At 35.3% G+C, this 72,089-nt stretch overlaps 4 protein-coding genes across 9 annotated transcripts in view; 1 reads left to right on the top strand and 3 right to left on the bottom strand.

Moving 5' to 3' along the window:
* Nucleotides 1-9,470, bottom strand: part of LOC100259825 (uncharacterized) — a 10,387-nt gene extending 917 nt beyond the window's left edge. The window contains exons 1-9 of the mRNA XM_010650922.3: nt 9,257-9,470; nt 8,767-9,145; nt 7,461-7,523; nt 7,270-7,365; nt 3,233-3,280; nt 2,392-2,463; nt 2,144-2,202; nt 1,442-1,532; nt 1,156-1,314 (exon numbers count right to left, since the gene is read on the bottom strand). Coding sequence (XP_010649224.1) covers nt 1,159-1,314; nt 1,442-1,532; nt 2,144-2,202; nt 2,392-2,463; nt 3,233-3,280; nt 7,270-7,365; nt 7,461-7,523; nt 8,767-9,145; nt 9,257-9,261 — 969 coding nt within the window. The 5' untranslated portion in view covers nt 9,262-9,470 and the 3' untranslated portion in view covers nt 1,156-1,158. The remainder of the gene's footprint in view (nt 1-1,155; nt 1,315-1,441; nt 1,533-2,143; nt 2,203-2,391; nt 2,464-3,232; nt 3,281-7,269; nt 7,366-7,460; nt 7,524-8,766; nt 9,146-9,256) is intronic.
* Nucleotides 9,471-23,224: 13,754 nt separating this feature from the next.
* Nucleotides 23,225-33,085, top strand: LOC100254714 (uncharacterized). Of its 3 annotated transcripts, XM_002276655.4 has the most exons (13): nt 23,225-23,467; nt 26,078-26,130; nt 26,707-26,875; nt 26,958-27,021; nt 27,669-27,748; nt 27,913-28,066; nt 28,371-28,432; nt 28,647-28,709; nt 29,220-29,278; nt 29,592-29,673; nt 31,366-31,415; nt 31,538-31,795; nt 32,771-33,085. In XM_002276655.4, exons 1-13 carry the CDS (start codon nt 23,321-23,323, stop codon nt 32,787-32,789), a joined length of 1,260 nt encoding a protein of 419 aa, XP_002276691.1. In that variant the 5' UTR covers nt 23,225-23,320; the 3' UTR covers nt 32,790-33,085. The 3 variants fall into 3 exon arrangements, with proteins under 3 accessions (XP_002276691.1, XP_059592361.1, XP_059592362.1); XM_059736378.1 differs by lacking the exon at nt 32,771-33,085 and having other exon boundaries at nt 31,538-31,920; XM_059736379.1 differs by lacking the exons at nt 23,225-23,467; nt 32,771-33,085 and adding an exon at nt 24,040-24,166 and having other exon boundaries at nt 31,538-31,920.
* Nucleotides 33,086-34,929: 1,844 nt separating this feature from the next.
* Nucleotides 34,930-35,865, bottom strand: LOC100249658 (protein TIC 20-II, chloroplastic-like). The gene has a single exon (XM_002276759.4). The coding sequence runs from the start codon at nt 35,723-35,725 to the stop codon at nt 35,069-35,071; it is 657 nt and encodes a 218-aa protein (XP_002276795.1). The 5' UTR covers nt 35,726-35,865; the 3' UTR covers nt 34,930-35,068.
* Nucleotides 35,866-36,514: 649 nt separating this feature from the next.
* On the bottom strand, nt 36,515-57,201 carry LOC100249595 (membrane-associated protein VIPP1, chloroplastic). Of its 4 annotated transcripts, none has more exons than XM_019219626.2 (11): nt 56,945-57,201; nt 54,128-54,252; nt 53,873-53,983; nt 53,625-53,689; nt 53,460-53,541; nt 39,699-39,773; nt 38,596-38,666; nt 38,406-38,488; nt 37,789-37,853; nt 37,260-37,334; nt 36,515-36,885 (listed from the first exon to the last, which is right to left on the bottom strand). In XM_019219626.2, exons 1-11 carry the CDS (start codon nt 57,045-57,047, stop codon nt 36,769-36,771), a joined length of 972 nt encoding a protein of 323 aa, XP_019075171.1. In that variant the 5' UTR covers nt 57,048-57,201; the 3' UTR covers nt 36,515-36,768. The 4 variants fall into 4 exon arrangements, with proteins under 4 accessions (XP_019075171.1, XP_002276816.1, XP_059592360.1 ...); XM_002276780.5 differs by having other exon boundaries at nt 56,942-57,188; XM_059736377.1 differs by having other exon boundaries at nt 36,515-37,334; nt 56,945-57,186.
* Nucleotides 57,202-72,089: the final 14,888 nt, after the last annotated feature.

Here is a 72,089-nt window from a genome sequence, read left to right as displayed (position 1 = left end):
GGTAGTAATTTTAGGCAGTGTTTATAATTTTTCTAACACTTGAAAATTTTGATCTTTCAAGTATTAATAATGCTATAAACACTTCTTAGAATCATTATCAAACACTCTAATATATTCCTAAAAACCGTTTTTAAATAAAACATTTCCACTAAAATCACTTTGAATACAAACACTCCAAGAAGCAAGCTGAGACTATGTCATTTCATCAAACTCTAAAACCCTTCTCTAACATGCAACAAAGAGAATACACTCATTCCAATAGCTACTATAGGTATGGGAGTGATTATACGTCTATTTAGTAACATTCGAAAATAGTTTTCAAAAAGCAATATTTGAGGACAATTCTCTTTAGGGTTTTCAATTGCCTTTGGGAACAAAGTATTACTTGAAAACTCAAATATTAGAAGTCGTTTCCTTGGCGTACTCTAGGTTCAGGTACTACGCATTTTTAAGTACAATGCACAAGTAAAGAAAAAAAAAACATGAAAAATGATGATTTTTTCTTGTAGAGAACGTCAATTTAAAAGGATTGTTTTAAAAAATACTTATATAAATATAAAGAATAATTAAAAATAAAAAAAAACTATATAAAAAAAAGCTATTTTTAAAACGCATTTAAAAATATAAAAAATAAATTTAAAAATATTTCAAATTTTCAAATAGAATATTATTTTATGAAACATTAAAGAATAATTTTTAAAAATTATTTTTCATAACTGTTTTCTAAAACGTTTCCCAAACAGAACTTAAATAGCTCTCATATTTTGCACATTCATTGGTACAAATCCATCATCTACCATGGATTAGTTGTTATCCTCGGAACAGATGGCTCTCTATCAATCATAGGGCTTCCTTAGATGCCAGTGTTTCAAATTTTCAGTATAGTTTGTGCTCAAGACTTGTCCATGAATGAGAACTTTGTACACAAAATTATGGGTAGAAAAAAATAAGGGAGCATTCAATCTTCATAAAACATCCAAATGAGGCTTAAGTTGAAGAATCCTTGAAAAAGTGTGGTCCTGGTGGTTCAGTTTAGTGATAGTCTGTGAACATCCTAAGAAGCAAAAGACAGGTATAAAATATGAATTTCAACAAATCAGACTCAACCCATCACAGGTGAATTCTCATAGACTCTCAGGATAAAAAGGAGCAAACCTTTTATCTTCTTCGCACAGCAGTAGGAGGCCCACGCTGGACTGCTGCTGTTGCCGGTCCTTGGGAGCCTGGCTGGCCAGTAGCCTGCTCCTCAGGCATGTTCAGAGCTTGGGTTACGGCATTCATGACAATGAGTCCAAGAGGGATCAGATACATCCACTGAACATATACAGAAGAAAAAGAAAGACAAGAGGTATTTAGAAGTTCTATTTTACTTGGCTCTACAAAGTTAAACAAAACAAGAAAGAACAGGTTACGGAAATTATTCACTCCTTTGAATACTCACATATTTAGCCCAAAAGGACCTTTCCACTGGCTTTACACCTTCACCCTCTCCCTCCTCCCCACCGAGGATCTCTTCAGAAAATACTGGAGCTCTGTGTAAAACAAATTATGATATAATGAAGCAACATAAAATGCAAATATAAAAGATGAACATGGTGATTAGCTAAATGATGAAGCAATAAATGAGTATTAGTTGTATCCTACCCGATTAATGTGGTTTGGGAATCCATGAGCTAGACATAGGGGAGAATCTATAAGTGGGTTGAAGAAGAGTTACTTTAGGTTATGTTTGGTAACTTTGCTTTAGCTAAATGATATAGTGATTTTCAAAATGTATAGATGTCATGGAAAAAGGTACAGAAGAAATATTAAGCAAAAATGCTAACAGATTTTCCTTCCTATTTTCCATAGATAAAGATGAGAGAAGTTTGGGGAAAGTGCATTCCTCAACCATTTAATTTTCTTTTCCTCAATTTTTTTCATAGACAATCAAACAAGAGAAAAAATTTATAAATTTTCCACAATTTTTTCTTTCTTCATATTTTTCTTCTCCATTTTCTTTCCCTCAAACTTTCTGAGAACCAAACATAGCCTTAACCTTTCTCTAGATTAGAACTATCCCTATGTTGAATGAATTATTCCATGTCATGAACTAAGCCCACAATGTTGAAATATGGAAATAACAATGCAAAAAGCATTTTACCTTGGTGCCTGCTCGGTGTTCTTCAGAATCGTGTGTGAGTTGAAAGACCATTTTCCAGGCTAAAATGGAGAGACCAAAAAAACACATGCAGCAAATGAGAACTTTAGTGTTGAATTAGGTTCTTTGCAATGGTGAAACCATAAAAAGTTACAACAAACAGACGAGGAGAGTATGGAGTTATGATTCCTTTAATTAGATTTGATTTATTTGAAAACAAGGCCAACTCATAAAGGTTGGTCCCAACTTACAAGCTTCAATTGCCGAGGATACTGGCATGCCCCAGGAGAACCATAATTAACAGCTAAAATATTAACACCATCCTGCAACGAAACGATAAAAGGGAAAAACTGTAAGACTTTGTGCACATCTGTCAAAAATTGGCAAGTCATGGAACAATAATTAAAATATATATCACCCTGAAAGATTATGTGAAACAATCTAATGAGAAAGTGGGTTCAGCCAAATGAGGATGTTCAGATAGATGAGTAGCAATAAGAGGAAAGATAGGACAAGCCATGCACACATTCATAACAACGTGTAGGTGGCATCAGATGAAAGATGAACAGAAGTCATAAGATTGGTTGGCAGCAACAAAGACCCAATAATTCAATAATAGAGAAGGGTGATTTGATTCAAATTTAAGGCACCAAAGGGACAAAAGGATTGCCAAGAAGGATGGCAATATAGGCCAAAAAAGGATTTGTATTAGCCAATCCCACATAGTTGGGATTAAGGCTTTAACAATTTGAGCTAACTTGATTACTCTAAAACAACTATTTAAACAAGAAAATTCTAAATATCCTATCCATGGATGGTCCACCATTTTCAAAGGAAAAAAGAATAGGCTTCACATGCATTTGCACTTTCATGAAGGTGTCAACAAGCACATATATTTAACTGGAGGTTAAATCAGCCTATCCCCATGAGACAGGTAGATGCCGCCATTGCAAAATTAATTTATTTCATGATGCATGATGCAGAAGTACAAAAAAACAAAATTAATTTTAATCACATTAATGCAGTCATTTATAAGCCCGTAGTGGGTTCAACAGAATTCAAAATAATGAGACCATTGATGTTGGACATTACCATGTGTATAAAAAAATGCTCGTCCAAAGCCTCACGAGGAAGACATCTCTGGAGTTAAACAAACAAAAATGAGTCAGTGCAGTATAAAACTCAGCCATAGCAATTTTATGAAGGTAGAAACAAATAAAGTAAGCAAAAACACAAGATATACAAACTACAATGTTCAGTAACAGGAAGAACACCTATATGACACCACATCGAAAAGTTTAAAATGAGAAAGCAAACTTTTAATCCTCTTGTGCAGCAAGGCCTGGGTATCACAAATTGCTGGATCCTTTCAGAATGAAATGGTATATTTTTAAGAGTTCGTGGAAATAAAAAAAAAATGAACAAAATGGAGAAGAGAAAATGTACTCACTTCTGTTTGATGAATAATTTTATTGCCAGATGAAAAAGGTCAGTGCCCTTGCTATGACTTACTATTATTAAAAATAACAAATTGATAAAAAATAAATAAAAATAAAGAAGAAGAAGTTAATGAGCATGGCTTTCCATATAAAAATAAAATATTTTCCTATTCGAAATAGATTAATAGAAATTTCCCATGCCTATCTTCTACCAACATCAACTTGCATGAGATTGGTTGCCTTGGAGTTTTTAATCTTCCTATTCCTCTCTTTTGTTTCCCACAATCAACCATTATTGGTACAATCTGTTTGACTTAGAAACAGGTAACCAACATATCAAGCTTTTGTCATTAATTATCTAATATTGTCCACAAACAACCTACAAGACACATAACCAGAACAATCAACAAACTGCAAAAATTGCAACTCAAGGGAATCTAAAAGATTAACAAAAGAGGATCCAAACCCAAAACCTTCATCCTACTCCATAACGAGAGACCCTTAGAAACTAGGAGCTTAATTTCACTAATTTTCATAACCTACAAAATTCTTATACTCATTTTCTTTTAAATATTCCAAAAAAATGGCATGTGAAACACCTTTCTGGGCTTACTCAATCTGCTAGTTTTTTTTATAGGTAAATAAAGAGAGTATAATATAAAAAGAGTGCCAAATAAGCACACTAAAGTGCCTAGGACATATACAACAAACACCAAAAGATGTAAACAAAAGGAATAGGAACAACAAAAAACTATTCCCTTAATGAGAACTCAACCAATCAACGAAGTCAATCAAGGAAATTGGACCTTCAACTATATACAACTTGATCTACGACGACAAATTACAAAGACAAAGGTATTTGGGTCTTTGGTCAGAAAGCTCCTTGTTTTTTTTAGTCTTTTTGACAGAAAGCTCCTCGTTTTCAAATGATCTTCTATTCCTCTCCTCCCAAATTATCCAAAAAAGGCACAAAGGAGCTGCTTCACACACCTTTTTTTCGTTTCTTCCTAACAAAAGAGTCATGTCATCTTAATAGGGTCTCTCTTATGAAGAAAGACAACACTCAAGACACACAAAAAGAGAAAACGATATCTGTCACAAAACCCTTGTCTTTACACAATGCAGTAGGATGTGGTCAATTGATTCCTCTTGGATATGATAAAGGAAACATCTATTAGCCAACATCCAATCTCTCCTTTGAAGTTGATCTAACATCAAAACCTTCCCCAAGTTGATTCCCAAGCAAAAAACTTTGCCTTAGGTGAAAGTTGAAACCAACGAACTACAAACGATGGAAAGGCACTAATCTTCTCAGCTTTAGGACAAAGTAAAGGGACTTAACGGAGAAACCTCCTCTCTTTGTCTCTAAACAAATCACCTTATTTTCTCCTCCCCTATTCACCACCTTTCCTTAGAGCCTCAAAAAGAAACGCTTCACATTCTCAATCTCCCAATCATTCAAATGCTTAAAGAAGCAAGGATTCCAAAAACCCCTTTCATTGGACTGATTCCACAAATCTGCCACCCACACCTCTTTCGAAGCAGCTACAACAAATAAGAAGGGGAAAGATACAAACAACGGCTCATCTTCCCCATATTTTTAACTTATGATTTGTTTTCAAAAAGCCTCCCTTCCCAATGCAAAACACCAAATCTACTTGCAAAGAAGGGTCTTGTTGAGTGAAGAAAGACACCTAACTCCCAATACCCTTTCCTCTAGTGTGAACAAACAATAGCCTATTTGACTAAATGTGGCTTTCTCTTTAGATTCTCTCCGCCTCGAAGGAAATCCCTTTAAACTAATAACCAACGTTCTTGTTTGGACTCCAATACTCCACCCTAATAGAATTCAAACATTAACCTCTGCAAGATCCATTGAATCCCATAGAGATACAAAACAAAAGTCAATTTTTAGGCACTTTGGCAATGTAAGACTAGGTGATCCACCTTAGCATTCTTGTGCATCGTACACCTATTATGTCATCTAAGTCCTATTTATTTAACAAGCCAATGTCAAAGATTCATCCAAAGCAATTGACCATGTTGAGAACACCCTTAGACCCCACCCTAAAAACCAAAAAGTTTTTTTCTCCTTCATCGCTTATCTAATTGGATCTAACAAGAAAATTATTAAACTACTAATTTAATCCAAAAGCTTAAATTGTTGGGTAATGAGCTTATACCAAACTGTCCCCTACCTTCATGTACAACTTCATAACCCCACATTGAAAGACACATCACAGATTACATACTGCAAATAGGCAAAAGAAAGATAATGGAAGAAGAGTTTCAAACTTGAAATCTCTTCTTAATTAGAGTTCTAATATCATATTAAGTTACCAATTTGACCAAAAAGCTTAAATTGTTACATAATACATCAATGATGTATCAAGTTGATTTAAGTAATAATCCTAACACACGTCTCATGGGACAACCTTCTTTACACTTGCATATGAGCTCAATAAATTTGGAGGGGAGGGAATAAACAAGTTGTGAGGTTTGAATTCATAATCTCTCAATCACGAAGATTCTAATACCTATTAAGCTACCAATTTAATCCAAAAGCTTACATTGATAGACAATTAACCCACAATGCCCAAAAAAACTCCATCCAACCCTCATGCTACCTTGTCTTATTGACAACACTTCTATAGACCATCAATGAATAAAGCTTCTCAAAAAACCAAAAGTACAATCTAATTTGACACCAACTCCGTATCCTTATGCAAGGCCTCCTTAAAAAGGCCACACAAGGTATGTGAGTGGCTTTCAATTTTCCTAAATCAGAAAAAGAGAACTTCAGTTTACATCATCATGAGACCATTTCCTGAATCCCACTTTATCATCTAGAGATCAGACATTCCTTTGCAATAAGGACGAGCATCCCAGATTCCCTGTCCTCCACAAAGACATTTAACTGTAGGTAACCACCTCACCCAGTACTTGATACAGCCCTCTTGAACAGCCTTCACAATTATCTTAGAAACATTCCCAACAATGCTTAAGAGCCAGATATATATAACAAAATAATATAATAAAAAAATCTTTAAAACAGAATCATTCTGGACAGAGACTAATCTCCTTAACTGAATTTATGTTTTCTTCCGTTTCTTAACAACTAATTTGATTTACAATTACTTACTTCCTTGTCGATTTATTTCAAAGAACAGGTCATGATGCAGTGCAAATCTTTAGGAATTTTGGACCCGAAAGCACAGTTCATATTACAAAAACAAAGTATCATGCAATTGTGACTACTAACGATGAATCCCAGAAATTTCCACATGTACAATACTTTTGTTTTTATTATTTTTTTTCTGATGCAGAAATAAAGACAATAGATTAAAGGGTGCCTAACAAAGTCAATCTACAGAATTTTAAATTAAAATACATCCATTGGAGTCTTTTCAACTCATAAATTATATACAGCCATTTTCTGAGAGGAGTCATGTTCTATCAGGCAAAAGTCATCTTCCATAATCTCTAGTTCAATATTTTCATTGTATGATGCTTTTGTATTCAAAAACATTCTAACAAGAGACCAAATAGTGCAACTTTGCCACAAATATCAAAGCAGAAACCGCAATCAAACAAGGAACTAAAAGGGAGAAAACAATAGTAACTTTGTGAATTTGTTTTTTAAGCAGTTGCATTTGGGAAATATAGTTATGTGGTTGACTGCCAACTTACAGCTTTCACGGCAGAAATAATGTACTCCCTCCCAGGAGGACTCACAACATTGGATGGTAATCTTATCCTATAGAAGTCATCACCTTGTAACAGCTTCTGCAAAAAGGTATATAACATCAATAAGTAAAATCGATGCTTTCTTGCAAAAAATCTAAGCTACAAAAACAAGAGCTTCAGGCATGACACATTACTTCAAACTTCTCCTTCTCTGCTTCAGTAAAAGCATTCCTTGAAAACCGCAGTTTTGTAAGGGTCTGTTACAAGTAAAATTTTATGTCAACTTAGCAATATAGTTGGATGTCATCCAGATACAAGGATAATTTAGAGCCAAAGCAATTCATGTTGAGTTCAATAAAAGCAAAAAGTTAAATTCCATCCCACAAACTCAACTTGGAATTCAATCTAAAATCCCAATTTTTAAACTTGAAATACTCTTTAAAAAAACCATATCAAAAAAAAGAAAAAAAGAAAAAAAGACAAACTGACATGATGGGTATCAAGACCATCCATTTCAAGTTTATTATAGGTACCGAAGCAGGGTATAAGAGGTGTTCCTTCCGTCCTACATCAATAAAATCAAGCCAATTTGCTCCAAAAACTAGAATTGCAAAAGCAAAGCAAAAAATTCCAAAAATCACGTTCAAATTTTATTAAAAACCTAAAATTTCACATTGGGAAAGAAAAAAAAAATATAAAAGATAAAACTCAATTTGGCAGCCAAGATAGGATAAGAAGAAAAAAAGAAACTGAAACTTTCAAGTGATCAAGCTTATAATTTATATGACCTTGTTCTCATTTTTCACATTTTCTTGAAACCAGGTTTATTTTCTTATGTTTTTGGTCGAAACCAAGCCCAAGACAACTGCATCAGCAGATTTGAAGGGTCTCATCTTTTCCTCCTTTTTCTCAGTAACCAAAAAGATGGGAAGCGAAGAATTAGCCCAACTTTCAAACTTGAAAAAAGAAAAAGAAAAAGAATAGGTCAAAATTGACACCGAAATCTCAAACTTGACATAAAACCAAACTTTCAAAATAAAAAATAACGCTAAAAATTAAATAAAATCAAATACAAATTCAAACCAAAATCTAATTTTCCAAATCAAGGGATCCAAAAAAAAAATGAGAGTGAGAAAAAAAGAGGAGCTTTTCAACAACAAAAACCCAAATGCACGATAAAATCTCAAATTCAATCCCCCAGTCAAAACTACTACAAAGAATCCCATGAACTAACACCAATTCATAAATTCAATCTGATGTCTCAACTCAAAACTAGCACTAAGAACCCCATAACATAACACCATTTCAGCCAAATTCTATCTGATTTCTCAAAAAGAAAGTGCGGGATTGCCAAAAAGAAAAGGGAAATTTTCAAAAAACAAAATCCCAAATTTACAATAAAATCCCAAACTTCAGCCCCAAACTCAAACCTAACACTAACAATTCACCAAAACCAAAAAAAAAACCCAACACTAAATCAAGCGCAGAACAGTAGGGCACCTGAGCGCCATGGCTCGAGGTCTTGAGGCGAGCAGAGAACGCGCCAGCGGGGGAGAAATCGGAGTCTCCGAAGGCGTGTTCGAGGGAGAACTGGATCTTGGAGTCGGAGTCACTGCCCCCGCCGCCACCGAAATCCGACGACCTACGGCGAGCCGACTGCGGAGCAGAGGGCTGGGATCGGATGCGAAAGGACTCGGAAGATCGACCGCCTTCGAGGCCGAACTCCTCGTCGTCGAGAAGAAGCTCATCGGACTGGAACCCTAGCGACGAGGGCACCAAGAGAGCGAAGCCCAGGCAGCTGAAGAGGAAGAAGACGAGAAAGGCTCTCATCGTTCGTTGGTTGTTGATTCCGAGTAGAGACTCCACTCTCATTACATACCTAAAAAAAAATATATTATAATTATAATTAAATTAGAAAAAATACTACCCAAAAAAAAAAAAATTGTTTTCATTAATATTCCTTATAGAAATGGGCATGTCAATCACATACAGCATCAGGTAAATGAAAGAACCATGTGAGAGTGTTCTTTGATACACACAACTCTTATTGTGACTTCTTGATTAACCATCAAAGCCTAAAATTATCAAATCACTTATGCTATTGTTTGAGAGATTATTTCAAACCATGTAGATACTTTTTTTTTTTTTTAACAAACTCGATATTCTTGATCCTAAATGACAAACCCCTCTAGTCAATGCATATAAATTTATTCTTTAAGATTGCCATACAAAAATGCTATCTTGGCATCTAACTATTTCAACTCTAAGTCAAATAATGTAATCATGGTGAAGAACTATGTTTTACAACCGGTGAAAATACTTCATTAAAGTGCACATCCTCTCTGAGTGTAATCCTTTGCGTCCAAAAAATCTTTGAACCTTATTGTTTGAACCATTAGGATTCCTCTTTTTTCTTTTTTTTTTCCGCTTGAAAACTCACTTATAACCAACAATCTTCTTGTCTTTAAGTGGTTTCATCAATCCTCAATATAGCTCTAGTGGAAGAACTCAATTTATTCAATTACGACAATAACCTACTAAGCAAATCTTCTGTTAGCAATGGCTTCATGAAAATTAGAGGATTCTAATCTTCAATAGTTTGTATAGCAATTCATGTGAAAAGAAATTAAATTTACGTAATCATGTACATTTGATGGCTTGATCAAGCTTTTCATCCAATAAATGATGATATTGTATTGATGTTTTTGTTACTTTTATACTTTCATTGAAATAGATTGAATAACAATATTAACTTGCATTTTAACAACTTCAACCTCGAGCTCCATTTATTCATTGACATCGCGGTGTGTTTTTTAAACTACAACTTGCTTTTATGATTACATGGTATGAAATTCCCATCAATTTTCTCATCAATACTAATCATAAATTTGGGAGATTTAGGTCCATCAAATTCCAAGTATACCAATGTTTGAGTCATTCCCATCATTAATATGATTATATTCAATACAAACAAATACCATCATAAGTCATTTAATTCAAAGTCCTTAAACCAAGTAACAAGCATAATTAATGGCTTCAACGTAAAAATTCTTAGACAAACTACAATTAGAAAGAATGTAGCATGCATTCTCTAAGAGGATTCTCTATTCATACACTTTGCAACTGCTATGATGTCTTCTTCACAACAAGGTGCCTCACTATGCACTCATTTTTTTTTTCATAATTATGAAAATTGACCCTTACAAAATATTATCATCAATTTTGAGATCATTTTTGCCAATTTGCTTCTCCATACACCACCATTTCTTAAAGTTATGACATACATCACTCTTTTGCCATAGAAAAATATACCTAAACTTGAATAATCATCGATTAATAAATACCAACAACCAGCTTTAGACTAATTAGGAGAGAGTTTCAAAGATTTGAATGGATATAACTATTATGCCCTTAGTTTCACAATTTTTTTTCTAAATTTAATCTCCTTGATGCTTGTTAAAGTCGATCTTCCTTTTTTTTTACTATCTAAGGAACCTTTTTACTTATAATTGACACATTTTTCTCATTTATATATCTTAAGTGCATATGCCACAAATGAAAAGTATCTAACTTTATATACATTGAGATTTAGAGAGGAAAACTCTAATATTTCTTATCATATAAAAAGTAGAAAAAAGTTAGAATATATAAGAGAAGCATGAAAACAGGCTTGTCATTGAATCCCCACAATTCTAATTCTAGTAATAAACAATATATGAATGGAATTGAAATAAATATTTGAGATACAATCATCCTTATCTTTTTATTTAAGATAGGAAATAAAATTAGACTCTAATAATAAAAAACTAGGAAACCAATTCCTAAAAGACTACAAAACTAATTCCTAAAAGTTAGGAATTAAACTAAAAATCTACACTTCCCCTAAAGTTGGGGAATATATGTTAATCATTTCTAGCTTGAAACTCAAATTTTCAAACTTTATTCTTGAAAGGGCTTTGGTTAGCACATCAGCTACTTGAAGATGTGTAGAAGTACAAATCAAGTTTAGTATCCTTTCTTCAATTTTTTATTTGATGAAATAACGATCCAACTCCTCATGTTTAGTCTTGTCATGATGAATAAGAATTTTAGCAATATTGATTGCAGGCAAATTGTCATCCTTCATTGGCACTCAAGCTAAAAATTTTTACTCATCAAGTAATCTTTTTAGCCATATTCCTTCACATAGACTTTGAGCTAAAGCCTTATACTCAACCTCGACACTACTGCTTGTGACAATAAATTGCTTCTTAATACACTAAGTCACCAAGTTCCCCATACATAGGTGTTGAAGTTGTAGGATTTTTAGGAATTTAATTTTAAAATAAAAACAGAAGATAAGGCTTAATTAAGTCCTATTATTTCGGGTTGTTTAGTTTCGATTAGTCCTAGTGTATTTAAATTTGATTTTTATTTTGTTTGAATTAGAGAAAATATCATATAATATTCAATAGGTTGGTTAGTTGCTAAATTTAGGGATTGCTTCATTTATTTAAATTCTAGATGTAAACCTAATTTAATTATTAAAGTATTATTTAGTTTCTCTTCCAAATCCAATATGGTATCAGAGTTCACGATTTGAACGAGAAAAGTTAAACATGGTGCAAATTGCAATGGCTAGTGAACATCCAACAAACTCTTCAAAGGTGACTTCTGATTCTTCTTTTATCAATTATAGCGATAATGGTGGTTCTAAGAATTTCGTACACTACATTACTATCCACAAATTAAATGGCAAGAATGATCTCCAATGGTCTTAATTAGTAATGATGTATATATGTGGGAAATGTAAAGACAATTACATCATAGGCATGAAGACAACCCTAACGAAGAATGATGCATCTTACAAAACTTGGTTTTCCAAGAACAATATAATTATGTCTTAGCTTACTAATTCCACGGAGACAAATGTAGCCTAGATGTTCCTATTCTACAAGATGATAAAAAAAAATCTGGGATGCAGCAAAGGAGATGTTTTCAGACAACAAAAATGCAATGAAGGACTTTAAAATAAAAAGCCAGTTTTTAGAATTACAACAAGGGAACCTCAGCGTGACCTAATACTTCAACATTTTCTCCCAATATTAGCAAAAACTCGACGTCTTTGAAGAACTGGAATGGGATTGTGCTGGTGACAACATCAAATATTAGAAAATTATGGAAAAAGAAAAGATTTCACATTCTTGGGTAGAACTCAATACAAATCTCAATGAAGTCTGAATAAGGATTCTTAGCACCAAGCCAATCCCATCACTCCAAGAGGCGTGTTTTAAGTATGATGAGAAGAGAATCGAAAGAAAGTCATGATGAAGGACCACATCTTGTCATAGTCCTTTCCAAGCAACGATGAATCAACCTTGGCCACCAGAGGACCTAATTCTCAACTTTTCGATTCATGAAGGAGATTCAACAAATTGTGATGTGATCGTTGTAATCAAGTTGGTCACACTTGAGAAACCTATTGGAAAATTCATGGGAAGCCGCCCAATTGGAAAAGTAATAAAACACAAGAAAATGAACCTCGAGGTTATTGTGCCACCAATAATGACCACCACAATCCAATAGCTTAGCCAACAAAACACCTTTCAACTTATAACAAATGGAGCTACTTCAAAAACTCCTCACATGTGATCCTTTGAGTACCCTCACTATAAGATCAAGTTCCATTGCCTAGTTCCATAGCCTTGAATGTTTTTTCAAAGTCAAACCCCTGGATTATTGACTATGGTGCATTTGATCACATGACCAGTGGTATAACTCTTTTTCATTCTTATTAGCCTTGTTTTGTGAGTTAATAAATTAAAATAACTTATGGTTCTTTCTAATTTGTGGTTGGTAAAGGGAGTGTCATTCTTCCGAATAGCTTTAGATTGCTCTTTGTTCTTCATGTTCCCAAGCTTACATGTAACTTGCTCTTGTAAGTAAAGTTACTAAAGATCTGAATTGTGTTACTAAATTCTTTCCTAATCATTGTGAATTTTAGGAAATGGAGACGAGGAAGATGTATGGTTGTGCTTGGGAGCATGAGGGTTCATATATCTTTGGCAATAAAGCTTTAAAAAGACATACTCAGAATGCAAGCCGCAATGTTCTTTCCTCTTTTACAAATTCCAATGATCATGAAATAATGGTTTGGCACTTTAAGCTAGGCCACCCAAGCTTTCCATATTTGAAAAAAAGTTATTTTTATCATTATTCAAAAATAAAAACTTTCATTTCATTGTGAGTTTTGTCAATTGTCTAAACATTGTCGAAATTCTTATATTTCACAAGCTTATAAAAAAATATACTTTTTCACTCGTACATAGTGATTTATGGGGACCATCCAAGACTAGTAACATAACATGCTCTAAGTGGTTTATTTCATGTATTGATGATGATCATACACGAATTTGTTGGGTGAATTTGTTAAAAGAAAAATCTAAAGTAAAAGAGATTTTAAAAAATTTTAATGTCATGATTAACACTTAATTCGAAACCAAAATCCAATTTTTTCACATTTATAATGGTACTAAACACTTTGATTCAATCCTTGGACCCTATCTTCATGAACATGGCATCATTCATCAAAGCTCATGCATTGCTACACCACAACAAAATGGAATTTTAGAAAGAAAAAATCGTCATTTGTTAGAAGTTGCTAGATCTCTTACATTCACAACAAATGTTCTTAAATATTTTTTGTAGAAAGTGACCAAACTTCTCTGTTATACCAAAATACTTAGTCTTTTTACTTAGTAACTCTGGTAAAGAAAAACTAGAGAAAGAGTCACTACGACATTTTTAGTACTTCAAGTATCATCTTCAAGGATTGGCTTATAGAAATTGTCAATACTAGAATAAATGAATTGCTTTTGTTTAAATCCTAAAGTGAAAAACGATATGTGAATAATGTGATACTAAGTAAAAGAAATTAAATTAATAACAAAATGAATATTGATTTTAAATTCAATTGATTCAAGTTTGGGGCTTTCCACAATCCAACCTAGGGTATATAAATAAGAGAAAACAAAGGTCTTTTAAGTAAGATGATCTTAAGGTTTTGAGATCCTTGGCCACTCGCGATCAAGTTGAGTTCTATAACTCAAAATTACATTTGAAACCTAATTTTTCCTTTTTAAAACAAATTCCTAAAACCATCAAATGAATGAGATTGATTACCAGTTTAAGATTTGACTTTTTAATTCTTCCTACTCCTTGTAGCTTTATTTTAGGGCAAATAATGATAGAAAAGACGGGGATAACTAATGATCAATAATTACCAAGAGTCACTAGTATAGGGTAATAATCTAACGTATCATTCCTTAAACTAACTCACGAGGATAGGATAAAAAAATTTGATAAATTGTCACCCAACCAATAATTAATCTCATTATTGCAATAATCTACCCATTGTCCCTATTGGTTTCCTAGCCCTTAGGTTTTCATGCTCCAAGCCCCAAGTTGGCTTTTTAGCCTCTCATGGGGGTGATGTCACATTCACAATTCATAATAGGGTAAAAATCCATAATTTGAATCAAAAGAAATTAAAAACAATATCTTTAATAAAATTGAAAAAAAAAACAAACAAACCAAAGTTCTCGTCTTCTTCCACATTCAATGTTGAACTCTCTGGAAAAAAAAATCAAAGATCCTTGAAACCTAGAACTAAGAGAGTTTATATAATATCATCAATTACCTAAAATGTGGCACACTCTCATTGACTACTTATTACAAAAATAATTATATAGAAATGACTAAAAAAAATAATAAAAGGGTGATTTCTAGTCGTGTGAGGCCCACTTAGGGCCATGAATGCAATTCCCAAGGTATAGGAGGCGAAACATTGAAGAGGCAGTGGGTGAATTCGATATTGGGGTCATTTTGAATTGGGTTTCGAATTCATAAGTTGTATTTCAAAATCATTTCGAAATGGCTCTTCAATTTTGCACAATTGTCTTCAAATGACCATAACTTCTTCATTTCAACTTCGATTTGTACACTATTTGAAGCGTTGGACTCTTGACTTCCCAAGCTTCAAAAAGATATATAGTATGTCTAAAATGGACTTTATAAAGTACTCCAAATTTTTCTTCAAGTTCAGAGTGTATGTTGCCATCAAATTTTGAGTTCCAAATTTCCATGTAGCTTAATCTTGCTTCATGATTCATTTTCCACATTTTATTGCCTTCTTTCTTACTCTATAATGGTCATTTCTCATCTTCTAAACTCATGATATCCTCGTCTTTCCTTTTCTCATGGTTCATGAGTCTTGACTCACTTATTTCCTCATTTAGCCCTTTTTTTATCTTTCAAAATTTAAAATGATTCAACTTGCACCATTTACTTCCCTTGAACCTGAGATAAGTCTCCAAAGTACAAGTTAAACTCATGGCTAGGGCTTTAGCATCAATTTAGATCAAGTTGGGTGATTTGAATGTCATTTGGTGCGCAAATCATATCGAATATGTGTCATTAGAGCACATACTTTGGCTCCAATCAAAAAGTCATTCTCACTTAATCATACGTGATAAACAGAATGACCACTAGAGTATTATAGTACCAAAGTCCCATCAAAGTCCTAAAAAATTGATACCTTAACATTCGGTTAGTGTCATCATTTTCGCCAAAAAATTTTTGTTGCAGTGTTTTTATCAACACTCATGCTTAAAATAGAACAAAAATACATCCAAGAGCCCTCAAATGTCTTTTTTCGAGATATTCTTCAACTTAAAAAGATTATAAATGTTACTCACTAATTACAAAAAATGTTACATATTTCCATAGAAGTAACATTCTTTGAGTATCAACCTTGTTTTCCCAAAACTAAACTTAAGGGGGAGATTTTAGAAAATTCTAGCCAAGATCAATTTTGGGATATTCCTCTTCCAACAACCAATATTGCTCTTCCAACCCCAATTTCAAATCTACCACCTCAACAACCCTTGTAATACGAAGTAATTCCAACCCTAAAATCATTGTTGTTCCCTTCGAACCAAATTTCGCACCCAATCTTCCAACAGCTTCAACCCCATAGTTTCAAGTCTATTCCAGAAGAAAAATTACTCAAGATATATAGACTCCTACGCCCTAAGCTCACAACTAGTTAATTAAATCTAGTTTGGATCCTCATGACTAGAATTTAGGTAACATAGTAATTGATACTAATTAAACTGTATTAAATGATTTAGTTGTTCCTATTGAATTTTGGAAAGGGGTTAGATCATGTACTACACATCCTATTGTTGATTTTGTTTCCTATGAAAGATTATGTCCACAATTTCGAGCATTTACTCCTAATCTTTCTAAAGTTAACATGCCCAGGGACATTCATGAGACATTAAACCATTTAAATTGGAAGACAATTGTGCACGAGGGGATTAGAGCTCTCGAGAAAAATGGAACCTGGGAATTGATTGAATTGCCTTTGGAAATATCTATTGTCGAATGCAAGTGGATTTTCAATATGAAATGTAAAACTAATGGGAACATTGATAAATACAAGGCAAGATTAATGATTAAGGAATTTAACAAATGTATGAAGTAGATTATGAAGAAACGTTTGCTTTAATTTCGAAACTCGACATTGTCCAAGTTCTACTCTCCATTGCAATCAATAATGATTGACCTCTTCATTAGTCAGACTATGTATTCTTGAATGGTGATATCAATGAAGCTACATGGATATTCTACCAGGATTCAAAGACATTGAAAAAAAAAAAAAAATCAAGTATGCAAGTTTAAAGTGTATGGCATAAAACAATTTCCTAGGATCTGGTTTGACCATTTTACTTCAACTGTTAAGAAACTTAGGTATAGTCAGGGACAAATGGATCATACGATATTTTTCAAACATTCATCAAATGGGAAGGACTATGGCTTGGTTAAACAAGAAGCAGTTTGCAGTGGCTAGAATAGTGTGGAAGTTGAGTTCCAAGCTATTGCACATGATGTATGTGAAGGACTATGACTAAAACATATGGTAGAGGAGTTGAAGATTTCAACTGAGATTCTGATGAAAATGTTTTGTGATAATCAAGTAGCCATCAACATCTCATTTAATCTAGTTCATCATGACAATGCCAAACATGTGGAAACAAACTGAAATTCCATTACTGGGAAAATTGAGAATGTGGAGTTTTTATTGCAAAACATGTCTACTAAGCTTCAAATCGCAGACATTCTTACTAAAGCTCTACCAATACAACATTTCGATTATCTTATAAGTAAATTGGGAATCATCACTATTTATTCCTTAGTTTGAGGTCAAGTGTTGAAGCAGTAATATTTTTAGGAGTTTGAATTTAAAATAAAAACAAAAAACAAGGCTTAATTGAGTCCTATTATTTTGGGTTGTTTAGTTTGGATTAGTTCTAGTGTGCTTAAATTTGATTTTTTTTTTTTGAATTAGAGAGAATATCTAATGATATTCAGTAGGTTAGTTAGTTGCTAAATTTAGGGATTTCTTCGTTTATTTAACTTTTGGATGTATACCTAATTTAATTAATAAAATATTATTCAATTTTTCTTCCAAATCCAATAATAGGTGCAATAGTGAGTGGTTGATTTCCGGTCTATAATTGATCCTATCCAATTAGTATTTGAGTAGACTTTAACTTTTTTATTCATTTTCAAAAAAATATTCCTTTTCTAGGAGTCATTTTCAAGTATCGAGGGTTCATATAAACTGCTTCAAGATGTTTTTCATTGGACTTGTTCATGAATTGACTCATAACTTTAATTGGAAAACATATGTCATGTCTTGTGTGAGATAGATAAATGAGTTTTCCTATAAGTCATTGATATTTCTCTATATCAATTGGATGACTATCTCTTTTTAAACCCATTTTATATTTTGATTCCATCGAAGTGTCTATAGGTTTGCATCATAACATTTCAGTTTCTTTTAGTGAATCCAAGATGTACTTGCGTTGAGAAACCACAATGCCTTTTTTCGAACGAGCAACCTCTATGCCTAAAAAGTATCTTAGAGTTCCTTGGTCTTTGATTTCAAATTCTCTAACAAAAACTTCATTTAAGTAATCTATTTTCTTAGTATAACCCTCTGTCATAATAATATTGTCAACATAAACAATGAGAATAACAATCTTCCCATTTAGGGAGAATTTGGTAAATAAGGTATGATCAACTTGCCTTTGACAATACCCATGCTCCTTGACTGTCTTTGTGAAGTCGTCAAACCAAACTCTAAGTGATTGCTTAAGACCATACATAGACTTTCAAAGCTTGTAGACTTTGTCAACATTGTTTTTTATCTTAAAACTAGGTGGAATTTCCCATGTACACTTCTTTTTTCAAGTCACCATTGAGGAATTTTTTTTTTTTTTTTTTTATGTCTAATTAACACATGGGCCAATCTAGATTAGCCGCGAAGGATAATAAAACCTAAACTGTATTGAGCTTGGCAACATAAGCAAAAGTCTTTTGGTAGTTTATGTTATATGTCTAAGTGAATCCCTTAACAACAAGCTTTGCTTTGTAGTAGTTTATACTCCTATTTGGTTTATACTTGACAGTCAAAATCCACTTCCATCCAACTAGTTGTTTCTTTTTTGGTAAATCCAAAAGTTTCCAAGCACCATTTCTTTTTAGAGAGCTAATTTCTTCCCCAATGGTGATCTTCCATTCTGATTTTCTGAAAACATCATGAATACTCTGTGGAATTTCTACATGGGTAAGATTAATGGCAATAACCAATATTTTGGTGATAAACCATCATAGGAAACAAAATTGTAGTAGATAGGATGTTGGGTACATGCTCTCACACCTTTCTTTAATGTAATAGGAACATTAAGATCATCAATAGCAATAATATCAGTTTGGATTTCATGAAAAGTATTATCTAGACTATTTAAACTCAAATTAGATTCATGTTTTTGCTTAGGAGATGTGTGTGTGTGCATTCATGATCCTCTATTTCCTCTTGGGGTCTTTCCTCATTTAATAAACATAAAGCTCATTATTAAGTGCAAGTTGAGTATGGACAGGAGTGATTGGATCTTGGTTGTTAGGCAAAACTGGTTCGATGATGATGATGTTAAGCTCAATATCCAGTGAAATTGAGGGAATGAAGGTAGGCTCGATCATGGTTTTAGATGGAATGAAAGTATTAAGTAAAAAAATTACATTCTTGTATAGTAGAGTTCTCCCTCTGACTTTAAGTTTTTAGGTAATATGATTGGTTTTAAAAAAAGGTTACATCCATGGAAATATAGAATTTTTTAGTGATAAGGGAGTGGCATTTTTAACATTTTTTAGTGGAATAGTAATAATGAAAGAGACATTTGATGGCCTTTGGGTCAAGTTTGCTTCAGAATTGTTCATAGATATGGATAAATGTCATACACCAAAACACTTTTAGTGGCAGGGATGAGATGATTTGGGTATTTGGGTAAAAGAGGAGAAATTGACAAGATGTTTGGAGTCTTAGGACTCTTGATGACATTCTATTAATGAGGAATGTGGCTATAAGGATTGTCTCACCTAAAAATGTTTCAAAACATTTGTAATGAACATAATAGAAATGACCACTTCAAGGTGTCTGTTTTTTTCTTTCTGTCACCCCGTTTTGTTGAGGTGTGTCAACGTAAGAGTTTTGATACACTATACTATGACTTATTAGATACTCCCCGAGTATAGAATTGAGACACCTTGATTTATGCTTAGATGTTACTATTGAAAATTTTTAATACAGTACTAACATTATATTTTTCTTTCATTAAGCATACCCAAGTTATTCTAGTATGGTCATCAACAAAAGACATAAACCAGTGAGCTCCTAAGATTTTTTTTTTACTCAAATGGGTCCCCATATATCATTGTGAATGGTTGCAAAGGGGTGAAATGTTTTGTACCATTGGAGATGAAAGTTATTTCTCACATGTTTTGATAATTGACACACTTCACATTGGAAAACCTCAATGATGGTATTATAAAATAATGTAGGAAACAACTCTTTCAAATATAAAAAATTGGGATGACCTAATTTATAGTGCCACAACATGATGACACTATTATTATTGGATAAATTTGGAAAACAGGAAAATACATGCTACTTACAACTTGAGCTTACTTTTTAGGATTATTAGGACTTTTAAGGAGATAGAGCCTCACACATTCCTTAGCATTGCCAATCATCCTCTTTAATTCCAAATCCTGAAATTCATAATGATTTGAGAAAAAAATAGTAATACAATTCAAATTCTTGGTAAGTTTTCTTATGGATAATAAATTGTAAGTCAAATTTAGAATAAAGAAAGCATAATTTAGAACTAGGTCATTTGTAAGAGCAATACATACTACTCTAGCCATCCTTGACAATGATCCATCAACAATTCATTCCATAAAATTCCCAGAACTTGGGTTATAGTTATGAAATGGAGTAGCATTACTAGTCATATGATGTGATGCATTGAAGTCTACAATCCAAGGGTTTTGTTTCTCCATTTGAGTGATCAAATCCATTAAAAAGTTACCTTTTTGAGCGACTAATCTAGTGCTTGTAGATGCGGGTGGAGAAGAAGATGATGTTTTTTGGTCGATCAATTTTTGAAGCAATTCCATTTGCTCTTTACTAAACAGTGTAGCCTTAGGTGTAGATTTCTATTCTCTGATGGACATAAAGCTGCGACTTTTAGTAGAGCCTCATAGTTTCCAATCAATTGGCTTGCTATGCAACTTCCAACAAATGTCCTTGGTGTGTCCATGTTTTTTGCAATGCTCATACCATGGTCTTCCTTCCTTCCTTCCTTGTCCAATTATTATCAAGAAAAGGATTGGTTCCATGGGCTATTAGGGCATGTCCTTCCTTTGTGTTATATGGAACTTGGTTCCTCATCATAATCTTCTTTCTATTTTCATATAACTTCAAAAAAATCTCATCCGATTAGATGAAGAGACATGGTTTTGAATATTCTTCTCTTACTTCATCTAGATTTTTGTTAAGCCCAAACAAGAATTTAAAGATTCTTTTTTTCTCAACAATCTTTTTATACCTGAAATTACATTCCAAACAACTAAGTTTAGCATTATTAAAGAGATCTATTTGTTGCCTATCCATTTAGAGCAATGAAATATTGTGTGACAATAAGCTCTCCTTGATGAAGATTGTTCAAGATACATTTTACCTCAAATAATTCAGATGTGTTATCATTATCTGAGTAGGTTTCCTTTGTAGCATTTTAAATTTCATTGGTCGTCTTGTAGCACATGAAGTCTTCTTCGATATCTTTGGTCATGGAATCAATTGAGCATAACATCATCATGTTGTTTTCAGATTTTGGCACTTGAACTTTGGATCCTCTATTTATTGATGGAGCAACAACCGCCCTGGTGAGAAAATCATCTTTTCCTTTCTTGCAAAATGTGAAATATAATCACAAAAGATTAGGAAACTAATTCTCAAAAAATGAGGAAACTAAGTCTAAAAAGTTAGGAAATAAATTCCTAAAAATTAGGAATTAAATTGGAAATCCACATATATGATGAAGAATAGTCTTTTGCAATACCTAAAATTGTACTACCTTGATGACTTAGAGTTGATCACAACAATAACATCTATAGTAACTCTTAAAACTCCATGTTAAGTTATAAGTTGAATCAAGAGTACCTAAAGATATCAGATATCAAACATCAATCCAAATCCTAACTATACCATCATACATCTTAATTGGAACTATTCTAATACACTAACTTTGCAGTGTACTATTCCTCATTAAGGCAAAAGACTATCAATAGATTAATACAGGCAAATCAATCCCTATTGAGTCACATATGGTATGAATAACCCAAATCAATAATCAAACTAATACTTAAGCAACAAACAAAGATAAATAGGATAGTTCCAACACTATCGGAGCTCTCACAACATTACCACATCAAATAGTATTTGAGGATTTATTGATGGTCTCCTTTTTATTTTTTATTTTTTGTTTTGGACACTATACTTCCTATTGTCTTTTGTTAAATCAAAATTATTGCATTTTCCTTTTCTAATCCATGACATAGATCTAGAATGGCCTCTATTATTGCAAAAATTCTTCTTTTATACTTCTACCCTTTGTTTCCAAAGCATTTGCCTATCTTCATTCAATATTTCAAATAATTCTTTCTTTTACTTCTATAGAATTCAAATTTGCTTTAATATCCTCCATACAAATATAATTTATTTCTTGCAACATATTATCAACAAAATAATCATACAAAGCGGGTAAATAACAAACCAAAATTAAAGTTAGATATCGAACCAATATTGCTCGAGTCCATAATAAATTTTTTAAATTCATCATAATGGTTTCTAATGGGTGCATATTCTTACATGTGAGTGTACAAACATTGTTTCAAATATAATCGGATAATTGCTTCAAATACAACACTCCTATATGTAATTGACAATATTTTATAGAGTGGATAGTGATGGTTTGCTGGTAAGTTCATAGTTTGTCTCACTTCCTTTAATAAGAGATGCAATGCTGATGTGTTTATGATGATGACCTTGTGTGCTTAGGTCTATAACCAACTCTCATAATTGTTTGTTATATATTAGAGCATATGCATTAATTTAATATAAAAAATATTTTGCAATTAATGAAACATGTTTAGCACAATCGTGTTTCAGATAGTGTTATAGAAGCCTTAAGCATAAAAATCAAATACCTTACACATTTTTTTAAGACATTTTTTCCATTAATTCAAGTACTAGAAAGATATTTTTTGAAATTCAAAGAAGAAATAACCTCAAATGATTGACTAATATAAGCCCTTAAACACAACTAAGAAAAATTCTTATATTACTACAAAATTCAGATGTGAAGAAGGTTTTTTAACAATTTTATAGAACATCAAGGATATCTCTACAATTTTTTCCAATAAAAACTCAGGGGTTCTTTTGAAAATACATAAAAATACAGGGACCAATCCGAAAACCGAAAAACTCACTCGCAGCAAATTTTATTAAGCCCCAAAACACTCGCAGCCCTATTAGTTTGGGAATCCAGAAACCCTAAGATAGAGAAACTCAGTGTTGAGAGAGAGTAAAGAGGAAAAGAGAAAAGAGATGGATGCGATAAGGAAGCAACTGGACGTGTTGATGGGGGCGAATCGAAACGGCGACGTCCGGGAGGTGAATAGGAAGTACTACGACCGAGATGTGTGTCGCCTCTTCTTGGTCGGCCTTTGCCCTCACGAGCTCTTCCAGTTGACGGTACTGTTCTGGGACTATCCTCCTTGCCTTGATCTGTTGGTTTCTTTAGCATTGGAGTCTGTTTGGTTCTCGAGAAAGTGTGGGAAAGTGGGGGGAAAAATGAAATCTCGATTTCTTAAAACCTTACGTGGTTTATGTTTAGGGGACATGGAGGCGCAGAGAGAGGAAGAGATACTTTATCTACCCTTAACCTCTATTGAGAAAATAGGGGAAAACAGCATAAAACGAAAACCTCGAATCTGATTTAATTTTTATTTTCTATTTGTTCATATATTTTTGATGTTTGGAGGGGACATGAATTTTTTGGGGGAGATATTTAAGCTAATTCTACTTCTTGTCTGGATTTCGAGATAATTCAAGAAAAAAAAGAAGAAAAATTAAATATTGAGTTTCTTAAGTATTTTTTTGTGCAATTTTTTAAATTTTTTATTGTGTTTAAGATCATTGATGTGATTTTAGAGAGAAAAGTTTAATTAGTTCTAATCCTTTCTTTTGCCTACAAGAAACTCAGGAAAGTTGAAGAACATGAATATTGGATCTTATTTATTTCTTCTGGTTAATGTTTAGGAGAGATGGTTGGAGATCACCCGAATTCTCTGTTGGTCGGTGTGCTGAGTTGAGCATGTCAAATTCATTGCTAGATGGAAGAAAATAAAACCTCAAAATATATGTTTTGTGTTTTTGGATCCTATTTAGAAGGTATGCGTTTAGACAGAGATGTTTAATCAACCCAACCCCTATATGTTTGGCAGGAAATTGAGTTGATTTAAGCTTGTCAATTTCAAGTCGAATAGATTGAAGAAAATGAAATCTCAGATCTTTTTTATTTTATTTTATTTTTGTCATATAGGGCCTTTTTCTTAAAGGGTCAGAGTCTGAAAATGACTCATTTATATAGAAAACATGGAAAATGTTGTTTTTGGTAATTTGAAACATGGATGCAAGTTTTTATTTTATTTTTTGATAGGTAAAACATGGGTGCAAGTTAATGATTGAAAATTATTCGAAAACACTGTTTCCATTATTGAAGTGAAAATCTTTCTGAAAAGACCATTCTCATTTTTTCTATCAAACAAATTCTTACTTTTTATGCTTTTGGGTCATGTTTAGGAGAGAGATACATACCTAGAATGAGCTATTTAATCAATGTCAATAGATAGAAGAAAATGGAACTACGAATCTTATGCTTTGTTTGGGGAGTGTATTCAAAAACAGAAAAATAGTTTTTGAGAATTGGTTTTAAAAGCTCTTTTTTGATGTTTTGTAGAAAAAAAGTTTGTTTGAAAATTTGGAATATTCTTAACCATTTTTATATTTTTAAATATTTTTTTAAAGTTATATTTTCAATTATTTTCTATATTTGTATGATTATTTTTTAAAACAACCCTTAGAAAACAAGTGAAAGCTACTAAAATATGTTTTTATGAAATACCCTATTTTCTATTTTATGGTTTCCAAATATGGTTTCTTGTTAACATACCCTTATGTTCTACTTTCTATTTTTGAGAAGGGTTTGCTTGGCCATCTTGTATGAGAGGCATTGATTTAGTGTAAGAGAATTTGGTTTCTTTGCTCTTGCACTGCAATCATCGCACATTCACTAAAATTTTCCCCTTTTATTATTGGTTTTGTTTTCGATGGTTATCACTCTCTATTTTTCCATACATTAATCATGCTTTCATTGACTTTCTTGTGTTATTACCTCCAATGCGGGGCTCCAATGATGGCATGGAATCTTTCTGACCTGATTTTCTAATTAGATTAGAAATAATTTTTTTATTTTATTTTATGGAGGATTCCTTGATATAAAAAGGACTATTTGATTAAAAGGGATATTGAAAATGCAAATTCAGAAGAATGACCATTTTTTAAAAAACATGAAATAGAATCTATTTTGGACAAAAATAACCTTTAACAATTTTTGTAATCCCCATCTCACATTAAGTGCTTTTTGATAAAAAAAAGTTCAAGGGTAAAAATGTTGAAATGAGGTTATATGTGTAATTTTCAATACATGGAAGTTGTTTTTTTTTTTTTTTTTTACAGAAATGGGTATTATCTCATTCCATTTAATCAATTATTTCATATAAAAATTAGTTTTAGATGATAATCACTATCATATTAATAATTTCCTGGAGGATGAAATATGCATTATTTGCTTTAGTTTAAGTTTAGGCAAATAGATATAAATTTTTTTAGATTACAAATGTGGATGTAACGTGCCCTCTGCACGGCAATTGTATCAAGATTTTTGTTTGATGGAATACATCTTAAAAGGATATGTTTGAGCTCCACTAATTTCTCCATATCATTTCCTTTCAGCCTTGCCAATAACATATATATATATATGTAATTTTACCTTCTTGTGGGCATGGCATGTTGAGAGTTTGTTAACCTTGAAGTATCTTGTAGGCCCCCTTTCCCCTTTGTTAACACACACATGGACTAAGAAGAGTAATTTAATTAATTCAAATAGGTCAGATGACTGTCAATGTTACTTTAACCTATTGCTTTGAGGGATATTGGAATTCATGTTAGTTATTCCATTTGGTCTTCATAATTAAAATTTTATTCTGATCTCTTTCTAAGACTTCATCATTTTTGTTTCAGAAAATGGATATGGGGCCATGTCCGAAGGTGCACTCCTTGCAGCTAAGGAAAGAGTATCCTTTCGCCACTATGGTGCTATGCATTTCAGCTTTTCTTCTTTCTTTAAGATGTTTAAACTGTATGATACTCTTTACTGTTAGGGCCATGCGTTCTGTGATCCCTGTTTTTGACAACCCATAAGAAATTTTTTTTGGGATTATGGGAATCTTCCTCTAGAGGGATGCATTTATCTCAACTACTAGCAAAGCAAACTGCCAGTATTATGGGCCCACACTTCTAACCTACACTCAAATTTCATGGAGGTTCAAATTCAGGACCTCTTGTTCATTTCCAGAGGGCACAGCTGCCTGGTCATATCCAAGGGGCTAGACATTCTATTAGATCTTATTAGAGAACCTCATGCAACTGTTTTTCAGAGCAATGATTGCAGATCAGATGCTTGCTTTTATATTCTTGTTAACGGGTATTTCCCTTATAAAAGATATGGAGACCAAGCACTACCATATTTCTATTCTTGGTTCATTTATCGTATTTGCAAGAATATATCTTATCCATGCAAATCAAGGTCACCTATAAAATATGTTGATATATGAAAATTTGTTTCACTTGACTGCTTTAACTCTTTCTAGATATGAAGAAGCCAAAGCAAAAGGTGTCCATAATTATGACAGGGACTTGGAGGATGTTATAGATAGGCTCATTGTTGAGTGTGATAGAAAAATTGCTAGAGCTCTTAAGCGTCTTGAGGATGAGGATGCTAAAGCTGCTATAGCAATTTCAGTCTCTGAGGTTACTCAGGTAGTGGTTGAGTTTCTCAGGCTAGTTCTTTAACCATATATATCTATATATTTTGATGGATAATTTATTGATTCCTTTGCAGACACCTGAGGTGCTTGAGTTGTCGAAGCAGATTAAGGAGAAGTTGAAGGAAGCTGATCAATTTGGTAACCCCTTTATATGAATTATAGTAATTTTAACTCCTTTTACATTTATATTAAAATGTTTTGTCCCTGCTATTAGTAGGTTTAGTGCAGGTTATTGAATATCCTGCCTGCTGGCAAAGCATGTTGGTTATATCAGACTTATTCTTATTTAGAGTATAGGATACTGATTTGTGACAAATAAAGGAATTATATTGAAGTGCCAACAAGGGGTGAACCCTATTATTGTATACAAAGAACACATACATGAAAAAAGATTAATCAGATAATTCGATAGACAGTGGTTCAGCTAATATCCTCAGGCTACCGCTTGCCAGTCAACTAATCCTAGCTCTTCCTTAGACACATTCCACAAAAGCCAAGCCTTAATGAAAGAATCTTTAAGCTTTGACATTAGTAATTCCGGTTATTAAAGAAGTTCTCAATTTCTGCCCTTCCAGATGCACCCAAAAGTTTATTTGTTGACAAGTTTTGATGATATGGAAATCTTCTAATTATTTTTCCTCTTTTGACTTTAATGGCTCTTCCTATTAAGTTATTGAGCTATATCTTTAGTGTGGATATATTGCACGGAGATTAGCTTCATAATGTTATCTTTGATTTTGTGTGTTGTCTAAACTGATTTGATTTGGTGCATGAATGATATGCAGATCTTGAAGGCAAGACTGATAGCAAGATTCGAGCTCTAGAAGTAGTAGAAGAACTCAGAACGAAAAGAGCAGACAAGCAGGTAATTGTTGTTTGTTGAGACATTAAATTGGCATGTCATTGTTGATATATTAGTGTTGTTTAGTTATAGTGCCATTTTTTGATAAGCAGTCTGTACTTCCTTTTTTCCATTCCATGATTAAGATTTTGAATCTCATATGTGTTGCAAACCTTTTCTTATGATAGTCTATGCTTCTTCTGGATGCCTTCAACAAGGATAGAGCGTCTTTACCCCAACCCCTTCCAAACCCGCCCCCATTGGCACCCTTGCCAGTACTTGCTCCTGATCCTCGTACACAGGAAATGATAAATGAGAAGCTGAAAAAGGCAGAGGATCTTGGTAAGCTAAGTCAGCCTTTTCATGCCTTTTATATTTCGATAAATCTTGATGTTCTGTTGCATACCAAATATATTTGTTAGTGGAGTGCAATGGAAAATAGTTGATTTAATGCTTTCTTGAGCTGATTGGAGTTGCACAAAAAGTTTTTGTGGAATTACCAACTAAAATGTGCCTACTCTTGCTTTAACAATTTGAGCATGTAAATTAGATATGCTACCTGCTGTAGCCTTATTCCTTTCCCTCTGTTGGTAGTGCTGAATTGATTGGGTTATGCTTAGTTCTAAAAGTTCCTTATGTTTTCCAGGCGAGCAAGGAATGATAGACGAGGCACAGAAAGCATTGGAAGAGGCTGAAGCACTTAAGAAGGTTTGTGTTTTTCTTTAGGTTCATCTTGTTTGTTTGTAGCATTTGTCCATATTCTTATTTGTATTATATGAGGTTTTGATATCTGTTATTTATATATTAATTTTATTCCAGAATGTAACTTGTATTCTTTGTTTTTCTTTTTCAACTAAACCTGTGTCTCTTATTCGCTATACCTCTGTTAATTTGTTTTCTTTTTCTTTCAATGTCTCTTCAGCTGGCCCCTAGGCAGGAGCCTGTTCTTGATTCTTCCAAGTACACTGCTGCTGATGTGCGCATTGTGAGTACAATTATTTTTGTTTCTGCATTTTCAGTAAATATATTACATAATGGATAGCCACTCACTCTTAAAGAGATCTGTGTCCATTTGAATTTCTTCCCAAAATCCTAATTAACTCCAGCAGTTGATGATTAATGTTTTTAACCCTTTTGGTTCTGTTTGCCACTCCTCTTGAACCAAAAGAAAAAAAATCACTGCTTTACTCATCTCTAAAATATTACCTTTTTTTGGCTATACTGTAATCCAGTTTAGTACATTATTTAAGTTTCACAAATGGTGTTTCTGATTAAGGACAGATGCAAATAAAATTTCTCTCTCCAGAGAGATGGCAAACCAAGTTATAGCATAGATTTCTGTTTGAGATTATTATTATTATTATTATTATCATTATTATTATTTTTTTCATCTGAAATTGAAAACACGAGTTGATGATAATGGATGCATATGTTTTTATATTTATCCTGTATTTCTTACTCTTTTAATTTCTTTTTAATTCTGATGTTACCTCAGACTGATCAGAAGCTACGCGTATGTGACATTTGTGGAGCATTTTTGAGCGTTTATGATAGGTAAAATTTTTATCTCGTCACTTCATATTTTCTAGCTTTGAGGGCGACAAAGAATTAGTATTTGGGGTTTCAAGTACTTCAGCTTTTGACCTGGCGATTATACCTCCTTGTCACCAGCAGGCTTTTGGGCCCAGTTTTACGAGGATTACTTTTGCAGCTAAAGAATGTGCGTCTTTTTCTGTTTTATGCTTGTAGATCATGCTATTATTAGCTAGAAAATTATGGGGCTACCATACTATATGTGGATTCTATCTGTGAAGAACTTTTGGTTATTTCAAGGGAGTGAACTGTTTTCCTTTTCATGTGATTTCAGTGACCGTCGCTTAGCAGATCATTTTGGAGGAAAGCTTCATTTGGGCTATATGCAAATCCGTGAAAAGCTGGCAGAGCTTCAGGTAAGATGAATTATTTTCGTGATCATATAGGAGCTCATTTATGTTTTGGTTGTCCCGTGGGTTCTATTTCATATTGGCATTAGTACAAAAAGGATAATTTGCAGGAGTTGCGAGCAAGATGATGGGGCCAGTAAATTCTGCTTAGCTTCTTTGGTCTCATATTGGCTGTTGTCTTTTAGCTATTAACTTGATATTTATTATTGTCCTTCAGCTTGTTAGGTGACAACAATTTTTATTTTTTATTTTAACAATTTCTGTTTGCCTATCAAAAGAGAAAAAGGAAAACAATTTTCAACTTATAGTTGTTTAGCTAAGTCCGATATTTGTTCTTTTACCTATCATCTTTGTTCGGATGTCCTTAAGTTGGTACTGTGAATATGTTGATTCAGGTGCTGGTATAATGTTTCACATTCTTCTATAGAGATTCTCAGTTAGTATGCCATCTGTGAGTTATTCTAACCTCGGAGAAGAGTGTTTTTGTGGCAATTTCTAATGTCTTTCATTTTGATTTGAAATTTGGTTGAAGGTTCTATTGGAGTTGAAAAACTCGAAGTTCACCTCTCTTATTTTGTTCTGTTGCTTCCATTTTTTGTTGTCAAATGATTTAGTAGAGCCTGAGGCTCTTGAAAAAAGAAGAAAATGTTTTTGAATGGGCCCACAACTGAAATGCAAGCTACTTGAAGGGGACTGGACTCTTAATCCTTAAGCTGATTATTAGGGGGGGAACTGATTGGCATGCACTAATCAATCCATTTTATATTCCAAAGGTTTAGGTTTGTGAATTTGACAGAATCTAGAATTGTAGCTGTCCCATGATTGACAGAATTTGTATGTTTATGAAAAAAAAAAAAAGCATCTGAAATTGTAGTCGTTCCATGTTGATTACTTTGGTGCCACATTATTAATTATTATTTTGGTGGTTTGGAGTCCTACTCGATGTACCTCTGTTGCTTTATCACAAGAGAAACAGATGTTCTTTCAGTTTCGTAGAATTCTTTCTCAAGCAGGTGTTGTACTGGGCACAGATCATATCAAGGCTTAGTATGAGCATCAAATATAAAGTTCTTCACTGTAAGAAATTTTACATCAGTCAAGTTGCATTCACTATATCTGCCACTCATCCATCCATCTCCTTTAGTTGAAGTTCTAGTTCTATATTTGCTCACACCCAATTTCTATTGAATTTTTTCCCAGTTCTCTTCTGCAATTGTTTCTGGGCGCATGCTATTGACAGAATTTGGTGCACAAACCATTTTCTCTGGTTGTTTCAAAGATGTTGATTTTTTGTTTAGGCCTTTGGACACATCTCAACTTATGCCTTAAGCTGTTGAATTATCATATCACTGTTCTAACTTTTAAAGTTTTAAGCTCCTTTTCCAATTCCCTTTTAAGGTACATGTTCAGATCCATTTTCTTGCTATTAAACCTTTTTGAGTTTTGAATGTGTGGTGATGTTGGGACTGAGTAAATGGAACCATGTTTGTATTTTTTATATTTAATTAATGTTAATACTTTTTAATTAGAAATTTATATTATATTCATCATTGGGCTTAAATGGTTTTTGACTGGTTGATTATGTTGACAGTCTTCTGCCGGTTCCTAGTATATGTTAGTATCTCTAAATTGGATTAATGGGGTATTTATTTCAAGGGAGGGTCCTTAATGGTACTTTCTTGGGAATTAATTTTTCAGGAGGAGAGAAACAAGAGCCGCAAGGTTGATAGACATGAGAATGATAGAAGGTAGGCTGACAGTTCTTATTTTATTTTTGCATTTGGCTGTTGCACATCTTCAATTTACCTTTGCAATTGTTCTCCTTCCTGTTTATCATTATTGTTATTATTTTTTATCTTTCATTTTATAGATCAAAGGAACGAAGCCGGGACCATGACAGGGAAGCAAGCAAGGATCGAGCAGATAGCCGTGAGCGGGGAAGGGACCATGATCGTAGGAGCAGAGATCGTGATAGGTACCATGATCGTGATCGTGGACATGATCGGGAGCGTGACAGAGATTCTGACCGCCCCCGAAATTATGATTCAAGAAGTCGACGCAGGTCACGCTCACGGTCTGGGGAACGCTCCAGGGACTATGATCGCTCCAGGGATTATGATCGTCACAGGTACTTGTCCTCCATGAGTTCCCCATTTTGCATTTAGATTTCCTTTCATGTGTTTGTTTGGATACACTTCCTGTTCTCTGTTTTTAAAAATAGAAAATAGAAAATAGTAGTGACTTCTATGTAAAATACAAGAGCTCTTAGAAGTTTTACATTGAAATTGTTATGGTCTTTAAAAATTGAGGTATTAAACAAATTTTATTACAAATTTTTAAATTTTTGAAAGTATCAGTTAATTCTATACATTTTGTGTAAGAGTTTCTACTTATTATATAAAAATCTCTATTTTGAAAACAGAAAACAGGAAGTACATCCACATGAAGCCTAAAAGTTTGGTTTGGAGGATGAGTTGAGTGGGATATTCCTTTTTATAATGGTTATGTCAAATGGTTACTATTTTGCATCTGGGTACCACTCTTGAAAATATCCTTAGATGTTGTAGCATTGAAGGTACCATCTGACTGAAGCCATCTCCTAAAAAATAGATGGTTTAGAATCATCTTATAGTTTTAATTCTAAGTGGGTGCCCATTACTTTTTAAGCTCTAAATATTTTGACAAACATGTGTCCTAAAATGGTTTTAAACCCTAGGGAACTCCATTCATCTTCACCTTTCATTCTTTGTTTTATATGTTGTCTTACCTTCTACAATATTATTTAAAGTTTCGGATAGCTCCATAGTCATCAAAGTTGCCTTCTTATAATGGCTCAAGAACCATACAGCGAGTATTAGACAATCAGATGAGCAACTTTCTTTGTTTTAGGCAATTTTTTTTTTAAAGTATTAAATTGTTTAAGAACTCACCCAGAAAAACTAAAATAATCCCAGACCATAATATCAGGCATCTGTAACAACTTTATGATTTTGTGCTATAGAGGAGTTTTCTAAGTTTAACCTTTTAACATGTTTTTGTATATGCTACGTGATTTGGGAACTAGTGTTTTCTATCCCATATTAATGTTTGCTTAAACTTGCAGGCGTTATGATCGATACTAGATCTGGGTTGGTGCAGTTGGGCAGATATGAAAAACTTGTGGGGTTTTTTTGTGCATGTCAGACACTAGATGATCATTGGAGTTGAGATGAGGAGTCTTGCTTAGTTCAGAGATGGATGCTCATGTAGGAAGGAAAGATGTTTTACGCGCTTTGTTTTAAAAAACTTAAGTAGATTATTGTAGTGTCTCCTACTATGGGCGAAGAAGAAGAATCAACTGCATTGTAGATGTTCCAGGCATATGTTTGATTGCGTAGATTTTTTATTTATGGCTAAAATGATTTAATGTGTTTTGACATTTGATTGTTGGGGTAGGAACACTTCACTTTTAAGGCTTAAGCATCACAGACATGAACTCAATCAGAAATGGATGTCACGGCAAAATGATTGGGGGGAAATGTGGCTTTGAGATGCTACGATTTTCCAAGGTGATGTGTGATCTGCCTTCCTTCACCCTGTTTGTTTCAATGGAAAATGGAATGGTTTTGCATAATGCCAGCTTAGGAATGCAATCTTTTCATTTGTTTGGTTGGATGCGCCGAAGTTGAGGCTTGCCTGATTTCCTTGGAGAAATGTCATTCTCATTAATCATCTTAAACAAAAATATTATCGAGAAAAATGTTTGGGTGATGTTTGTGCGAACGGTTTTAAAAAACAAATTTTGAGAACTATTCTTGAAAACGGTTTATTATTCGTGAGTGAATTGGGAGGATTGTTACTCAAGTATTAAAAATCCTTACGTGATAAGTTGATATTGAGTAATGATACCCTTTTAAGTATCAAATTATTTTTTAAAAATTTAAAATATCATAGAAAATAGTTTTTGGACGGGTAGGATGGATACTAGTTTTATTTTTTATTTTTAAAATTAGCCGGTGTTGAATATAAATATAAATATAAATAAAAAAATGTTCTCAAAGTTCTTGCGATAATAGAAAAGGTGAAAACAAGGAATCTTCAAAGAAAGTATATACAAAAATTTATAAATCATTTCATTAATCATCCTTTTATAAATAATTCTTGAAACTTCATTCAATGCACATTCTAATTATTTTTTAGGGAGAATTATCTTTTGGGGGTAGATGGGCCCTCAAATTAACAAAAGGTCCATATAACTCCTGAAATTGAGTTGAAGGATATGAAATAGTATCGGACAAATATACCCTTTAAAAACATATATAAAATATTTTATAAAATTAAATTAAATAATTTTTTTTCAATAATTTTTTTTTTCAAAAATACTAAATTAAATAAAAGTAGTTTTCAAAAATATTAAATTAAATTATTTTTTTTCAAAAATATTAAATTAAAATTTTTTTTTCAAAAATATTAAATTAAATTAAAGTATTTAAAAAAATATTAAAATAAATATTTTTTAAATATTAAATTAAATAAATTTATTTTAAAAAAATATTAAATTAAATAAAAGTATTTTAAAAAATATTAAATTACATAAAAGTATTTTTTAAAAATATTAAATTAAATAAAAAATATTAAATTAAATAAAAGTATTTTTCAAAAATATTAATTTTTTTCTCAAAATCAACAAAGGGCATTTTTGGAAATACTGAAAGATGATATCCTTCAACTCAATTTCCATACTTTCATTGGGTCTTGGGCTTAATTTAAAGAGTTACATAGACCTTTTGTTAATTTGGGAGCCCATCTACCCCCAAAACATAATTCTCCATATCTTTTATAATCAAGAGTTTGTTGAAAAAATAATTTTTTTTTTAATTAAAAAAACAAACATCTAAATTAGTTTTCAATATATTTATTAAACTAATCTTTTAATTGCTTCAATTTTTAATCAATCACAATTATAGGTGATTGTGATTTTAATCTTAAAGCTAAAATCATAAAGATTATTTAATTAAATGGATTATTGAAAATCCAATTTTAATAAATACCTTTAATTTTTTCATAGAGTAAAACATACGTAAATACTTAAAATAAATGACAGCCTTTATATTAAAAATTGGTTCCTCTTCAAAACACAAAAAACCTATGCGTGTGGCATGTACGAAGGACTCTATTGAATATTTTGAAAACAAATCTAGATTGATAGTGTTTTTAAATATATATATATATATATATATATATATATATATATATAAAAGACAACGAATCAAAACAACCAAATTAACAACACCAAGCCCATCATTTGTCAATTGAGTTGAATAGAATTGTATACTTTTGCAGCTACTCAATTCCTTTTCCCACAAATTACCCACTTGTACCCCGCGCTGGAACAACTTGTACATTGGTGTACAACCCAACCTCAGAGCTGCCTCCCAGCTGCATCTGCAACAAAGGGCAAGTATGGCGTCCTTCCCAGAATACAAAACCCGAGGCTGTACAGAAAGCAAGCCACCACGAACACAAAAATCGCATTGTGACCCATCACCATCAGTCGGAACCCCACCCCAGCCCTTCCCGGATTGAAGATCCGGTTCACCAGCAGCGGCACCACCAGCAGCACATCTAGCACCACCGCCTGCATCGAATTGAACCGCACGAACCGGCTGAAGCTAGGGTTTCGGACGACGCCCAAGTAGAGGGCGAAGAAGGCCACGAAGGAGGCGTATGGGATGGATCTGTAAAGGGAGAGGATAGGGAGGATGGGCTCCAAGACCAGCCCTAGAGCTGGGTATTGCATCAGGAGGAATCTGCCGTACTGGAGGCCGTTGAAGAATGGGAGGCAGTAGGCCGCGGCAGAGATTAGGCGCTCGGTGGCAGGGACGGCGCTGTAGGACATGGTAATGGAGGGGCGAGATCGGGGGCGGAGTGGGCGTGGGGAGATCTGGAGAGTCGGTTTGAGTGGGTGAGGGAAGTTGGGTAACTGGGCTGTGATGGAGGCGGCGGAGTAGGGTTGATGGAGGGGTTTTAGCGGTGTCTGCCGGTGAAGGGAGAGGCGGAGCAGTGGAATCGACGCCATTGTTTTGGGGGGTACTCTCTCTGTGAGCCACTGTAGAGTGCGAGTACAGAGCTTTTGGGGGTTTTAGAAGGGGTGTTAGATTTGCTGGGACTATTTAGCTTGTGCCACGTGGAGGGTCAACAATTTTTGACGAGACTCACAAAAATATGACACGAAATCAATACAGAATTGGAGAACTCGAATTACGGTCAAGGCCAACTAATCAAAATTTTCACATAAATGTCCTTTTAATTCTTTTTTTTTTTTTTTTTTTTTATGCTTGAAAAATATAAAAATAAAAATTATAATTAAAACTTTATATATGTTTAAATTATTTAATCTTTATAGAGATGAGTTAAAATAAATAAAATGAGTTTGAAGTAACAAATAAAAATAATTTATTGATTTTTAATCTATTTTTTAGTTTTCTTTACTTTTTATTTTCTTCTACTTTCCCATTGTATATTCTTTTCTTTGCATTTTCCCTTAGATTTTTCAGGAACCTAACATAACTTTACTAATAAATTTCCCCAAAAAAGGTTATTTTTACAAGAAAAAAGTTTTAAGTATTTTTAATAAAAAAAAAGCTAAAAATAGATGAAGGGTTAGATTTACAAATTGAAAGTTATTTCATCCATATGATCAAATTTGGGTTTAATCTATCTGATAATATCCATTGGCATTCTTAGATGATTCAGGTATGAGTAGTAGGAGAGACTCGAATTCGATACCTCTGGTTAACCAAAGCTCTAATACCATGTTAAACTACCAATTACGGGATCATAATAAATTGGAATGCACACAATTAAATGACATGAAATACCAAAAACTTAAATATGGTATTAGATGATATAGAATTATGAAAGAAATCATCCATAGTAAAAGAAAGTCTGTAAGGGGATCATGTACAACAATAAAATGCTGAAGATTACCTCACATTGTTCAGGAGATACTGGTAAATGTACACTGTTAATGGCTATGTAAAGTACTTGCAGAATTTTCTGGTGAAAGAAATACAACTTTCTTGGAGTAGAGAGTGGATCTTTGGGGTGTGAACATGGGTTCTAGAACTCACTTGCTTTTCTCCTCAGTTCATTCAGCTCCTTTTCAATCTCAGAGTCTCGGAAAGGGAATGCTGTGTTTGAGGCAACCGCGGTTCTCCCAGGTGGCAGCTCTCCTTTCTGTTTGACACAAAAGAAAACTGATATGATAATTGATATGTGCTGGCTATGGTTTGGAAGCATTCACCATGGACAGCAAATGATCTCTTGGTCACCAGGCCAATTCCAACTAAATTCTTAGGTTGCTAGTGCTCCCTTTTTCCTTTTTCTTCGCAATCAAACAGAGCATCGGGAAAATGAATGCAAGAAAGTGTTTGCATTGAGATGGAACCAAATCTACTACAAAATTATGGTTGCCATAGAAAAAGGAGTAACCAAAAGGAGCTCCAACAGTCGAGACTATACAGCAAAACAAGAGAACAAGCCATTCTTATCGATATCAAGATGAACAGTGTACTACAGCTCCAGCTAAACATAAATGGGTGTGACAATACCTTTGAGCTCCCAGATAGTTCCTTCTTCAAGCTTGCAAGATCATCATCAACTGAAGAACTCTCCAGCAATGCAAACTGTGAAAGAAAGGAAGAGTTTGGATTGTAAGGATCATTCAAATGTAGTGCACTATTACTTGAGAAAATTTTCTTCAATAAAGGCCTCTCAGTTTCAGGCATTGAAACCTAGATTTATTGGTACTGGGTATAGAACAGATGTCATATCACACACACAGAGACGTGTTAGTATATGAAATATGGTTGACCTATTGCAATTATGACTGTGTTGAAGCAAGAGCAATGTATTTGGTCTCGGGTAGAAAAGGCTGTAGTGGATGAGTTTCCTCTCTTGTGATGTAGGATAACATTCAGAACAACTTCCCGGTTCCAACTGAATATCTATATGCAAATCATTTCTTTCTCTTTTCAATCAATCAAATATACATATTTCAAAGTAGCATATGCTAAAAAAAAAGGGCTAGAACATGAAGAGGCAGGTAGTGAACCATAAAAGAAAATTAAGAACAGTTACCTTTCCTTCCAGATCATCAGTGGTTAACTGATTGAGTGCCTCAGCTTGAGACTCCATGGCTAACACTGTAAAGTAAAGAAATAAAACATTTAGAGACTGAGCTCGAGACTTCATAGCCAACAATGTAGAGGGAATATCATATATTTGGTATCACTGAGCATAGAGTGGACCCTGCTGTAGACCACAGAATATTTGGGAGGAGAGGAAAAGTCTTACATTGAATTACTGCTCAACCTCAGAGGACTTTGTAAATGTCTCTTTTTTAATTTTTAATTTTTCAAGATGAGCATTTTTTTGCCTTATATTATGGAACAAGCAAGCTGGTAAAAGCTTTTTTTGCACACTGATCGGAAAGGAAGTTAATAAACTATAAAATCTGTGGGAATAATTCATAGCTTTCTGTAAAAGGACCAAGGGTATCTCATGATTCTCATCAATAGAAATGTCTAGACATGGGGTAGAGAGCCTTAAAGGAACCTTGTAGAGTTATAGTAGAATGGCAACATATTGTACTTACAAGACTAATTAAAAAAATCTTCCACAAATAGCTTGATGCACTCATGCAATAAGAAAAAAGACATTTATCTGAAAGAAAAAAAAAAAATGACAATCAGAACCTTTTTCCTCCATCTTTTCAAAAGCTGAAAGAGCACTGCTTGTATTTACATTCCCCAGCATCTCACTCACTTTGCTTGCAGTCCTGTAGGTAGATCAGAAGCAGTCATTAAACATTAATTATGAGGGCTAAACCATGGGGCAAGTGGGAAAATTAAAAATAATTGAGGGAAACGGAGATGAAGTACAAACTTTGCAGACTGAGCACGTGCTTTGAGAGTGTCTTTCTTTGATTTTGCCTCCTGTATCTTGCTTTCCAAAAGCTGCCAAATAGGAAACAGACTCAATCAACCCAAGTATTCCAGTTCACTTATCTCAACATGCTTACTCAAAATGCTGTGTCAGCAATTGATAAAATAGCATCGCAAACAAGATCAGTAAACATATCATGTTCGTTATGATAAATAGCACTTGCAAACAAAAGGTCCAAGTGTACCAGTGAAACGGAATAGCAAACAACCGAACAGAGTTCTCAGAATATGGGTACTCACCCTCTTCCTTCTATAACCTTAACACAAGTTATAGCAGCTACCTGAAATTATTTTCCTTATTTCTGCTCAATTTAAAGGAGTTGTTTGAATTTGTGTGGTTTATTGGTCTTAATTCCTAAAACACCAGTTTATTCCTTTTCTTTTTTCCTTTCAACAAGTGATGAAAAAAACTTAAGAATACTGTTATATGCACTTCCTTCTATTTAACATACTTTGACTAAGCAAAATTTATCACTCCTCTTTCATTTTCTGCACTTTTAAAATAAAGCAAATACACATGCCATTCCATGGATATACAAGCCACAAAAGTAGATATCACAAACTAATATAGCTGCTTCTAATGATGTGTGTGTGTTCAATTCAACACATATATTCATATGGGTATCAACATGGGTAAAGAAGTTGCAACCTAACATTACTGCTTTGAATGATGTATCAACTTTTCCAACGCTACATTTATTTTCCCATTCAATTGCTGTTTATAGATTTTTTTGGCTAAAAACAAGACCACTCGATGCCCCTTCATTGGTTTTGATAATAATGGAAAATTATTCAGCTAAATATGCATGAAACAGACAGACAAAGATGTTCTCAAGGTCACTTTATGCTGATGTTTCAAGAAGTGCAATCTAAAGTTGGTTACACTGACAAGGAATTTAGTTAACCAAAGAAACATAAATACTGTTTAACAATTAAAGGAGAATCAAAGTGGAGATTGATTTCAAAAATATAAATCATACAGGAAAAGAAATGGAAAATTCAGTACAGAGTTCTATTATGAGTCATATAAATATAGCATCCTACCCGTGTATTAGAGACAAGATTTTCAACGACAGTCTTCTGCTGATCAAGCTGAGCCTTCAAAGCACTTGCATTATCCTGTAGTACAATACAGATTAAGTGGAATAGCAAAGTTGAGAGAAAAGCACAGCTTGACACAATATTTAAGCTGTATTATGCAAATCTATTTTGAGTATAGGCATGTATTAAGGAAAAAGGTGGAAACTGGATTGTGCAAATAAGTTCTAAGCCAAAAACATACAAGAAAATGGAATAGTGTCACATGCCCCAAGATTAATGCAGAATAAGAACACAAGATCCAAAGGCATGACCTTCTTTGAGGACCAAACGATATGGTGCACGATAATTTATGAAAACTATGACCTGGAAGTATTAGGGGTACCATAGGTTAACCTAATGAACCCAAACTGAATGGATGAAGAATAAGATTACAGTTCTATTACTAGAAGTGCTTGGTCTGAGAGATGGTACAATTCTGGCCAAAAATCAAAGAATTAAAAAACTGGTAGTTGAAGGGGACTCGAAGGTGATTAATAATTGTATGAATAGAAAATCTATGGCTCCTTGGATGATATGGAGCTTGGTATTAGACAGCTGGAATTTTATTACACAGTCCAACATGGGAGCTAAATTTAATCTTACATTTTGAGAAGGAAATAGGACAGCAGATTATTTAACTAATATTAGGTATGCCATAAAAAGAGAGGAAGATCTAGCCTAGTAATTACCCAATGGATTTTCTTAGGATTATGTTTGAAGATATGATTGGGATTGCTTGGCCTAGGTGGAGTTGTTAATTTAACCAAACAAAATAAAACAAATGAAACACTGAAGAACCGGAAATTAAATAATGCATGTAACTAGCAGAGCCAAGTTTGATGCAATTTACCAAACAAGTGTTTTGAATTGGAAAATCTCACATTATCTTCATCCCATGCAAAAAAAAAAAAAAAGGACAGTAGACAAAATAATTAGTGAAATCATATTCTGGAGGTGAGTACTTATAATAAGAAATTATAATATTTGGAAGAAAAGCGGTAACTGAAGTGATTCACTAGCACCCAAACAGCCAATAGGCTTTGCTGAATCTTGCTCTCAGCACTAGGACTCTTGAGGAAATTAGATATTATGTTGTTGCAGATGAACTTTCCCCTCAAGCAATTCCTTTCAGAGGTTAGTAAACAATTACCTCAGTGATACCTCTATCAAGTACCCCTTTGTCCTTATCCAACTATTTCATTTGCTTTTCATATCCTCTATCACAGATAAACAATTTTCCCTTTCTATGCATCCAATTTCCCTACAGATACTCCTTGCCCTTCACATGTACTAGGAATTGAAACACCAATATTGCCCTTCACCATTTTCCCTACTCGATTAAGCATGCATGAACTTTATCCCCTCATCCAAATATGAATTCATCTCTTCTAGATGTGGGATTTTTGTTGTATCCTAGCATTTCCTGCCAATACTTCAAATAATTATTAATCTCTCATCCTTTTTAACTTTCTCAATCACCTTGTTGACTTTTGGTGGAGTCTAAAGAAATTATGCATTTTTTTTTATAGGTAAAGAAGAATTGTATTAAAAGCGCCTTCAAAAGGGTGCACATGGTGTATACTAGGCACCAAAGGCCAAAAGGGACAGAGGGACTGAAGAAATTATGCATTATTGCTTCTTTCATATCATCCAAGAGATCTTCTAATGACAATGGAGTAAAATGCACTACTTAAAAGTTCTTAAACATCATTGATGGTGCAAATGATTTCCCAAATTCTAACATAAATGTGTAAGTTACAGGACCTCACAACCCCATGACTTTCAGGAAGGATCTAATATTGATGAAAGCTTTCCCTTAAACATGGTGGCCTTCATATATGACAGTTCCTCCTACTTCTCTCTCCTACATCTGTTGTCAAGATTTTTCCATCCATGTGATGAAATTTGTAGGGCAGGTACAAAAATGAAATTCGCACTGATTTACTTAGGAGATCCTCTTGCATCGAGAACTTGCGGAAAATATTTTATCATTCTCATCAAGCTCCATATCCATGCCTCCATCATGGCCTTCATTATGAACTTCTTCAAAGGTGAGATTTAATATTAACATGCTGGAACAGTCAATAGACTAACACTCTGTTTTTGGGAAGTGTTTTCGAAAAAAGTTCTAAAAAACAGTTTTTTGGAAATAGTTTTTGAAAACTATTTTATGATAATTTATGGAATAAAAGCTTGTTTAGGAATCTGAAATGTTTTTAATCTGTTTTCTATGTTTTTAAATATGTTTGAAAATAACTTTTAAATGTAGTACTTTATTTTTAATAATTTTCCATATTTGTATAATTATTTTTTAAAACAACTCTTAAAAAACAAGTGAAAAAAATTGAAACAACTAAAAGATGTTTTTTGAAAACACCCTGTTTTCTCTTTTTAAAAATAGAAAATTGTTTTCTGTTTTTTGGTTGTCTAATGTGTTTTCTTGTTTTTTTGTTTTAGAAAACTGAAAATTGTTTTTGAAAATAGTTTCCAAACAGGACCTAAAATTCCTTACCTTTAACAGTCTCATCGATGTTGAATCAAAAGGAAATCCTACATGATTTTATTATTATTCTTGATAGGTGAATTTTTGTTCTCATTGGGACTTAAACCTGGAACCTCCCACAAACCTTTCCCATCCCTTCACCACTTGAGCCAAGCCTCAAGGGCAAAATCCTACATGATTTTATGATTGCCGATGAGTTACTCTTAGAATATTTTTTTATAAAAAGATTCAATGTTAAACACTAAAAAATCTTCCATATGTAAGTGCATCCAGCAACATGTTAAAATAATCACTAAAATTTCCGTTTGCACTCAAAAATTAAGCTGGAGTCTGCTAACCTATCGCTGAAGAAAGTGTTGGAATCCAACAATAGTTCCTAATTTCATGGAGTATATTTAATTTATTCCTGATTTTATGCACTTTTAAATTAGTTGACTATGTAAATTAGGGAAGTTGTAATCTAGAGGACATGCAGGAAGAATTTTAGGAATAGGTCAGTTGTCTTATTTAGTTTCCATTTATTATACAAGTTTGAAAGTTGTATATATATTTGTACTAATTTTTTAGTGAATGAGTAAGAAGATTTCTTATTTTCCAACATGTTATGAAAGCTGAAAAACAAGTCCTGGTAGTTTTTTCTTCTTCTTGGCCTTCATTGCCAAGCCTTGTCTATCATATTTGCAACTTTCTATTGCCATCAACCCTTTGTTTATCCCTTACTTCTTCCTTTGTTTTCTTCTACCAATGGAGGAAGAAACTTCTGATAGAATCTTATTGAACCAACCCAAGACAACAACCCATTTTGATAATCCCACACTTCAGACTACAATCGAGAAGCTTAATGGGCATAACTATCTTGAGCAGTTTCAATCGGCAAAAATTTTCCTTCAAAGTTGAGGGAAGATGGGATTTTCATGTGGAACCATTGAGGAGCCAAAACAATCTGATTTTTCTTTTGAATCATGGGATGCTGAAAATTCCATGATAATGTCATGGCTGCTGAATTCAATGCAATCAGAAATTGGCAAACATTTTTGTTCAGATCTTCGACTAAGAAGGTTTGGGATGTTGTGTTACAAACATACTCGAAGAAAGGAGATGTTGCTCAGATCTATGAACTGAAGACAATTATCCATAATACCAAGCAGAAAGATCTCTCAGTGATAGCTTACTACAACAGATTAAAGGTCTTGTGGCAAGAGTTGGGTCTTTGTCAACATATTGAAAGGGAATCTGCAGCAGATGCAACAAGGTTGGGTGAAATAATTAAACGAGATCGAATCTTTGATTTTCCAAGTGGATTAAATCCACAATTGTATTAGGTAAGATGTCAAATACTTGGAAAATATCTTCTTCTATCTTTATGTGAAGTTTATTCCTATGTGTATGGTGAAGAGTCTAGAAGGGCAGTCATGATGGGACAAGCTCCACAAGAGAATTCAGCACTCAATACAGGTGACTTCAAAAAGGGGGACAAAATGAGACTAGATGGTGTGATCATTGCAATAAGTCAAGATACACTAGAGAGACTTGTTGGAAATTGCATGGAAAGACATAATCAAGGGCCAAGGACAGCCACAATAGTAACAAGCAATTCAAAAACAGCAAAAGATTTCAGTGTGAGGCAGTGAGTGCACTATCAGTTGAGACATCAGGTTTAACATCAACCTCAAATAGTCTCCCTTTCACAAAAAAACAACTGGATCTCTTGTATAAGATTATGATAAAATCTAAGGTTTCCTCTTCCTCCACTTCCTGTGTTTTTTCACAATTAGGTGCTTTTAAAACAACTCTTAGTACTTCAAATATTCTTCATTCTAACCCTTAGGTTATTGATTTAGGGGCAATTGATCACATGATTAAAGAGCCTAATGTTTTTCTATCCTACATTCCATGTTTGGGTAACCAAAAAGTACATATTGCTAATGGATCTTTGACTCCCATTAGTGGTAAAGGCATTATTTTATTCATTCATAATATCACTCTTCATCTGTTTTGCATGTCCTAAATATGTCTTGTAACTTATTGTCCATCAATAAATTAACAAAATCTCAAAATTGTTCTATAACTTTCTTTCTTGTTGATAAGTTTCCCGCTTCAGTGGCTGCAAAAATTGAGAGATTGCAAAAGGATTTTCTTTGGTCAGGGGTTGGGGAAGGTAAAAGAGATCATCTTGTTAGTTGGGATGCGGTGTGTAAGCCGAGGGTAAAAGGGGGGTTGGAGTTTGGGAAGATTCCTTTAAGGAATCGTGCTCTTTTAGGGAAGTGGTTGTGGAGGTTTCCAAGGAAGAGAGCAACTCTGTGGCATCAGGTCATTCAAAGCATTTACGGGACACACTCAAATGGTTGGGATGCCAACACTTTAGTCAGATGGTCACATCGTTGTCCTTGGAAGGTTATTGCACAAGTCTTTCAGGATTTTTCCAAGTATACTCGGTTTGTCGTAGGAGATGGGGAAAAAATTCGTTTTTGGGAAGATTTGTGGTGGGGGGATCAGATCTTCAAAGTCCAATACCCAAGACTATTTAGAGTAGTCACAGATAATAATATTCCTATATCTTCAATTCTCGGTTCTGATCGCCCTTTCTCATGGAACTTTAATTTCCGTCGTAATCTTTTCGATTCTGAGATAGAAGATCTAAAATGTCTCATGCAATCTCTTGATTGTATGCATATATCCACTTCGGCTTCAGATGCAAGATCATGGTCCTTATCTTCTTTAGGATTGTTCACAGTCAAGTCTTTCTTTATAGCCTTGTCTCAAATGCCCAACTTATCTTCATTTTTCCCTACTAAGTTTGTATGGAATTCTCAAGCCCCCTTCAAAGTTAAGGCCTTGTCTGGCTTGTGGCACACAAGAAGGTAAATACTAATGACTTGCTACAATTGAGGAGACCCCACAAAGCTCTTAGTTATGACATTTGTAAGTTGTGCATGAAGTAAGGAAAATCAGCAGATCATCTGTTCCTTCATTGTTCTGTGTCGTTGGGATTGTGGCACAGATTATTTCAGCTAGCTAAGATGGATTGGGTTCCTCCGAGAAGCATTTCAGACATGATGTTCATCAACTATAAAGGTTTTGGCAATTCCAAGAGAGAGGTGGTTTTGTGGCAGAATGCGTGCATAGCTTTAATTTGGGTTGTGTGGCGGGAAAGAAACGCCAGGATATTTGAGGACAAAGCTAGGAATTCAGAGAATCTTTGGGATTCCATTCATTTCCTTGCTTCTCTTTGGGCTTTTTGTTCCGAGGTTTTTAAGGGTATTCCCCTTAACGTGATACAACTAGATTGGCTAGCAGTGTGTAGTTCCAACGGGACGATCTAGTCAAGGGAGATTGTTCATAGTTTTCTTAGTGTAGTGTCTTGTTATCTTTTTGTGTTGTTCAGTTTCATCTTTGGTGGGAGGATTCCTCATCCTTCTATTGTACTTTTTTTCTATCAATATATACATGTGTTGTTTCCTATAAAAAACTTTCTTTCTTGCTAATTGTGTGTTTTAGGACCTAACTACAGGAAGATGATTGGCAGTGCTAGAAAGAGAGAGAGTCTCTATTGCTTGGTAACTGAGGATGAAGGAAAGAGTCAAGCTCATAAAATAAAATGGAACACAAAAAAAGGAGAACTTTGGCTAATGCATAAAAGATTAGGGCATCCAACTTTTTTCTCTTTGAGAGCCTTGTACCCTAAATTGCATGTCAATTTTTTTTTTTTTTGATAAGTAAACAAGATATGCATTAGAAAAGGCTAAACGCCACAAAGCATACAGGGAGTATACAAGATGGCTACAACCTCAAAAAGAGAAAAAGGACCAAAAAGAACTACCTCCCCTTAAGTGGAAGCTATCCACTCCAAAAAACCTATAAGGGAGAAAGACTCCTCACCTAAATACACTTTGGCCCAATTCCATAAGTTACAGACGAAAGAACTCTTTAATTTCTGAATATTCAACGCACCCCCCCTAAAGGCTAACCTATTCCTCTCCTTTCAAACCGTCCAAAAAATACATAACGAAATGGATTTCCAAATCTTTTTCCTTTTCTTCCCTACAAATGAACCCCTCCAGGAGATTAAAGTTTCCTTTACAGTTTCTGGGAGGACCCACTTAATATCTATCAACCCAAAAATAATATCCCATAGGGCTCTAGTCACTATACAGTGTAAAAGAATATGATTTACATTCTCTTCTTCACAACCACACAAAAAGCAACAATTTGGGAGTTGCACCCCTCTTATCTAGAGTCTATCCAGAGTGAGCACCTTCCCCCACGTAGCCTCCCAAGCAAAAAAATAGACTTTAGTTGGCACCCTATCCACCCATATTCTCCTTGCGGGAAACACTGTGGCATTAGGCTTGTCTAGTAGCCTATAAGCTTCTTTGACCCTAAAGAGACCATTTCTTCCCTGCCTCCACATAACTGAATCATCCTCCAGGGAAGGCCTATGACCCCTCAAAGTATGGAGCAAATCCCCAACCATATCCAACTCCCAATCATTGAAGTCCCTCACAAAAACAAGATTCCAATCTCCTTGGCCCGAATCTTGATCCCACATCTCCTCAATCGTAGCGTCCCTATGCGCGGCAAGGACAAAAAGATGATTGAAACATTGGGACAACGGAGTGTCAGTGCACCAACTATCTTTCCAAAATTTGATTTTGGAACCCTTCCCAACTAGAAAAGCCAAATTTTCCCAGCACCATTCAGATTCTTTCATAATCTCCTTCCAGACCCCTACTCCAGCCGCCCCACTAGCCTTCTTTGATCTCCAACCATAATCCTCTTGCCCATATTTCGTAGTGATCACTTGTTTCCAAAGGTTATCCTTTTCACAAGCAAACCTCCAAATCCACTTGCCCAGCAAGGCTCTATTCAGAGTGGCTATTCTCCTTAATCCTAGCCCTCCCTTGTGTTTTTCTGTACAGACCACATCCCATTTAACTAGATGGACTTTTCCGTCCAAGTTTCCTCCCCCCCATAGGAAATCTCTTTGGGTTTTCTCCACTCTTTTAGCAACGGACTTGGGCATTCGGAAGATAGACATTTGGTAAATTGGCATGCTAGCCAAGGTGCTTTTTATGAGAGTGATCCTCCCCCCTTTGGAGATGTACTGTCTTTTCCAAAGCGCAAGTCTCCTCCTGACCCTCTCTTCCACTCCATCCCACATGGAAGTAGCCCTATTGGGGACCCCTAAGGGGAGACCCAAATAGTGAGAGGGCAGAGACCCCACCCTGCATCCTAGCTCAGCTGCCATCTCAAGAATCTCCTCCACTTCTCCAACTGGAATGATTTTGCTTTTGGCTAAATTAATTCGAAGACCCGAAGCCGCTTCAAACCAAAAGAGAATCCAGCTTAGATAAGTAACTTGCTCTTTGCTCGCCTCACAAAACACAATTGTGTCATCAGCAAAAAATAGGTGGGAGATATTCAAGGAAGTTCTACTACCACCCCGAATGTTACATCCTGAAAGATATCCCCCCTCCACCGCTCTCCTGATGAGGACGTCCAAAATCTCCATTCCCATAACAGAGAGGTAAGGGGATAGAGGATCCCCTTGACGAAGCCCTCTAGTGCTAGGGAAAAACCCAACTGGCACTCCATTAACAAGAATAGAGAATTTAGCAGAAGACACACAGCTCCACATCCAACCCACCCACTTGGTCCCAAAGCCCATTTTTTGAAGGACCTTCATTAAAAAATTCCAATTGATGCTGTAATAAGCTTTTTCTATATCCAATTTGCAAATAAGGCCCTTTTCTTTTCTCTTCTGCCACGAATCTATCACCTCATTAGCAATTAAGGACGCATCTAGAATTTGTCTTCCCATTACAAAGGCATTCTGAGCAATAGAGACCACCTTACCAATCACTTTTTTGAGCCTATTAGCTAAGACTTTAGCCAAAAGTTTATAGAGCCCCCCCAACAAGCTGATAGGTCTAAAGTCTCCAAGATCCTCAGCCCCGCTTTTCTTAGGTATCAACACCAAAAAAGTATTGTTGAGGCTTCTAACAAAGGAGTTATGCTCATGAAATTCTTTAAACATCTCCATGATCTCCTCTTTGGTAAAATCCCATGCGTTTTGCCAGAAGGCTACAGTAAAACCATCCGGGCCAGGAGCTTTATCCCCATTCATCTCCATCAACGCCGAATGAATCTCAATCTCTGTAAATGGGATTTCCAGACTCTCTGCTTCTTGTTGGCTGATGCAACCCACCTGAATTCTACCAATATCCGCCTGCCAAACCATATCTTCAGAAAGCATCTGCTGAAACGAATTCACAACTCCTTCTCTCACCTGCTGCTCCTCTACTAGCCACTCCCCATTAACCTTAATTCTATCCATAGCGTTGTTTCTTCGATGAGTACTTGCCATTCTATGGAAGAACCCCGTGTTTCTATCCCCCTCTCTTAACCAAATCTCCCTTGAGTGCTGTCTCCAATGGGCTTCCTCCAACAGGACCCATTTCTTAAAGGAGTCTTTAGCTTCCTCCACAGTCAAGTTTCTCTCACTTTCCACCCGATCCCAAAAGTCTACTTGTTGTAAGGCTGAAACTTTATTAGTTTCCAGCCTCCCAAAAACCTCTTTGTTCCAAACTTTCAGCTTCTTTTTAATTTCCTTCATTTTAATAGCCAATCTATAGCTAGCGCTGCCCCTGACTTCAATTCCCTGCCACCAGGTTCTAACAATGTCTTTAAACCCCTCAACCTTCAGCCACATATTTTCGAATCTAAACGGGGTTGGGCCTCTTCTTATTCCACCCCCCTCTAACACGATTGGGAAATGATCAGAAATTGGCCGAGACAACCTGCTTTGAGTGACTCCACTAAACTGATCTAACTAGCTAGGGGAAACTAAAAACCTGTCTAGTCTCGCCCACGCCTGATTATTAAGCCCCCCATTCCAGGTGAACTCTCCCCCCTGAAGGGGCAGGTCCACCAGCTCTAGATCATCCACAGTCTCTGCAAATCTCCTCATGGCTGAGCTGATTCTTCTTTGGCTGCTCCTTTCTTGTTGAAACAAAGTGATATTGAAATCCCCACCGAGACACCAGGGATCATCCCAAAGACCTCTTATCGCCCCAAATTCTTCCCACATACCCTCCCTTTCCACTTTGGTAAATGGACCATACACTCCCGTAAAAACCCAAGTAGCCCCATTTTCTATAGTCTTGAATCTACAGGACAATGAGAAATGACCCTCCTCCCAATCCAAAATATCCAAGACCCTCTTGTCCCAGCATATCAAAATGCCACCTGCAGCCCCCTCCGCATTTAGGGCTCTCCATAAATTGCATGTCAATTTAGATCTTTCAAAATCCCAATGCAAAGTCTGTGAGTTATTAAAAAGCCACCATATTTCTCATCCTTTGAGTAGTAAAAGAAATGAAATTCCTTTTTCTCTTATTCATATTGATGTTTAGAGTCCTTCATAAGTTCCTTGTATTTTAGGAACAAAATGGTTTATAAAATTTTATTGACAATTGTATCTGAACCACATGGATCTATCTCCTAAAAGAAAAATTTAACACTATCCTCACCCTTAAACAATTCCACCATATGATCCAAACCCACTTTAATGCAAAATTGCAAGATGTGAGGTTGGATAGTGGAGGGGAGTATTTAAAACAAATCCTTGGAAATTATTTCTTAGAGAATGAGATTATTCATTAAACCTCTTGTGTAGGTACTCCTCAACAAAATGAGGTAGTTGAAAGGAAGAATAAACATTTGTTGGAGGTAGCTAGAGCCTTATTTGCTAGAACTGTTCCTAAGTTCTTTTGGGGAGTTGTAGTCCTTACAATTGCCTACCTTATCCATTAAATGCCCACAAAAAGCCTAAACTCCAAGGCTCTAATAGACACCCTAAAACAACACCTACCTCACATAAATTGCCTTAACTCCCTTTCACCCCAAGTCTTTGGTTGTACTATATTTGTCCATATCCCAAACAAAAACCAATCCAAACTTGATCCCAAAGCCACTAAGTGTATTTTTTTAGGCTATTCTTCTATACAAAAAGGGTATAAGTATTATCATCCACCTACATAAACGAAATTTGTCTCCATTTATGTTTGTTTTTCTTTTTAAACCAACCTTATTTCCAGAAATCTGATCTTCAGGGGAAGAAAATACTGTAGGAAGGTTAGTCTTGAATGCTTCCTTTACCCATTTGGAGTCATGCTCTTGAACATGGTGATGTAGAGGAGGCTGACATCATACAACCAGCAGCAACAATAGAAACTGAGATCATACAACCAGCAGCAACAGAAAATGTTGATACAATTTTGGTGGTTTACTCTAGGAGGCCAAGGTTGCCAATGCAAGAACAAGACTCGATCTCTCTAGCATACGACCAATCATCAACTCTAGGATTAGGTACATCTAATTCTTCTAATCCCTCTCTTCTTAATCATGGATTTGACATTGATCTTGATATTCCTATAGCTATTTGAGAAGGTCTTAGAAGCTGTACTAAACATCCTCTGTCAAATTTTCGATCCTATCAAACTTTACCACCGGTATAAGGCCTTTACCACTCATTTGTCCTCACCTTTAATTCCTAAAAATGTATAAGAGGCTCTAAGTGATCCTAGGCGAAAGGAGGCTATAAATGAGAAGATGAAAGCCTTGTATAAGAATGAAGCATGGGATATTGTCGATTTTCCCAAAGAAAAAAACTTCAGTTGGATGCAAGTGGGTGTTTATCATTAAAAACAAAGTTGATGGTTAGACTGAAAGGTACAAAGTCCGGTTAGTAGCAAAGGGATACACACAAACCTTTGGAATTGACTACCAAGAAACTTTTGCACTAGTGGTATAGATGAATTCCCTTAAGAGTCCTTTCATCCTTAGCAGCAAACTTGATTGGCCTTTACAACAATTTGATATAAAAAATGCATTTTTCCATGGGAACTTGGAAGTAGAAGTATTTATGGATTTACCTCCTAGTTTTGAACGAAAATTCAATAGTGGAAAGGTTTGTAGATTGAAGAAATCATTGTTTGGTTTGAAGCAATCTCATCAAGCATGGACTAAGAGATTTACCAAGTCTCTTCTCAAATTTGATTATCACCAAAGCCAAGGAGATCATACCATATTCATCAAACAATCGACATAAAAGAAAATTATTACACTTATTGTTTACATGGATGACATAATTGTCACTGGAGATGATGTAGAAGAGATGTAGAATCTTAAGGGAAATTTGGCAAAAGAATTCGAAATCAAAGATCTTGTAAGTATAAGATATTTTCTTGGCATTGAGGTGGCAAGATCAAAAAGAGGAATTTATGTTACACAAAGGATATATATCCTCGATTTTTTAAATGAAATCGGGATGCTAGGACTGAAATAGGGATGCTAGATCGCAAACTAGTGAGTACATCTATTGATCAAAATTATTAATTAGGTGCCATCACTTACGGAATATTGGTTGACAAAGGAAATATTAAATACTCGTTGGGAGATTAATTTATTTGTCCCGCATGAGACCAAATATAGTATATGTTGTCAACATGGTAAAACAATTTATGCACTCCCCCTTAGCATGTCATATGGATGCAATCTTGAGAATCTTGAGTTACCTGAGTCACTCGAGGAAAAGGCTTATTGTTCTCAAGGAGCAATCATCTTAGAATTGAGATTTACATAGATGTAGATTGGAGAAATTCTATTACTAATACGAGATCTAATTTAGGGTGCTGTATTTTTGTAGGAGACAACTTACTTATGTGAAAAAGCAAAACGCAAAAAGCAACAAGTAGTTGCTCGATCTAGTGTTGAAGCTTAGTTTCGAGCTATGGTCCTTGACATTTGTGAATCTATATGGCTAAAGGATCTATTAAGGGAACTACAAGTGAATCTTGAGGATCCCAAGAGACTATATTGTGACAACAAGGTTGCAATCAGCATTGCTCATAACCCAGTACAACATGATAGGACTAAGCATGTTGAGATTTATAGACATTTTATTGAGGAAAAGATTGATAGTGGGCTGATTTGCACTCCGTTTGCCGCATCCAAACTACAACTAGCTGATGTCTTCACAAATTAGATCCGACATCCAACTCTATGATTGGCAAGCTGGGGATGAAAGACATCTTAGAACCAACTTCAAGGAAAGTGTTGGAATCCAACAATTGTTCCTGATTTCATGGAGTTTATTTGATTTATTCCTAATTTTGTGCATATTTAAATTAGTTGACCGCGTAAATTAGGGAAATTGTAATCTAGAAAATTTGTAGGAAGAATTTTAGGAGTAGGTCAGCTGTCTTATTTAATTTCCATTTATTGTACAAGTTTGAAAGTCGTATATATATTTGAACTAATTTTTCAATGAGTGAATAAGAAGATTTCTTATTTTCATACAGAAAGGAGCCTCATCTTTTGTTGATTTTGTTGAGGATTTCATGCCCCCTTGAGCTGTCATGCTTGTAGGGTTTAGGCGATGGAAGCCAAAGGCATTTCTAGGGACTATCATTGTTATTCCCTTTTATATTGGTGTACACTTCTTTTGGAAGGATTTCTCATCCTTCTTTCTTTAGGTATGTTCACTCACTTTTCTAATAAGATACAAGTATAGTTACTTATCAAAAGAAAAGTACTGAATACACTTTTATTAGTGATTTCAAACTGTCAAAATTGAAGTCACAAAATTGGCCCTCATTTTATCAACCTAATTAAAATTTGACACTGTAGCTAATAGTTCTATAACATGGAAAATAATCTCAACCCTTGATTATTCCTAAAACATTACAAATAGAGCCTCCACACTACATAAAAGTCAATACATTACTTGAAAAGACGAGAAACATAAAAACAGTTTCATGAAACTGGAAACAGGTAAAACAAGCCTTCAGATTAAACTAACGGCTAAAACTCCACTCTAGCTAATGGTCTTGACAGAGCAATTGGATTTACGAACGGCCTTTGCATGCATTTTTGGATGCTTCCATGTCCCCCCAAAGCCTTTCTAAACTCAGAGACTCAGTTAATAGGGAGCTGATTGTGGGCTATTGTCAAATCAGAACCCTGCTTTCCTAACTAATTACTGTTCTACCCTATTCATTCATCTGAAGAAGTTCAAAGAATATAGGATAGACATATAACATACTGTTTCATGTGCACTTATCAGACATATTGACAATTTTAAGCAAAGATTCTTGCCAAATTCAATAAATAAACTTGACAAAAAGTCCTTGTCATCCAATCAAAAAACAGTGACTCACAGCATAAGATTTACGCCGCTTAAGAGCTTCACGGGCAAGATCCTCATCTCCCTTTCCAAGAGCAAGTTGTGCCCTTTTGTACCTGTCATCACAATAAATCATAATGACAACCAGCTATCAAGATAAATCTAAACAAGAAAGATAAAGCTTCCAAGAAAATTATACCAATCTTCAGAAGCCTGTTGTGCAGCTTTATATCTGTTTTCCAACTGCTTTTGTGATGCCAGAACCTTCAGAAAAATGGAAACATGTAAAACATTTGTACACCATGGTGTTTGATGTGCTTCCCTCTCTCCTCCATGTCTTTATGCAGTAAAGTAGCAGAGTTTCTAGAAAGTCCAATATCCACCAGTCCACAAAGGAAAAGAAGAAACAAGAAAGAAATAACCCAAGACTATAAGAAAGACATGTACTTGTGCTGTAGCTTGACGCATCTTCGTTAAGTCATCATTCATTTCAAGCACAGTTTGTTCTAGAATCTTCTCAGGGTCTTCAAAGGAGCTTAAAACCGCATTTGCATATGACTACACTTGTGAAAGATAAAACCCACGTTAGTAGCATAAATCACAGCAAGATAGAAGGAAAAAGGCCACGAATATCATAATAAAAAATATAAAACTAGTGTATTCCCAAACATGCCTATAAAAAAATGTATTCCCAAATATAACCTTGACAACTCTAGCAAATCGATCGAAAAGGTTCATCTGGGTACCAAGAGCACCCCCTCCATGACCATTACATCTGTATGTACTGGAACGAGCTATTCGTATGCCTCTAACTTTTAGAGCTCCCACTGCAAGAAAAATGGATATATAGTCTAAGAGAAGAGACTTGAGTCTGCATTAACAAAGGAGGAAAACTTTAGAGCCGGAGAAAAAGAGAAGAAAACTTTAATTGGGATGGATGTTGCAAGATTGCAAGTCCTTTTTCTGTTCTCCTGCAACTTCTGGGCAGTCGAATGAAGCACTAGGATTTAGGATGAGATAAGTTTTATTAAGCACACCTGTTTGAAACTTTATAAATTTATCTCAGTAAATTTTGTTTAAAAGGCAGTAAATTCAAATTTATCTTGATAAATTTTGATCATTCGTGACATGTCATAAATTGCTTTGATTCTGTCTATTCATCTTAAAAAAAAAAAAGGACAAACGTATCTTCCACAAAGTTGTCAGCTTTGTCAAGAAAGACCAAAAATAACAATTCATATAACTGTTAGATTGCTTTCACTCAGTTTTCCAACCACAGGCATGTGATTTTCTATATAATAGATTTCAAACTTCAATCATGGCTTCTTCTTTCTCAGGCTTATCCATCTAAGTTGGTTGGCCTATTAGGAAGTACATATTAGTTTGGGAATTCAAGCACAATTGAATGGAGGTTTTCAACAGTACAATGTCAGATATAAGCAACCACAAGTTACATAAAATCATATTCCAAACAGGGGATCCATTTTAAAGTACAGCGATATATATGTATAACCTAGTTCTGGGTCTAAACCACCACATTTGCAGATGCAGATTAGCTAAATAGATGCTTCAATAAGGAGAATATTATGCTTAACTATTCTGGTTTTAAGCAAGTTCACTCTAACCTCTGGCAAGTTAACATGAGTTTGGGTCCATTTCACTATGAATCTATTGGTCAAGCCCCTTGGTAGAATGGACTGATGCTATAAATCAGTAGATTCAGTACTGACATAAATAATATATATATATATATATCTTCACATCTCTTCCAAATTCACTTCTTCATGCTCAGAAAACAAAAAGTGGAAACATGCTGACCTAGTGAGACTGTACAAAGGAGCTAACCACATCTCCTTTGAATTCACTCTTTGCCTAACACATGCAACTGACCAATCAGAAACTTATAAATGCAAGTGGCATTTTTTGGTGCCTGAGTAAGAGATAATAAATAAGAAATTTGATGATCTCAAGTGTACAGGAAGTGTAAAAGGCAAGAATAGGTGCAAAGAAAAGAAAAGAAACACTGTGCGCTCCTATTTTAAATCACATGCCACAATATACCAAATCAAGAAAAGGAAGGTCATCACTGCCCACCACCCCTTTTTTAAATAATAAAAATAAATCCTTCAGGAATTGCCCTTCCACAACCAACTCTATTCCCTTTACTCCTTCAAAGATTCTTTTGTTGTGCTCTTCTGAATCAAACAAAAAACACAGAGAGGCTGAGAGGGGGCCATCCTTCCAAACTGCCTTAGAATTGCTACTATAGAGGAGCCACTACGTGAACAAAGCAACACCACTCTGATTTGACCATGAAAGAACCCAGGACATCCTGAACAAGGAGAAAATCAATGCCCACAAACTAGAAGGCCATCACAAAGAATGTCTAATGAGGATGTGCTCCACCAACTCCATCAAATGCAAGTGGATATTTCTAGCTCACAAAACTGCTACTTTATGCTGCCATGTCATAAATAAAGAATTTACCCACCAACTCCCTCTCTGAGCAGAAGAAGCTCCAAAATTACAAATATGTGCCGAGATTCAATCAAAATTCATTGATAGTAGCTAGTTGCAAGCAGCTTCTCACATTCCAGCAGAAGTACACATGCATAAGAAAACCATATGGGGGCTAGCAGAAGTGAACCAATGCCAAGATCCACAACAAATAAAAAGATAATATAAATATGTAGACAAGTGACAAAAATTATCTAATGCGGTTCAGCAAAGCTTTGTCTTCATCCATGATTGAGACTGAAACAATCCATCATAACGGCTACAGAACAGTGATACTAATCCCTGCCCACCTGAGTATCTTCCCCTCCTCACCTCTCTACAAATCCAGAGAAACCCTAATGGACCTGTCCCCATCTCTCAATTCACCCACTCATGACCCAAAGATATTTATGGACAGAAACTTAGCTAAAATAGTAACACGAGACAAACTAACAAAACCCTTAACACCTTAAATTTTACTTTGAGCACAAAGATCAATATGAATTGACCAAAAATCTTCCTAGACAGACAGACAACACAAATAGAAAAAACCAAACCCAGCAGCATAAAAATTCAATGAGATTACAGAATACGAATGCTACAACAAACCCAAGTCCTTAATTCTTATGAATAACAGTTAAAATATTGTTCCACAATTATCCTCCAAATTTGCAAGCAAACACAATAGAAAGTACAGATAATTCGTCTTATGTTGTATCCTACATGACTAATTTCCACTCAGTATATTTCATCTAGTTACTAAGAAAATGCAAGAAAAGAAACATAAATCCTGAATTTGAATCATAAATTTCTCGCTACCAAAAACGCTCCCTACACCCACAAACTTGACAGATTTAAAGAGAGCTTTCTTTCTTTTTCGACGCCAAAACACTCAAAATCTTGGTTTCCATTAGATTTTTCCTCAATTTTCTCAGCAACAAAACATAGGGAAATCAAGGATTTAAACAGAAGAAACAAAATTTGAGCAACACCCAGAAAGGGAATCAGAGAGAACAGTACCACCATGACCAAAGAAGGCAGATTTGAGGACAAGTGAACGGACGTTGGAAGCACATGGCGGTGAAGCCAAGCTTAACCCAGCACCAATGGGAACTTTCGTAGCCATTTTTTTCCGGGAAACAGATTTCTAGAGAGAGAAAGCGTAGGAAAATTTGGGGGTTTTCCACTCCCACACCTTTGATTGTTTGGGTTCACTGTCCTTGTCCCTTCTTCCTGGTTTGTGGTGTGTGAGGATGAACTTTTCCGATTTCCATTTTTTTCTTTTATATTTTTTAAGATTAATTTTTTTTTAGAATAATTAAAAATGTGAAACAATTTTTTAATAAAAAATGTAAATTAAATACCATCTCATTTATATTTTCTATAAACTAAAGATATTTATAAATTCTCAAGAAACTGTAATAATTTTAAAATTTTAAAAATGATAAATGATATTATAAAATTTCTATCATTACTATTTTTTTTAATTTAATTTTAAAAATATATTTAGAGTCCGTAATAATTTTAAGAAGTATTTTTAATCATTCAAATATTTGAAAATATTTATCTTTTAAATATTAAAAAAATATAAATATTTCTAAAAATGATTATCAAACACATTTTTAGATCACGTTTGATTTTCAAGAAATTTGAGAAAAAAATTAGAAAAAGAAAATATAAAAAAAAGGAATGAAAAAAATAAATTTAATAATTATTTTTCTATCTCATTTCATATTTATTTAATTTGTTTGAACTTTTTTATATAAAGATTAAATAATTTTAAATTATTAAAATGTTAATTAATTTTAATTATATTTATTTTTTCTTTTAGGATTTCTTAGTAAAATCAAACATGAAAAAAAATAATTTTCTCCGTATTTTTTTCTTTGAGTCGAACAATTTATGATTCTTTTTTAAGAACTCAATATCAAAAACATAATGAAAGTTTAAAACAAATTTACTATATTTTTAAGTGTTCTTTTATATATAAAATCCAAAAAAATAAATGGAAATATGGAGAATTGACCGAGAATTTTTGTATTTTATATAATTGAATAATATCAAATAGTTTTAAAAATTATTTTTGATATCTAAACTTTCAAACAAAATTTTATTTGGAAAATAATTGTGAAATGTTTTTAAAACTTATTTTAGAAAATTGTTTTAACACAAGTTTTCAACCACTTAAGAGCCTGAGTTGGTTGTGTGATTTAAAAATAGAAAACTGTTTTAAAATTTTCTATCATTGTTTAAGTGGTTGTTCTTTGGAAACATTTTTTTTTTAAATAAAATAAAATATAAAATAATTTTTAGAAATTGAAATTGTTTTCACTAGTTTTTAAAAATAAAAAGAAAACATGGTCCATTTGACCATATATTTTTAAACTTGTTTTTTGTTATAAAAAAAAAATAAATTAAAGAACAAAAAATAGTTTTTAAAAACAAGGTTAAAAAAAGGTGGCCAAGGAAACCTAATTTTTGACTAATTCTTTTGCTTTGCAATAATCAAGTACATTGACTCTTTTTCAATTTGCTTTGCACTCTAGAGAGGGAGCATAAAGGTGAGAATTTTCCTTTTATTTTTTCCCTATCATCTAAAATGAATTCTTTACATATTTAAAGATTTTAGCATTACAAATGTTTTTTTTATATATAAATAAAGAAGAAATGCATTAAGAAAGAGGCAAAAAGTCACAAAACATACAAGGGGTATACAAGGCGGCTAAGGCCTCAAAAAACAAAGACAAAAAGATTCACCTCCCTTTAAGTGGATGCTACCCACTCCAGGAAGCCTATAAGAGAAAAAGTCTCCGCACCTAAATACAATTTGGTCCTGATAAAACAAAGGCTATGAATAATTAAGGAAAATACCCAAAAGGGGGGGGGGGGGGGGGGGGGGTGAATTGGGTTTTTCAAAAACATTTTCCACACAATAATATATGCACAAAATGAATAAAGGAAAGAGATAAAGTTAGAGAATTCAAACTCAGATTTATAGTGGTTCGGCACTCCCTTGCCTACGTCCACTCTCCTCAATCTCCTAACCGAGTGAGGGTTCCACTAACTTGAAGCTTCAATTAAGCTTTCAATCGTCTTACACTTGGATTCCGGCTCCAATGGGCTCTTACACAATCTCTTCAAGATTTGTATCACTTGAAGGCTTTCACACTCAGTTTACACAAGGATGAAACTCTCAACTTAGCTTAAGGAAGGCTCAAGTACAAGAGAAAGCTAGGATGAATTGCAAGAGTGCACTAAGAATATGCAATTGATGGTTTAATGCACTAAGAAAGAAGATGAGAGCTTTTTAGATCAAGAACAGGTAGGTAGGCTTTTAATGCAATTGTTCTCTTAGTCATAAATGAAGAGGAGCTCTCAATTTATAGGTTTCTAAGCTCGGGAGACAAAAACAGCAGAAAGTAGCCTCGACCGGACGAGCAAAGGGTCAACCGGATCACTAGCCGTTGGAGCATTTAATGCATAGCAGGTTACCGTTGCCTCAATTGGACTTCGACCGGACCTCGACCGGACCTCGATCGAACAAGGGGTGAGGCTCGAACGGGAAGAGAAAGCTACTGGGAGAGAGAGAAGGTTTTTGTGCCTCCCTCGACCGGACCTCGACCGGACAAGGGAAATCGGTCGACCGGTTCCCCAACCGATTGAGCCGGTTGGCCATAGCCTCGACCGGATGAGCCTTTTGGCCCTAAAAACCTATCCTTTTTTATTTCTTTCTTTTCCAATACTTAGGCAAGGTCTTTAGGTGAGTTAATATGCCAATTTTGAATCAATTTGCCTAAGGTATATTTGATATAACTCGGTTTTTAAAGAAAATAAAGTTTTAAAGAATAAACCGAGTTTTCTAAGATGCATGAAAAGGTATGAACATCCTAAGTGCACTCATGCTATCATCTTACATTCATTTCTTATGATCACAAGTCTTCCAAATGATCTCGATCCCGTATTCGTTTGGTCCTTGATGAATTTTTGAGATTATGCCTGAGATTCTTAACAATTTAAAACAATTAGTCACTTAACCATGGTTTGTTATCATCAAAACCTGATTAGGAGAACCCTTGGGCTAACAATCTCCCCCTTTTTTATGATGACAAACCTTGGTTATCTAGGAGATAGAGAAATCTCCCCCTCAAACCAACCATGGGATAATCAACACAAAATTTAGGAAATTTAAAGCAATAAGACAATGTAAATCAATAAGAGTGTCATATCATATATAAGCAAGAGCAAGAGTACATGAAAGCATAAGTATGATATGCATGGAAATGAAAAAGTCTCCTAAGGTCCCTATCCTAACATATCTCCCCCTTTGGCAACATAAAAAAGAAACGAAGGGGGATCCCAAACAAAGTCAAGGCTGAGGAGGTGGTGGTGGAAACACAGAGCGGAGGTAAGCCATCATCTCCTCGTGCTGACTCTCCTGGCGGCTCTCAAGACGCTCAATCCTCTGTACGAGCTGCTCAAACTGAGAGGTGAAGCCGGCCTGATATTGATCGATGCGATCCTCCATGGAATAAAAGCGAGTATCATGAACTACTGCTAACTCCTCCATACGAGTCCCGAGAGAGCTAATTTGTGCCGACAAATCCATCCAAGGTGGATGATCAGGAGCATGAGGAGCCTGAGATGGTAGCTCGGTAAATGATGGCTGAGATGAAGGGTCTACTGTGAAGGATGACTCAGTCATCATAGGCTCTGAGAAGGTGGCCTCAACATGAATGCCCTCTGACTGATGTGGAGGTGGAATGTCAAGCTCGGGCCCTCTCTGGTCAAGGTCCCTCTGAGGGTCCAACCCATCCTCCATTTCTCTGATCTCGTCCTCCTCCTCTACTCCGGGGTGTATCTGATTGTGTCCCCGGGCCTGTCGCTCGGCTTTCCTAACCCAGGAGCCATCGGGGGCCTTCTCAAGCTTCATGCACCCCAGAGAATGCTCGTCATAAGTATCATAGATGTTGGGTGCCTCAAACTCTATCTCTCTACTCAAGTCTACCCCAGCATCCTTGAAGACACGAGTGAGGAAGCGGCCGTAGGGAAGCACTCGTGTGGTGCTCTCACAACAGGACATCATATGCCTCATCATCACATATCCTACATGTATCCGCCTCCCGGTGAGAAGTGAGTCGACAAGAAAGGCCTCATAGTAGGAGACCTCGTCCCGATGTCCTCCCTGTGGTAATAGGATGGAGCAGATCATATGGTGAAGGACTCGGCTAGGCACGGTCAGGCTATGTGCTGAAGGTTTGCCCATCCCATGGGCATCTGCAAGTCCGCACAGCCTCTGAATGGCCTCTCTAGGCTCGAACCCGGGGATAGTAGGCCATGCCTTGGCCTCATATACTCTGAGACCAACGGGGGGAATGTCAAGGATGCAGCAGATGCTCTCCGGACTCAGCTCAATCTCAACTCCTCGGACAGTAGTCCTAATCGGCCCTCCAAGTCCATAGGTCATCCTAGAGTAGAATGCACGCACTAAGGTCGGAAAGATAGGCTCATAGACCATCACAACTGGCAGCCATCCCATCCTGATGAAGAGTCCCTCAAACCCGAGGCTCTGAAGTTGGAAGAAATTGATGTTTCTTCCTGGAACCACCTTTCTCTTGGCGAAATGCGTCTTGTACCTCTAATAATTCTCAACTGAGCCGAAGAGGGCGGTGTCGTACCTCGCCTTTCGGCGAGCCTCGGTCTGCTCAGGCTGCTGAGAGGGCTCAACAGGGCACTTGCCCTGAGCCCTGGAAGTACCCGTTTCTTTTCGAGGAGCCATCCAAAATCCAACAATGGAGATGAGCTCAGAGAACTGAAGCAAGCGGGCAAATAGAGAAGACTGACCCGAATAAGCCCTAGGCGCGCGGGAAAGGAGCAAAACCAGAAGATGGCGCGCAATCAGAGAGGAACCCGTCCAGATCCGAAGTCCAAATCCGTCCATAGATGAAACCCTAGCCTCAAAATCTCGCCAAAACACACTCCAAAACCTGAGATTGGTCCAAGGAATAGCCCAAACTGGTCTCTGAAGGCGGGAAGATGAAGAGTCTTCAAGGAATGGCAGAAAATAGTGAAAAAAACTGACGCACGGGGGCCTTTTAAATTCCCAGCCCCGACGAACCGGTCGACCGCATGGTCAACGGTCAACGGTTACATTTTCCAATTTTTCTTGTGTTTTCTTGTCTCGTGATCCTCCCCCTGCTCTTTTCAGTTGAAATCCCCAATTTTTGATGTCCAATGCCACAGGAATTTTGATTTTTGGTCAAAAATTGACCTATTTTCTAAGGGATTGCTATATGATGCGTATGAGATGAAATTTATGCAATCATAATGCATTTCCAACAAGAATTCATTATACAAACATCAGATCAAAGAGAAATAACCCCTAGTTGTCTTCTAATATCGGAAAATTGTTCTTCACTTAGAGGTTTTGTAAAAATATCGGCAAGTTGATCTTTTGTGCTTACAAATTCAAGTGTAATGTCACCCTTTTGTGCATGATCTCTAAGAAAATGATGTCTAATTTCTATATGCTTGGTCCTAGAGTGTTGCACGGGATTTTTTGAAATATTTATGGCACTAGTGTTATCACATTTGATAGGAACATGCTCAAAAGACAAGTTAAAATCACTAAGTGTTTGTTTCATCCAAAGGATTTGTGCACAACACAAACCGGCTGCTATGTATTCGGCTTCCGCCGTTGACAAAGCTACCGAATTTTGCTTCTTACTATGCCATGAGACAAGTGAGTGTCCTAAGAAATGACAAGTGCCACTAGTGCTCTTTCTTTCAACTCTACAACCGGCAAAATCGGCATCCGAGAAACCAATCAATTCAAAATTATCACCCTTAGGATACCACAAACCAATATTCATTATCTCTTTCAAATATCTAAGAATTCTTTTAACAGCACTTAAGTGAGATTCTTTAGGACAAGATTGAAATCTAGCACACAAGCATACACTATACATGATATCGGGTCTACTAGCGGTCAAATAAAGCAAGGATCCTATCATGCCTCTATACATAGTTGAGTCAATAGATTTACCTTTTTCATCCATGTCAAGCTTGATGGATGAGCTCATTGGAGTTTTCATCACCTTGGCTTCTTCCATGTTGAACCTCTTGAGAAGATCCTTTATATACTTTGCTTGATTGATGAAGGTTCCTTCCTTTAGTTACTTGATTTGAAGTCCAAGGAAGAAATTGAGTTCTCCCATCATGCTCATTTCAAACTCACTATGCATACACTTAGAGAAATCTTCACAAAGAGAGTCATTAGTAGCTCAAAAAATAATATCATCAACATATATTTGAACTAGGAGCATATCCTTGTCTTTGGTTTTTATGAAAAGAGTTGTGTCAATTTTTCCCATTTTAAAACCCTTTTTCAAAAGAAATTTACTTAGTCTTTCATACCAAGCTCTAGGTGCTTGTTTCAAACCATAAAGTGCCTTTTTAAGTTTAAAAACATGATTTGGAAAGTTAAAGCTTTGAAAACCGGGTGGTTGTTCAACATATACTTCCTCATTTATGAAGCCATTTAGAAAAGCACTTTTCACATCCATTTGATATAGAATAAAGTCTTTGAAACATGCAAAAGCAAGCAACATTCTAATTGCTTCCAATCTAGCTACGGGGGCAAAAGTCTCTTCATAGTCTATTCCTTCTTCTTGATTATACCCTTGGGCTACCAATCTTGCCTTATTTCTTACTATGATGCCATTTTCATCCATTTTGTTTCTAAAGACCCATTTGGTTCCAATAACACTTTGATTTGAAGGTCTTGGTACTAGTTCCCATACTTCACTTCTTTCAAATTGATTTAATTCTTCTTGCATAGCAATCATCCAATTTTCATCAACTATAGCATCTTTTATGTTTTTAGGTTCAATTTGAGAGATGAATGCAAGATTATTACAAATATTTCTAAGGGATGATCTAGTTCTTACCCCACTTGATGGATTACCAATGATTTGATCTTGTGGATGGTTGATGACAAACTTCCAATCTTTTGGAAGGTCTTGGCTTGATTCACCTTGCACTTGTTGAGGAGGAGGTAGTGCCAAAGGTGATTTTTCTTTCTTGGGATCCTCTCCACTTTCTTCTTGTTGTCTTTTGTCCTCAATTTGCAATTTTCCCATGGAGGTCTCCAATCCTAAATCATCATAAAAACTTTCTCTTTCTTGAAGAGAATTGTTAGATTCATCAAAAATGACATGGATGGACTCTTCTACAACATGGTTCTTTTGTTGAAAACTCTAAAAGCTTTACTTGAAGTTGAGTAGCCAAGAAAAATTCCAACATCGGATTTTGCATCAAATTTTCCAAGATTATCTTTGGTGTTTAATATAAAACATTTGCACCCAAATACTTTGAAATAGCTAATGTTGGGTTTCTTGTTTTTCCAAAGCTCATAGGGAGTTTTATTAAGAATGGGCCTCAACAATATTCTATTTAAAACATAGCAAGAAGTGTTTACCGCTTCGGCCCAAAAATACTTTGGCAAATTGTTTTCATTTAGCATGGTTCTAGCCATTTATTGAAGAGTTCTATTTTTCCTTTCAACTACCCCATTTTGTTGAGGAGTTCTAGGAGCCGAAAAATTGTGATTGATACCGTGCTTATTGCAATATTCCTCAAAGTCAAAATTCTCAAATTCTCTCCCATGATCACTTCTAATGCAAGTGATTGAAAAGCCTTTTTCATTTTGAACCTTGTTACAAAATTTTGAAAACTCATGGAAAGCTTCACTATTTTGACTTAAAAATAAGACCCATGTGTATCTAGAGAAATCATCCACAATAACATAAGCATAAGATTTTCCTCCTAGACTAGGTGTCTTAGAAGGACCAAATAAATCCATGTGTAGCAATTCAAGAGGTCTAGATGTTGAGATGAAATTTTTGTTTTTAAAAGAGTTTTTGATTTGCTTTCCCATTTGACAAGCTTCACAAATTTTGTCTTTTTGAAAATTAATTTTGGGAAGGCCTCTAACGAGTTCATCTTTGTTGAGTTGGGAAATGAGGTCCATGTTAGCATGTCCCAACCTCCTATGCCACAACCAACTTTGATCATGCATGCTTGAAAAACATCTATCATGGCCATCATATTTTGAAATATTTATAGCATATACATTTTCACATCTATGGCCCATGAAGATGGTTTTGTCATTTTGAATATCCTTGATGATACAATGAGATGCTTCAAAAATTACTTTAAAACCTTTGTCACAAAGTTGACTAATGCTCAAAAGATTGTGTTTTAAACCATCTACTAATAAAACATTTTCAATAAGGGAGGATGTACCATTACCTATATTACCTTGACCAATGATTCTTCCTTTTGCATTGTCTCCAAAGGTGACATATCCTCCTTTTCTCTTTGTAAGGAAGGCAAACTTGGATTCATCCCCGGTCATGTGTCTTGAGCACCCACTATCCAAGAACCACTTATCCTCCTTTGAGCCCTACAAAATAGAATTCAAGTTGGTTTAGGTATCCATGTCTTTTTGGGTCCTTGAGGGTTAGTGACTTTGGATTTTTCAATCCAAACCTTTTTAACCTTAGCATTTGACTTCTTTTGAGCACCATTTCTTAAGGGACATGTACTACTAATGTGCCCTCCTCTTCCACAAAAGTTACAAATAGTGGAAGGACATTCACTTGAGGATTCTTTTACAAAATAGTTTTTAAAATACTTTTGGTTCTTTGAAGATTTGAATCCTAGTCCTTGTTTGTCAAAAACACATTTTTGGCTTGCTAAGATCATTTCAAAGGACTTTTGTCCACAAGAGAAAATTGAAAGAGAGGAGGTCAACCATTCATTTTTCTTTTTCAAAATTTCATTTTCATTTCTTAAAATCTCATTCTCTTTTTCAAGATGAGTTTTAGAGATTTCATCAATCGAAAACTTTTCTTTCACTTCCTCAAGTTCTTTTTCAAGTTCTTGAATTCTCTTTTTAAGAGAATTATTTTTCAAACTAAGTTTTTCAAAATCCTCATATAGTTCTTCAAAAATAACATGCATATCTTCATCACTAGAGTTAGAGTTTACCTCATCAAGATCATCTATTGCCATGAAGCACATGTTTGCCACTTCTTTTTCCTTTTCTTCCTCGGAAGATTCTTCACTCTCACTTCAAGTGGCCATCATTGCCTTCTTCATTCTTCTTTTGGCTTCAATTTTGTAGAGAGGACAATCATATTTAATGTGTCCCGACTTTTTGCATTTGAAGCATATCAAATCACTTTTCTCTTCCCATTTTTCCTTGTCACCATGTGATGAGGATTCCCTTCTTGAGGGATTTCTTCTAGAGGTAAACTTTTTCCCTCTAAACCTTTCACCTCTCATGTACTTGTTTAGCTTTCTTGTGATGAGAGCTAAATCATCATCTTCTTCACTTGGTTTTTCTTCTTCAACATCTTCTTCTTCCTTGGTTGTAGCTTTGAGAGCTATGCTTTTCTTCTTTTTGTCTTCACTCTCTTGTAGTTGCTTTGTCAAACTGATTTCATAAGTCATCAATGACCCTAAGAGTTCTTCCATAGGTAACTTGGTCAAGTCTTTAGCTTCTTGAATAGCGGTGACCTTTGTATGCCACTTTGAGGGGAGAGACCTCAATATCTTCATCACCTTTTCGGATTCATTTATGACCCTTCCCAATGCTTCAAGGCCATTGACAATTTCAGTGAACCTAGTGATCATCTCAACAATAGTTTCAGTTTCTTTCATTGAAAACAATTCATAGTTATGGACAAGTATATTAATTTTTTACTCTTTCACTTGATTTGTTCCTTCATGAGTTATTTTAAGCAATCTCCAAATTTCCTTAGCATATTTACATTGGCATATTCTATTATATTCATTCCTATCCATAACACATTACAAAGTAAAAACGACTTTAGCATTTAATTGAAAATTTCTTCTATCAAGCTCATTCCATTCTTTCTTGGGTTTTGGAACCAAAACTCCATCAACTAATTTAGTGGGAAAGGTTGGGCCATCTTCAATGACATCCCATACATCTAAATCAGTTGATTGTAAGAACCAAGTCATTCTAGCTTTCCAATAGGGATAGTCGGTTCTTGTAAAGAATGGAGCTCTATGTTTTGAAAAATTTTCAGTTTGAGATGAGCTTGATGGAATAGCCATTTTCCTCTTAGACGATTAAGTCTTAAGCAAGAGGTCTAGCTCTGATACCAATTGATAAAAAAAAAGGCGATGAATAATTAAGGAAAATACCCAAAAGGGGAGGGTGAATTGGGTTTTTCAAAAACATTTTCCACACAATAATATATGCACAAAATGAATAAAGGAAAGAGATAAAGTTAGAGAATTCAAACTCAGATTTATAGTGGTTCGACACTCCCTTGCCTACGTCCACTCTCCTCAATCTCCTAACCGAGTGAGAGTTCCACTAACTTGAAGCTTCAATCAAGCTTTCAATCGTCTTACACTTGGATTCCGGCTCCAATGGGCTCTTACACAATCTCTTCAAGATTTGTACCACTTGAAGGCTTTCACACTCAGTTTACACAAGGATGAAACTCTCAACCTAGCTTAAGGAAGGCTCAAGTACAAGAGAAAGCTAGGATGAATTGCAATAGTGCACTAAGAATATGCAATTGATGGTTTAATGCACTAAGAAAGAATATGAGAGCTTTTTAGATCAAGAACAGGTAGGTAGGCTTTTAATGCAATTGTTCTCTTAGTCATAAATGAAGAGGAGCTTTCAATTTATAGGTTTCTAAGCTCGGGAGACAAAAACAGCAGAAAGTAGCTTTGACCGGACGAGCAAAGGGTCGACCGGATCACTAGCCGTTGGAGCATTTAATGCATAGTAGGTTACCGTTGCCTCGACTGGACTTCGACCGGACAAGGGGTGAGGCTCGACCGGGAAAAGAAAGCTACTGGGAGAGAGAGAGAAGGTTTTTGTGCCTCCCTCGACCGGACCCTCGACCGGACAAGGGAAATCGGTCGACCGATTCCCCAACCGATTGAGCCGGTTGGCCATAGCCTCGACCGGATGAGCCTTTTGGCCCTGAAAACCTATCCTTTTTGATTTCTTTCTTTTCCAATACTTAGGCAAGGTCTTTAGGTGAGTTAATATGCCAATTTTGAATCAATTTGCCTAAGGTATATTTGATATAACTCGGTTTTTAAAGAAAATAAAGTTTTAAAGAATAAACCGAGTTTTCTAAGATGCATGAAAAGGTATGAACATCCTAAGTGCACTCATGCTATCATCTTACATTCATTTCTTATGATCACAAGTCTTCCAAATGATCTCGATCCCGTATTCGTTTGGTCCTTGATGAATTTTTGAGATTATGCCTGAGATTCTTAACAATTTAAAACAATTAGTCACTTAACCATGGTTTGTTATCATCAAAACCTGATTAGGAGAACCCTTGGGCTAACAAGTCCAGCTCCACAAATTACAAACAAAATTTTTTTTTTAACTTCTGAATATTCAACACACCCCCCTAAAAGCTAATTTATTCCTCTCCTTCCATACCGTCCAAAAAATATACAACGGAATGGATTTCCAAACCTTTTTTCTTTTCTTCCCCACTAAGGGGCCCCTCCAGCTAATTAAGACCTCCTTTACAGTTTCTGGAAAGACCCATTTAAAATCTACTAACCCAAGGACAATATCCCACAAAGCTCTAACCACTATACAATGTATAAGAATATGATTTACATTTTCTTCTTCACAACCACACAAAAAACAACAATTAAGAAGTTGCACCCCTCTTCTTTGGAACCTATCCAGAGTAAGCACCTTCCCCCCGTCGCCTCCCAAGCAAAGAAGGTGACTTTAGTTGGCACCCTAGCCACCCAAATACATCTTGAAGGCTAACTGGTGTCATTAGGATTGGCCAACAAACTATAAGCTTCCTTGACCCTGAACTGACAATTTCTTCTTCGCCTCCAAATAACTGAGTCTTCCTCCAAAGAAAACCTATGATCCCTCAGCACATGGAGCAAATCCCCAACCATATCCAACTCCCAATCATTGAAGTCCCTCAAAAAATTTAGGTTCCAACCTCCTTGACCAGAATTTTGGTCCCACATTTCCTCAACCGTTAAATTCCTATGAATAGTCATGACGAAGAGATGAGGAAACCAATGGGATAGCGCTATATCAGTACACCAAACATCTGTCCAAAATATGATTTTGGTGCCCTTCCCAGCTCGGAATACCATGTTATCCCAGCATCAATCAAATTCTTTCAGAATCTCCTTCCAAACCCCTAGTCCAACTGCCCCATTAGCCTTCTTTGGCCTCCATCCAAGTCCCTTTTGCCCATACTTCACAGTAATCACTTGTTTCCAAATATTATCTTTGTCACAAGCATACCTCCATATCCACTTGCCAAGCAAGGCTTTGTTCAACATGGCTAGCTTCCTTAGGCCTAACCCACCATTGTCCTTGTCTGTACAAACCACCTCCCAATTAACTAGATGAATTTTCCCCTCTAAGTTTCCCCCTCCCTACAGGAAGTCCCTTTGCACTTTCTCTACCCTTCTAGCAACAATCTTGGGCATTCTGAAAATAGACATTTGATAGATTGACATGCTAGCCAAAGTACTTTTTATTAGTGTGATTCTTCCCCCTTTGGAAATATATTGTCTTTTCCAAAGCACAAGTCTCCTCCTAACTCTCTCTTCCACCCCATCCCACATAGAAGGAGCTCTATTAGGAGCCCTCAGAGGAAGAGCCAAATACTGAGAGGGCAAGGACCCCACCCTGCAGCCTAACTCAACTGTCAACTCTTCAATCTCCTTCATCTCTCCAACTGGAATAATTCACTTTTGGCTAAGTTAATCCTTAGACCTGAAGCCGCTTCAAACCAAAGTAAAATCCTACTTAAATGAGCTAGATGTTCCTTACTAGCCTCATAGAACACAATTGTGTCATTAGGAAAAAATAAATGGGAGATGTTCAAAGAGGATCTATTGCCACCCCTAATGCTGCACCCTAATAAAAAACCCTCATCCACAGTTCTCCTAATGAGAACATCTAACATTTCCATTCCCATAACAAAAAGATAAGGAGATATGGGATTTCCTTATCTAAGTCCCTTAGTGCTAGGGAAAAAGCCAGTAGACACCCCATTAACCAGAACTGAGAATTTGGTGAGGACAAGCAACTCCACATCCACCCTAACCACTTAGACCCAAAGCCCATTTTTTTGCAAGACCTTCAACAAAAACTTCCAATTGATGTTGTCATAAGCTTTTTCTATGTCCAATTTGCAGATAAGACCCTTTTATTTTCGTTTCTGCCACGAGTCTATCACCTCATTTGCAATTAGAGGAGCGTCAAGAATTTGTCTTCCCATCACAAAGGCATTCTGGGTAGTGGAGACCACCTTTCCAACCACTTTCTTAAGCCTGTTAGCTAGCACTTTAGCCAAGAACTTATAAGGCCCCCCCAAAAGGCTAATAGGTCTAAAATCTCCAAAGTCCTCAGCCCCACTTTTCTTGGGAATCAAAACCAGAAAAGTATTATTAAGGCTCTTAAGAAAAGAGTTATGCTCGTGGAATTCCTTAAACATTTCTAGGATCTCATTTTCAACAAAATCCTAGCAACTTTGCCAAAATGCCATAATAAAGCCATCCGGACCAGGGGCTTTGTCCCTATTCATCTCCATCAAAGTCGTATGTACCTCATCCTTTGTGAAAAGGCTCTCTAGATTCTCCGCTTCTTGCTGACTGATTTGATCAAGCTGAAGCCTCCCAATGTCCGCCTTCCACCCCGTATCTTCTGAGAGCAGGTGATGAAAAGCATTAGCAATTCCTTCCCTAACCTCCTCCTACTCCTCTAAAAGCCATTCCCCATTGATCTTAATTCTATCCAAAGAATTGTTTCTACGATGGGCACTTGCCATACGATGGAAGAAACCCGTGTTTCTATTCTCCTCCCTCAGTCAGATCTCCCTTGAAAGTTGTCTCCAATGAGTTTCCTCCAGAAGCATCCACTTTTTATAATTTTCTTTTACTTCTTTTTTTAACTTTGTTTCCTCCACAGTCAGGTTTTTCTTGCTTTCCATCCGGTCCCAGAAAGGCACTTGCTACAAGGCTGAAGATTTGTTGCAGTCCAGCCTCCCAAAAACTTCTCTATTCCATACTTTCAACTTCTGTTTGATTTCCTTCATCTTAGTAGCCAATTTGAAGCTAGCACCACTCCTGACTTCGATCCCCTGCCACCAGCTACAGACAAGGTCTTTGAATCCCTCAATCTTAAGCCACATATTTTCGAATCTAAATGGAGTCGGGCCTCTTCTTATCCCACCCCACTAGAATGATTGGAAAGTGATCAGAAATCAGCTGAGGCAGCCTACTTTGGGTAACCCCACTAAATTGGTCTAACCAACTAGGGGACACAAGAAATCTGTCCAATCTTGCCCATGCTTGGTTATTGTGGCCCTCATTCCAGGTGAACTCTTCCCCCTGTAAAAGAAGATCCACCAACCCTAGATCATCCACAATCTCAGCAAATCTTCTCATCGTTGAATTTATTCTCCTCTGACTGCTCCTTTCCCTTTGGAATAGGGTGATGTTAAAATCCCCCCCTAGGCACCAGGGGTTTTCCCAAAGGCCTCTAATCGCCCCAAATTCTTCCCACAATTCATCCCTTTCCACTTTGGAGAATGGGTCATAAACTCTCGTGAACACCCAAACAACCCAATTTTCTACATTCCTAAATCTATAGGATAAAGTAAAATGTCCCTCCTCCCAATCCAGAATGTCCAGAGACCTCTTGTCCCAGCAAATTAGAATTCCTCCCGCAGCCCCCTCCGCATCCAAAGCTTTCCAATCTAAAAATCTCCCAGAGCCTAAACTTCTCACAATACCCTTCGAAATAGGTTGAATTTTTATCTCCTAGATACAAATTATATTCACCATCTGGTTCCTTATAAAGCCTTAATAATTTTCCTTTTGGAGCTATCGTTTGTTCCCCTCACGTTCCAGCTCAGGACTTTTAGCTTCATTGGACAACTAAAATTTGACTCTCTTTGTCTTGTGTGGGCCTTTCTGCTTATTCTCCCCCCTCCCCCCTCATAGTTTACAAAACACTCCAATCTCTTTAACTCCCTTTCGAACTTTGACTTTTCTAGAAGCTCTTTGCTATGTATCTTTTCTCGTCTCTTTCTGATTTTAATAA

Source organism: Vitis vinifera, chromosome 4 (genome assembly GCF_030704535.1).
Source record: "Vitis vinifera cultivar Pinot Noir 40024 chromosome 4, ASM3070453v1".
Lineage (NCBI taxonomy): Eukaryota > Viridiplantae > Streptophyta > Magnoliopsida > Vitales > Vitaceae > Vitis > Vitis vinifera.
Note: the sequence above shows the minus strand (reverse complement) of the source record. Positions and strands in the feature narration are given on the sequence as shown.

Excerpts from the sequence above, each read along its gene's own strand:
- LOC100249595 (XM_059736376.1), bottom strand. The coding sequence starts at position 57,047 with ATGGCTACGAAAGTTCCCATTGGTGCTGGGTTAAGCTTGGCTTCACCG. Across the intron at positions 39,774-53,459 it reads AGCGGCGTAAATCTTATGCT|GATAATGCAAGTGCTTTGAA; the intron begins GTGAGTCACTGT and ends ATTGTACTACAG. Across the intron at positions 37,335-37,788 it reads CTGATGATCTGGAAGGAAAG|TTTGCATTGCTGGAGAGTTC; the intron begins GTAACTGTTCTT and ends TTTCTTTCACAG.
- LOC100249658 (XM_002276759.4), bottom strand. The coding sequence starts at position 35,725 with ATGGCGTCGATTCCACTGCTCCGCCTCTCCCTTCACCGGCAGACACCG.
- LOC100254714 (XM_059736378.1), top strand. The coding sequence starts at position 23,321 with ATGGATGCGATAAGGAAGCAACTGGACGTGTTGATGGGGGCGAATCGA. Across the intron at positions 26,131-26,706 it reads TCCTTGCAGCTAAGGAAAGA|ATATGAAGAAGCCAAAGCAA; the intron begins GTATCCTTTCGC and ends AACTCTTTCTAG. Across the intron at positions 31,416-31,537 it reads AGACATGAGAATGATAGAAG|ATCAAAGGAACGAAGCCGGG; the intron begins GTAGGCTGACAG and ends TTCATTTTATAG.